The sequence below is a fragment of the Nuphar pumila genome, chromosome 8 (genome assembly GCF_984573655.1).
Source record: "Nuphar pumila chromosome 8, dmNupPumi1.hap1.1, whole genome shotgun sequence".
Classification (NCBI taxonomy): domain Eukaryota; kingdom Viridiplantae; phylum Streptophyta; class Magnoliopsida; order Nymphaeales; family Nymphaeaceae; genus Nuphar; species Nuphar pumila.
This window is the reverse complement of record NC_143256.1, coordinates 18,019,503-18,091,591: the sequence shown is the minus strand read 5'-3', so window position 1 is coordinate 18,091,591 and position 72,089 is coordinate 18,019,503. Positions and strand designations below refer to the sequence as shown.

Sequence of the window (72,089 nt, the reverse complement as noted above, 5' to 3'; positions counted from 1 at the left end):
GAAGCAATAGGGGAAGACTTTGTTCATGTGTCAAAGGTGCAACAAGAGTCATCATTAGGGCTCTTATCCACTCTTTAAGGGAGTCTGCTACTAGTGCCAACAGCCCGAACATATCGTTATCTATTGTCCGAACAAGCCAACGACTCATGGAGGACAACAATAGTAGCAACATAGGCCTCAACAATAGGCGCAACAGAGGACCAACAGGAGAGTGTACGCTGCAACAACTGCCACACAGGGTAATCAAAATGACCTGCTCGAAGATATTTTCGTAGTCTTTGAACACTATGCTCGTGTGATGTTTGATTTGGGTGCTACCCATTCTTTATATCCTCCTCCTTTGCAAGTTTGCTTGATCTTGTTACATCTAGCCTCGAGAAGGCTTTTTACGTGATGTCTTCGATGGGTACATCTTCTTCTTGCGAGAAATATTTTCCTACAGTCTGAGTGATCATCGAGGGGCATGAGTTGTTTGCTGACCTGATCATACTGAACATGACTTTCTATGATGTCATTTTGGGTATAGACTGGTTGTCTAAATACAATGCTACTCTTTAGTGTTGGAGAAATGAGGTTCCGTTAGAGCGCCCTGATTTGTCTGTATTGGTGTTTTAGGCGATTTGATCAACGAGCGAGGTGAAGATTGTCTCGACATTGAAGATCTCCAAGTACCATAAGCAAGGTTGTATGGTGTTTTTGGTCAGTGTGTCTACGACAGACAGTTAGGTGACACATTTGGAGCAGTTGGACGCGGTTCATGAGTTTTTGAACGTCTTTCCCGAGGACTTGCCAGGTTTGCTACCTCACAGGAAGATCAAGTTCTCAATCGAGCTAATGCCTGGCATGACACCAGTTTCCTGAATACCGTATCACATGGCACTTGCAGAGCTGGTTGAGTTGAAGAAGGAGTTGGTTCTGTAAGATAGATCTTTGTTTCGGGTACCATCAGTTGTGAATCAGGGCAGAGGATGTTCTAAAGACCACATTCAGGTCCAGATACGGGGACTATAAGTTTTTGGTGATGTCTTTTAGACTTACCAATGCCCCTACAACATTCATGGACCTGATGAATCGGGTCTTCAGTTTATGGTTGGATTCTTTTGTCATTATATTCACCGATGGCATTCTTATCTACTCTGAGAGCGTGGAGGAGCACTGAGAGCATCTGTGGATTGTGTTGCAGACACTGAGAGAACATCAACTTTATGTTAAGTTCTTGAAGTGTGAGTTTTGGCTCCACAGGGTGATGTTTCTCAGCCACGTGATCTCTAAGAAGGGCATTGAGGTCGATCCAGCCAAGGTGGAGGCAATGTTGTCTTGGAAGCAACCGAAGACAATTTTAGAGATCAAGAGTTTCTTGGGATTGGTGAGCTACTACTGTCAATTCATTAAGAACTTCTCTCGTATAGCGGCTCCAATGACTCGACTTTTATAGAAGAAGATAAAGTTGGTTTGGTCACCTCGATGTGAGGAGAGCTTTCAGAAGCTGAAGAGGAGGTTAACCACGGCCCCAATATTAACTTTACCTTTTGGGACAGGTAGATTCATTGTGTACAATGATGCTTCAGGGACCGGACTGGACTGTGTCTTGATGCAGCACAAAAAGGTGATCGCGTACGCTTCTCGACAACTAAAGGTGCATGAGAAGAATTACCCCACGTATGACTTGGAGTTAGCGGCAATTGTCTTTGCACTGAAGATCTTGTGTCACTACATGTATGCGAAATAGTTTGAGGTCCTCTCTGATCATAAGAGCCTCAAGTACATATTCACACAATGTGATTTTAATTTGAGGCAACACAAGTGTTTGGAGTTCCTGAAGGACTACAAGTTCTCCATCACCTACCACCATGGTAAGGCAAATGTAGTGGCAGACACGCTTAGCAGAAGGCTTTAGTCATGATACTTAGCTTAATAGGGCATATTTGGGATATGATCAAAGAGTTTGTGAGATGACAACCATTTGCAGATGATTCTGGATGCATCCTTTATGCGGGGATGCAGGCGTAACCTAAGATTATAGACCACATTGAGGAGCTTCAGTCAATCGATCTAGAGTTTGAGAGGTTGTGCATGAGTGCCCAGAAGCATGATGCATAGTTTGTCGTGAGGAGGATGAAACCATCATGTTCAAAGACAGATGGTGGGTTCCAAAGGCACTGCAGGAGGAGCTGATGAGTGAGGCATACCGGTCGAGGTATTTTGTTCACCCAAGTTCTACTAAGATGTTCAAGGACCTCCAACGGATGTATTGGTGGAACAAGATAAAGCAGGACGTAGCAGAGTTTGTGTCTCGGTGTCTACCTACCAGTAGGTGAAGATCAAGCATTAGAGACCTGGTGGACTTCCTCAGTCATTAAACATTCCAGAGTGAAAGTGGGATGACAACTTAATGGACTTCATCATAGGGTTGCCGTGGACCCATTGTCAACACGATGCCATCTAGGTGATAGTGAACATGTTAACGAAAAGTGCCCACTTTCTACCGATCAGGATCAGTCAAAGCTTGGAGAGTCTAGCAGACCTCTATGTGGATGAGACAGTCTGGCTTCATGGGGTGCCACATTCGATCATGTCAGATCGATACCCTCATTTTATGTCTCGTTTTTGGCACCAGTTGTAGAAGGCCCTTGGTGCCACATTGAAGTTCAACACGACTTTTCACCCACAAACTGATGGTCAGACAAAGCGCATGATACAAACACTAGAGGATATGCTTAGAGCATGCGCGTTAGATTGGGCAGGAGAGTGAGATAGGCTGTAAAGCTTGTAGAGTTTTCATACAACAATAGTTACCCTGCCAGCATTGGTATGGCCTCATACGAAGCTCTGTATGGCAGACCATGTAGATCCCCAGTGTGCTGAAATAAGGTTGGAGTGAGAGCAGTGGAGTCACCAGAGGCCATCAAGCACTACTCAGACCAGGTACGGTTGATCCGACAGAGGTTGGTCGCAGCACAAAGCAGGCAGAAGAGCTATGCCAATCACCGGCGTAGGAAACTCAACTTTGCCATGGGTGACCACGTGTTTGTACAGATCTCGCCCACGAAGAGTGTCTTCCGGTTCGGGAAGAAGGGGAAGTTGAGTCCTCAATATGTTGGACCCTTAGAGATCCTTGAGAGTGTTGGGTAGACCGCATACCGTGTGACACTTCTCCCTTAGTTTTCTTAGATTCATAATGTCTTTCACGTCTCGATCTTGAAGAAGTATGTGACTGACCCCTCACATGTGATCCACTATGAGGCGGTTGATGTACAACCTGACTTGATGACATAGGAGAAGCTGATGAAAATTGTGGATCGCTAGGAGAGGACACTGCACAGTAGGACGATTCTATTCGTGAAGGTGTGTTGGCAACATCACAGATTGGACGAGTGCACTTGGGAGCCCAAGGTCGATATGCGTGAGCACTACCCACACCTATTCAGTACGTTCTAATTTTGTGAATGAAATTCTTTTAAGAAGGTAGGGATGTAATATCGTGTGTTTTTACACAGTCAAATTCAAAGATTTTGGTTGTGTTGCAGAAAAATTGATAAATCCTCAATTTTAGGTGGTGTCAATTGAGTTTGGGTTTGGCTCAAGTCTCATTGACAAGACCTGAACGAGCTAAACAAGATATGATAAAAACTTTTATTTTTTACCTTTAAAATCAAGTAAAATTTAAGCAAAATTTGAGTTAAATTCATGTGAAAATCGGAGGCAAAATTCAAGTTATACATCATTGGATGCACCTTGAAATATTGAATTCAATGATATTTTATTTTCCTGAATTCGAACTATAGTTCGCCCAAAAATTACATTTTTTAAAAAAGTGCCCATCTCGATAGGATCGGGTTCGGGTTGGATCAGACTAGATCCGATCCGCATGATCCAAGTTAATATATATCTAGACTCAGTCGAAGACCTATATTAATTAGGATCTGATTCAATTCAAGATCCATATGAATATTGAATATGGATTTGGATCTTGGATCCAAATTCAGATTCAAAATCTAGGTCCAACGAAATCAAAGCTTTCAATTTAGTATAAAGGTTTAATTTAAGAAAATTTAAGGTTAAAAAGACTCCTAGAGGGATAAGACACCCTCTAGATTTTTTGAATAATTATTAATTATTAATTAATTAATTAATTATTAAAAATTAATTAATTTGAAATTTCAGTTAGATATGGTAGTTACCAAATAGTGGGGTCTCTATAAGAGCCCCTTTGGTTGCTTTAAAAAAAAAGTAAGTAATTAGAAAGAGGAAGGAGTTGGAAAAGTCAACAAAAAAAATCTAGAAAGATTAGGAAAGGAGGTTGGAGATAGAATCCCATATGGAAAATTCTATCTCCTGTCCATGTGAGGAAGCCCTAGAGGGGTGTCACCCTCTAGAGGCCCCCTCTGATATAAAACTTGAAAAAGAAAGAAAGAAGAAACAAAGAGAGAGAGAGAGAGAAACCGTGGGAGAGAAAGAAAGAGAAGAAAAAATAAGAAGAAAAGAAGAAGGAGAAGAAGGCTCTTTTTCTCTCCGATCATTCGATCTTTCTCCTGGTCTCTTTTGAGCTTCAAAAAAAGGTACAGGCTTCCTTCTTGATTCAAATGCAGAGAAATAGCACAGATGAGGTTTATGTAATGTTTTTGGTGGAATGAAAAAAGAAGAAAAAAATGAGAATATGATTTTACTAGGTATATATATAGAGAGAGATTGATAGATAACATTACATTAGTTTTATATATATATATATATATATATATATGGTTATAATATATATATATATATATATATATATTATAACCATCCATAAATTTTATTCTTTTAGCCTATGCATGCTGTTTCGATTTTCGGTGCATATAGTTAGATTTGTTCCACTGTTCACAAGGATAAATCTGTCCTACCATGTGTATGGACAAATGTGGATAGATCTTCCTATTGTAATGGTGGACAGATCTGACAAGCCTCATAAACGTGCAAATTTGGTCCGGATCTACGGATGTCAATGATTTTTTTTTTTTTTGGCCTGTTATGCGATAGATTTTCAGCATGTTACATAACTAGATTTTTGGTCTGTTACATGATTAAGATATTGGTCTATTATATGGCTGGTTCTTGGTCTGTACATGATCAGTTCTCGACCTGTGGCATGATAAGTGTTCAGACTGGTCATATAACATACTAATATAATTGTTTAATGCATTATATAAGACTGTTCATGTTTTACATTATGTCACCAAAACCCAAATTTCGTAAATTATGGTTTTAGGATTGATTTTCAAATTTATTTCATTTTTTTATGAACTGTGAACAACCTAGCTGACAAAAGTCGGCTGAGCAGTTTCTCTAGTACACAGGCCCATCCAAGTGTTGTTAGCTGAGCAGGGTTCAAAAAATAATACGAGACACTAATATGCCCAACCAACTGCAGTCGACTAAGTATAATTCAAACACTTATGTGCCCAACCAACTACAGTTGGCTGATCATATTTTATAATCTGTCATGCCCAGCCAACTGTAGTCGGCTGAGCAGTTTCTAAGCCTGTCAAGCCCAACTGACTGTAGTCAGCTGAGCAGATCTCATGTACACAACCTAGCTGACAAAAGTCAACTGACACTAATATGCCCAACCAACCTAGCTGACAAAAGTCGGCTGAGCAGTTTCTCTAGTACACAGGCCCATCCAAGTGTTGTTAGCTGAGCAGGGTTCAAAAAATAATACGAGACACTAATATGCCCAACCAACTGCAGTCGACTAAGTATAATTCAAACACTTATGTGCCCAACCAACTACAGTTGGCTGATCATATTTTATAATCTGTCATGCCCAGCCAACTGTAGTCGGCTGAGCAGTTTCTAAGCCTGTCAAGCCCAACTGACTGTAGTCAGCTGAGCAGATCTCATGTGTTACACTCCAGCTGACTGCAGTCAGCTGGGATAGACTCAAACAAAAAAAATGATGAAATGGAGCTGATGTCAGTGGGTTTTAGCCCAATCGATTATCATCGTCTAGGACCCATATCCAACTTTGTTTGATGCTGCCATTTAGGCCAGCATCAAAACAACCTTTAAAGTTTCATCTTGAACTCTAAGTTAAGATCAGGTATGCTGCCACTGTTTGAATATGGCTTGTTTTGTTGTTGCCACATGAACTGTAGTAAGTCTGATTTTTTTTGGCCTATTATATAGTTGATTTTTTGCATGTACATTACCGAATTCTTGGCCTGATATATGACATATTTTCAGCCTGTCATATAGCCAATTTATGGCATGTTACATAATAAAAATTTCAACCTATTATATAGTCAGTTTATGGCCTGTTTCATAACAAAAATTTCAGCCTGTCATATAGTTGATTTTCAGCTGGTTACATGACAAATTATCGGACTGGTTAAATACATAATCATGTGACTATTCATGTATGTCATGATAAGACTGTTCATGCTTTATAAAACGTTACATAATGTGTGCTTCTATATGACTGTTATGCACACTTTTACAGGATTGTCATGCCTTATGAATATTACTAAAAATATGTTATGTGACTGATTATGCATGCTTTTATGTGACTGTTCTTGTATCAAAAAATGTCACAAAATTTTTATATGGTTGTGTCGTAAAGAGACACCACATACGTGGAGAAATTAATATGAGACTGCATATGGTTATCGGTTGAGGCTGTGATGGTTTTGCCTAAGCCTAACCGATTGCCAATGAGGTCTTAGTGTTATGCCGTGTATGATTAACATACCTTCGGGCTCAATATGTTTTGATTGGTAACCCGAGCATACTCGAATTTGGTAAAGATGTGGTTGTTTACATATGCTCATGAACTTGAGTTTTGTGTTGGCTTAAATATGCATATAGTGAACACGTGAATTCTGAAATTACATTGTTGTTGCATCAGCATGATCATGTGTACGTCTGTATATTATGCATGAGATGAATCATGAAAATAAAAATGTATATTGAAAGCATGTGTTCATATGCATATGTAAATTGTTTATTCATGCACATTCGTATTGTGTGTGAATGAATGTGCATTTGTGAACATGTTTGGATAATTATGTGATCACATGTTCACTTTGCATAAGATGCACCAGTGGTCAGATGTGATCCACTGTAGGCCATGTGGACCATGAGTAGGTGTTGCTCTAAGTTTATTCTATGCATTGCAAAAATCCATTTGAAACTATTGATTTCTGAATTAATTGCACTGTTAAATTTTGTAACGGGCCAATGTCACATGTTGTATTTTGCATGTTGATTTGTAAAATAAATCTTTTGAAAGGAATGTCTTTTGATAAAAGATAAAAAAGATAAAATAGTGTAATTAATGTTTCTTCTTGAATGTTCCTTTTACATTATGGGAATCCTAGATGGTGGTTTTGGAGAACCGTAAGGATACTAAAACTCTGTGTGCGATTGTTCTCCTAAATATGATATGGTGGTTCACCTCTCAGCCACGATTTAGGGAGTTTCTGTCACTTTGCCTGAGGGTGGTGTGAAGACATAGTTATTATTGGTATACCAAGAAAGTGATATCAGTAGATGTTGATTTTCCTGGTGTTCCGACATTAAATGTTGATTTCTAATGTTATGATGTATGACATTGATTTTTGATATAGGTCGAGGGCCAAATCTGAAACCCATTAATAAAACACAAATTATGTGTTAAGCTATAACTAGGATATCTTGAACTTCGGGAATTATTGTGCCCATTTTTTCATATCCGCAGGTTTTAATGAAAAGTGAAACTAAAATTGTGTACATTTAATAGCGACATGCATACAAAAGAAAACTCTGACAAGAATTTAATAAGCTATTCATGCATGTGCATTGATATCATGCATATTTACTATTCTGAAATTAGTTTATGCACCTTTACCTATTTTCATTTCATGTGAGATATTGGTGTTGCATGCTAATTGTTATTAAATGCATGATTGGTTGTTTGGATTATGAGATAGTTGTAGTCATGTTCCTCTAAAAATGTTATATGAATTGATTTATACTTCTCTTGCCTATTTGTATCTTTAGAAAAATTCGTACACAGGATATTTAATTTTGACCCTGTGCTCTTTATGTTTTTCATAGGTCCTGAAGCCCAATGATGAGGACATCTACTATATGGGGCTTATGAGGCTTCATGACTACTTTCTGATATTTTGTTTGGGACAGTGTGGCTCTATAATTAAGGACATTTATTTGATTATGTTCTTAAACTTTAATTATTGATGAATAAAGTTAATTAGTCGATTGTTGGGTTAATGTAAGATCCCTTGTGGTTTGGATTGTGTTATATCTGTAAGGCTCCGGATCTCTGGGTAGAGTTTCCACAATTATAAAAAAAAAATCCACTTTTCAATATGGATGAGTTTGGTTTGTTACAGATCTCTAGATTGAAGTCAAATTCGACAGATGCCAAATCCTTTTTTTTAGAAAGGCAAGATGGGGTTAGGCATAACCCCACCAGTTATTGTTCAATGTACCACTAAGGTTTTTTAACCTGCAACATCCCACCACAAGGAGACGTACACTGATAGCTCTTACCAACCACGTCGAGCCCCATTGGTAACTCATGCCAAATCCTCCAATTACTAAAATGAGAGATCTCAAATCCGTGGATCTAAAATCTTCAAAACTGCCAAAAATGCAAGGCTTTTTGGCAAGGGGGTCAAGCTAAAAATCCTTTGAGGATCCCAATTTCATAAGATGTTAGAGCAGTATTTCAAAGAATGGCTAAGTGCCATGGCTATTTGACACAGGCAAACACATGACAACATTTCACGTGGGGTCTAAACTTTGTAGTTGTGGGCCCCATGCAATGCTGTCGTGTGATTGGCTAGTGTCATATAGTCATGGTTGTTAGCTGCTCCTTTAATCTCAAACTCAAATAGACTTGTGCACACTTACATATTTTTATTAGTTTTTTTACACCTAATGGTGGGTTTGACCGATTAGATTGTGCCTTGCTGGTGACTGATTAGATCTTGGTACTAGCCCTTGTGTGTGGATGTAGAATTATTATGGACCAGCAACTCGAAAAATGACTTTGTGGATGTGCAATCATGTTAAGGGGGTGTTTGATTCACCGAAGAATCTCTTGGAGGGACACCACACTCCCTGCTGAGGTGTTGTCCCGCATTTGATTCACCTATCATGTGTGTTCTGTGCTCAATTTAATTGAGGGGATGCAAAAGTCCAAAACATTTGTCTCTCACTCAAGATTCTTATATCCAGAACATTTGTCGCTTTGCTTGTTCGACCGACAAATGTTCTACATGGCAAACACTTTTTAAGAGTGCATTGATGCCAATATGTTTTAAGAGGGGCAGAAAGGGAGATAATAAAAGTATGAAAAATTATCATAAGTATTGTACGACAAAAATGATGCATTTCACGAAAAACCTTATAATTTTCAAAAATTTGTTTGATGTCCAAAATTGCAAATATCTGTCATTAAAAAGACCATTTTAACCTTTGCATGAGTGGTTTTCTTTCAGATATGCAAATTGTCCCCCAAACATGTTCCCAAGTATTGCATCAAAGATTTATGACAGACCTTATCACTGATTTTTTACCTAAAAAATAAATGATTTCAAAAACACACACAAAAGAACAAAGAAATTAGACATAAATACCATTTCAACGATACCTAATTCGCTGAAAAATTGTGAACAAATGTTGAGATACAACCCTTACAACATTTCTAAACAGGAGATGAAAAGGCACGACTGTGGTTATCCCTATTATTCTATGCTAATGACCACCTGCAGTAGAAATCTGAAAAAACAACAAAAGGGACAAAGACAAATCGAGGCATTAACTTTCCAATACCATAAAGATCACCTTAATCTAATGAGTGGTTGGGGAGAAATATCCTTTGAAAGATAGACTGTTTGGTTATTCTAGTCTGCAGAGCATGTTTTTGTTTCAGTTTTAGAACTCAAAAACGAGAATCCTAAAGGGGTTTTTAGTTGTTACACAAAACAAGAAAGTTACATGCATGTATCTCATTTTCAACAACTATAAAAATGTAAATTTTCAACATCATATCAGAGAGATACATATCAGAGAACAAAGACTGTCATGCAAAAAATATGCAAATTTTCTTTAAAATATGTGAATTTTCTCCCAAATATATGAATTTCCTCCTAAATATGTGATTTTCTCCTACATATGTGATTTTTTTTCTAAATATGTGTCAAAGTATTGCATTTAAGATATGTGTTAGAATTTGCCATTATTTTTTTACTTAGAAAATGAAGGATTTTTGAAAAATACATAAAAAAACAAAGAAACTTGACAAAACACATTTTCAACGATTCCTAATTCGCTAAAAAACAATGAACAAGCATTGAGAAACAACCCTGACATGATTCCTAAAATATGAGATGAATAGGTGTGATTGTGTTTATCCAGATTATTCTATATTATTTTCTGCCCACCTGCATCAAAAATCCAAAAAAATAATAAAAAGAAAAGAGACAGATTGAGGCCTTAGCTTTCCAACACCACCAAGATCACCTTAATCTGATGAAAGGTTGGAGAAAAATATCCACTAGAAGATAGATTGTTTGGTTGTTTCAGTCTGCAGAATATATTTCTGTTCTGATTTTGAAACTGAGAAAGGGGAACCCTAAAGGGCTTTTCGGTTCTGACTTAAAACAGAAAAGTTACAGTCTTGTGTTTCCGCTTTCCAACTATTATAAAAATATAGGTTTTCAACTTCGGATATGAGAAATAAAGATTTGAGAACAAAAATTATTCTGCAAAAAATATGTGAATATGCAAATTTCATCCTAAATATGTAAATTTCCTTCTAAACATATGAATTTCCTCTTATATATATGATATTTTTCTCTTAAATATACAAATTTCCTTCTAAATATATAAATTTTCTTCCAAATATATGCATTTTTTCTCAAATATACAAATTTTTTTCCAAATATGTGAATTTTCTCTTAAATATGTGATTTCTCCTAAATATTTGAGAAGAAAATCATATATTTAAGCAAAAAATCGCATATTTGAAAGAAACCCACATATTTATGAAGAAATTCACATATTTAGGAGGAAAATCATATATTTGAGAGGACATTCACATATTTGGTAGGAAATTTGCATATTTAGGAAGAAATTCATATATTTGAGAGAAAAAATAAATATTTAGGAGAAAATTTATATATTTGGAAAAAAAATTGCATATATAAGAGAAAATTCACATATTTAAGAGAAATTTCTCATATTTAAGAAGAAATTCACATATTTAGGAGAATATTTTCATATTTGAGAGAAAAAAATACATATATAGGAGAAAATTCACATGTTTAAGAGAAATTTGCATATTCACGTATTTTCTGCAAAACCATTTTTTTTTCATATCTGTATCTCTCTGATCTAATAATGAAAACCTATATTTTTATAGTCGTTAGAAGAAGATATAGGCCTGTAACTTTCCTGTTCTTATTAAGAACTGAAAACCCTTCTAAGGTTTATGTTTTTGAGTTTAAAAAATAGAACAGAAATATGCCCTACAAACTAGAATAATTGAACAATCTATCTTTCAAAGAATGTTTCTTCCCCACCACTAATCTGATCAAGCTGATCTTAGTGGCATTAAAAAGCGAACAGCATGATCTCTCTGCACTTTTTATTATTTTTTTAGATTTTTGGCACGTGGCTAGAAAATAGCATAGAATAATCAGGATAGGCACAATCACATTTGTTCATCTTTTATTTTAAAAATGTTATTAGGGTTGTATCCCTGCATCCGTTTATCATTTTCTAGCAAATCAAGTATCGTTGGTAATGTATTTATGCCTAGTTTGTTTGTTCTTCTTTATATTTTTTCATAATCTTTCATTTTTTGGGTAAAAAAAAAGTGGTAAAGTCTGTAGCAAATCTTGGATGCAATACTTAGACACATATTTAAGAGAAAATTTAAATATTTGAGAGAAAAATCACATATTCAGGAGGAATTTTGCATATTTAAAAGGAAGATCGTGTATTTAGGAGAAAATTCGCATATTCGCATATTTACAAATTTTTGTTGAACATTCATTGTTCTCAGATATGTATCTCTCTGATTCAACGTTGAAAACATATATTTTTAAGTTGTTGGAAAGTTAAGATACATGTCAATAAGTTTTCTATTTTGAGTCAGAACTCAAAACCCCTCTAAGGTTCTCGTCGGACTTACAAAATTGGAAACGAAACATGCTTTGTAGACTGGAACAACCAAATAGTCTAACTTTTAAATGATGTTTCTCTCCAACCACTCATTAGATCATGGTAACCTTGGTGGCATTGGAAATATAACACCTCGATATGCCTCTATTCTTTTTATTATGTTTTTGGGTTTCTAGTATAAATGGCTAAAAAATAGTATAGAATAATTGGGATAGGAATAACCATGCTTGTTCAGCTCTTGTTTTAAGAATGTTGTCAGGGTTGTATCTCGTTCGTAGTTTTTCTGCAAATCAGGTATCATTGAAAAGGTATTTTTGTGTAGTTTCTTTATCCTTTTATTTAGTTTTATGGAATATGGTGCACACCGACAATAAGTCAGTTCGTGATCAAGACATCGAAATAAAATTCTATTGCAAAAGCAGTCAAAGTGAAATTTTATGGAATATGACAATGACTGATACTACTAGAATTTGACTTAGTAGGTCACTAAATTTGAAAAAACTGATTAACAGAGAAAACACAGAAAACAAAAATATCTTTCCAACGAATCAATAATTATAATTTTTTGATATCGGGGTGCCATGATATGGTATGAATAACCGGTCTGAATGATGCACCAGAAATACAGTCACTCGAATGACTGTACTCTTTGTTCAGATCTATTTTTGGTGACTGCAAATACAAAATCTGTCAGCGGACTGAACACTGGAAATATAGGAGAGTTCATTAGATTTTCAACAAATCTAAGTAAGCACAAAATAGACCTATATCTACGAAGATACACTCTGATTATCAGGACTGGGTCAGACAAACCAAAATGCATAAACACACATCAAGCACAAATGCACAAGTTTTGATTTTCGATTTTAATTTTTTGGTGGTTAAAATTTGACCTGCACAAAAAATATACTTCCAATGGTGATTTATCAAATTTTCAACTGCCCTTTCTCTGAAACCCAACTCCGGTTAGACAATGCTCAACTCAAACACGAAAGATAATCAACCACACAAGCTTTCAAGAAAATAACTTAACAAATCTGTATTCATTCAAAAGACATGCATGTTTCAAATATGGTGCAACACAATCCAACTCTAACAATGAAATGACAGATTTAAGAAGCAATAACAACATCCACAACACAAATTTAATAGAGCAATTGGGTTTTAGCCAAACTGATGGAGACAAAAATTGGCCAGTTCAAGCCACAAACATGTTTCTTCAATCCTAGTGGTCACAAGATAAGAAGTGTAATCTAAAATTGCCACCAAGGAACACATGCAACATTATGGGTCACGAACAGTAGCAGAGATGCACTTAAAACAACAATGGTGGATGCCCTTCATGTCCATCACGATACCATGAGGATGGAAGGCATCCTACTCGGTTCCTCCAAGCTCGAATACTCCAAGTTTGGCTCAAAACACAAAAATTGCCATTCTTTCTCCAAGTTTCTTCTCAAAACTTTTGCAAAATTCTTCAAATTGTTGTACATATATTGTATTTGAATTGTTATACCAGATAATGTCCTTAAGTGATTTACACAATGACATCTATGTCGGAGACAACGATTTACCTTTGCTACAAATAACAGTCCAACTTATTGACATGTTTAGTAAAATTAATTTTTATTTCAACCCAGAGAGATTTACATAATTTGTCTGTTATATGTTCAAACCACAAACTCATCATTTATAAAGGAAATGTCACTTCGTCTATTCTTTACTGACGAAGCAAAGCGAAGCGACACCCTCCTAAACTTGTGCGACCTGTCATTCATTTATAAAGGAAACATCGTTTCACATACCGCTCATTTTAAAAAAGCGCACACAAATAAATTGCATTGCACATTAATTAAAAAACATCATTTCATTTGCCTTTTGCAAAAATGAATTATAATTGATTGCAAGTCAATCAATATCAAGCAACAATATGCCTTTGTTTGTCTTTCTCAATGAAATCGATTTGTATTTATGAAGTTACCTCGATTTGTATCGCTGAAGTTACCTCAATTTATACTTTACTAAGTCTAAACATTGTGTCGATTTGTTTGTTGTTTTTCTTTTCTGCCTTTTATGAATCAGTCATTTTGTAAATCGCGATAGGACATATCATTCATATAGACAAAGCTCGTAAAGGCAAATCGTAATAGGATATTCAAATGGATTTGGTGGGATGAGATGTATTTGATTGTCAGATGGGTTTAGGTAGGGGAGTGATTGGATTGGGTTGGATGTGAGACCTATTTAGCTCTCATCAAATTTAAACCCAATCTAAACTATTATATATAGAGAGAGATACAAATTTACATATATATATTTTAATTAAATTTATTTGGGTCTCAAATGAACCCAAAAGTTATTATATTTAAGTATGATCCATTTGGAATTTAGATAGATCAAAAACTTATTATATTTTAGTAAAATTCACAGTACACTAAAATGATTCATTTAGATCATAAGTGAATCCAATTCTTTTTTTCTTAAGTAGGAGTTATTTGGACCTCGAATTGAATTCAGATTTAAACAAATTCATTTTACCTTCATGAGAACCATTTAGGTCTCAGGTAGATCCAAAAGCCTTATTTACTTACTGGAATCCAATTGGATCTCCAAATGGGTCTAAATGTTAATATACATAATGAGATCAAATTGAGTCTTTAAGTAGATTCAATATCTTATTTTCTTAGTAGGATCCAATTTGGTCTCTAAATGGATCTAAAATACTTTTACATTAGATTAGATTTATTTGGGTCTTAAACGGATCCAAATCTCTTATAGGTCCAGTCCAAACCCTGATCTGAGTCTAAACTATTTCCATATCTATGATGGTCATGTATTGTATCTAAGCCAAACCATTGATTATGATGTATTATAACTAAATACTCATATTTTTTGTAAATGAATGTGGTTGTAAATCACATCGATTTGTAGTTATGAAGTTACCGCGACAATGATATGTCTTTGTGAAGGAAATCAATTTGTATTTATAAAGTTACATTGATTTGTATCATTGAAGTTAACTCGATTTGTTCTTTACTAAGTCTAAACATCGTCTCGATTTGTTTATTGTTTTTCTTTTTTTACCTTTTATGAATCAGTCATTGTGTAGATCGCGATATGACGTGTCGTTCACTTAGACAAAGCTCGTAAAGGCAAACCCAATCTAAACTATTATATATATATATATATATACACATTTACATATATATTTTTTAATTAAATTTATTTGGGTATCAAATAAACCCAAATTTTTTTTATTTAAGATGATCCATTTGAAATATAGATAGATCCAAAACTTAAACCCTAAACTCCAAACCCCAAACCCCAAACCCCAAACCCCAAACCCCAAACCCTAAAGCCTAAACTACAAACCCTAAAACCTAAAACCCTAAACCCTAAAACACTAAACACCAAACCCTAAACCCTAGACCCTAAACCCTAAACCTTAAATTCTAAAACCCTAAACCCTTAAAACACAAAAACCTAAACCCTAATCGTGATAGGGCATATCATTCTTATAGACAAAGCTCGTAAACACAAATCACGATAGGACAAATCATTTTTGCTTTATGTTCATGGGTGTACAGATCGTGATAGAACACTTCTTCTATAAAAAACAAATCGCGATCTCTTATAGAACTGATTGCAAGTCAATCGGTATCAAGCAAATCGTGATAACATGTAGCCTTTATACGTACAAATCCTTTCAGCCTTTTATCATTTTTTGTGTAAATCACGATAGGAAGAAAGGTCGTAAAAGTAAATCATAATTTCTGTAGTACACAACGCTAAATGCTTCTTCAATTTTTTTTTATGAAGGCCGAACATTACAACAATTTATTCAGTAGCACTTGTGTGTTGAACTTATTAAAAAAAGAATTATATATTTATAGAATGTCACATTACAAAAAAGAATTATAGAATTACAACAAAGAATTATAGAATTACAATAAATAATTATCGGGATACAAAAATCACATAATGTTTATTCAGTAGCACTTGACGACTCAGATGGACTATGATATACAAATCGTCTCTTTCTTTTCCTTGGTGGACTCTCTTTTCTCGGTGGCCTCTTGGTTTCCTCGAACTTATTCAAACCACTGGTAATCATCTCTACCAGTGTACCATATTGTGATCGCATTTATCTCTCCAAATTTTGCACCTACTTCCGTAACTCCTTATTCTCTCTCTCCAACATCTCTAACCTTGTGACAGAGACTACCTTCTTTTTTGTGAGTTGTGTTTGCAACTCACCGTGTACTACAACTGAGGGAATCGTTGTTGTAGGCAGAGGGACACGATGAACATTTTTTCTATGCTGGGAGTTGACATGTTGGGGGACGAGAGGGATGCATGGGTTCCCAATATTTTCACGTTGCTTCTTCTCAATCTCCAGATTTTGATGCATGGGTTCCTAATATTTTTTAAAATAGTTGAGGTCATATTGTCGTTCTTTATAATCATATGCTATGTTACAAACACCTCATTTGTTCCAGCTATCCAATTGTTTCCTAAAGCATTTGTGCTGATTCTTGTTCCTGACCCCACCACTATTCATCTTCCTTCTCACTTCCACAAGCTGCTTTGGGGTAGACTGTCCCAAGCCAGCTTACAGGAGAACTTGACTACCATGCTGCAACTTGGCTTCAGATTTGCTAAATAGCCAAATATTGCAGCCAAACAGTCTCGCAGCCTCAGCAATAACCTCTTGGTCCTCGTCCTCCCCATCTTCATACAGTCTCCACACAACCTGTACATTGGAGATTATGGTTTAGGTATAGGCATAATTATTCATGCTAATGAATGCTAAATATTAAAATGATTTATAATAACGAGTGCTAAATATATTACAACGATTGTTGCTAATGAATGTTTTGTATTAAAATGATTTACACTAATGAATGCTACATATTACAACAATTTACAATAATGAATGCTAAAACGATACCGCTTTGTACTAACGAAGACAAAATCATTCAACGATCATTACTTAAGAATGCTAAAGATTATAACGATTTACACTAATAAAAGTTAAATGCTAAAGCGATACCAATTTATACTAAGGAATACAAAATCCTGCAACGATCATTACTTAATAATGTTAAACATTAGAACGATTTATACTAATGAATGCTAAATGCTAATACGATAATGATTTGTACTAACGAAGACAAAATCCTACAGCAATGATTACTTAAAAATGCTAAACATTTCAAAGAATTACACTAATAAAAGTTAAATGCTAAAGCAATAACGATTTGTACTAAGGAATACAAAATCTTATAAGCAATCATTACTTTAGAATGTTAAACATTAGAACGATTTATACTAATGAATGCTAAATGCTAATGCGATAATGATTTGTACTAACGAAGACAAATTCTTGCAGCGATGATTACTTAAGAATGCTAAACATTTCAACAATTTATACTAATGAATGATAAATGCTGAAACGATTATAAACGATTTTAAACCATTTACCTCATTTAATTGCAGACCATCTAAAATGAACTTAGCATTATCCTCCTTGACATTTATTGTAGCCTATCGGTCGATCTTGGAAAAACCATAAATCGCAGGGCCACACTGAGGACAAAAGGCAACAATATGCTCTCATGCTCAGGCCTACAAAAATAATATATTAGTAAGACTATAACCTTCAACGACATTAGTCTATAACTACCAAATATTTAATAAATAATTACCTTAACAAATGGCTAAAACCCTTCGACGGTTTTTGTACCCTTACTCACACGGTAAAGTTGACTGCATAAGAATGCAAGAATAGTAGCACCCCATGCATAGTTGTCTACTTCATCGAAGTCTTTCAAGAACTGCAGCCACAGGTAACTTAACCTCGAACCAAACAAATCCGAAAATAGAGTAAGTCCAAAAACATAAAGAAGGAAGCTGCGCAACTCTTGGTCAGCTCTTTCAGATGCACATGTAGCAGACCGGCCTTCCCATTTATTACGAAAAGAAGAAACTTTCATTAATGTGAAATTGCTTTCACCAAAAATACATTGACCCCAATCCTCCATCGACATTCCTAGAAGGGTCGTGCACTTGTCCCTTGCATTATAGTTTGAATCTCATGCTAGGACAACAATTCTATGTCACTTAAGACCCGTAATTTGTGGCACATCTTCTAGGGTCATGGTGATCTCAAAAGAATCAAACTGGAATGTGTTCATCTTATGATTTCACTTATTGACCGGGTGGGTCATAGTGTTCCAACACGAGAAAGCCACTGAAGTGCATATTTCATAATTGATCATTCTGATATTCACTCAGATGTCCATATTACGACAGAACTGCAGGCCACTGACACCGCCCTTTGAGCTTTTCACCTGGCGCTCTACTTATCTTCTGACCTCTGTGTAGCACAAAATAACATATTATTTGTATCAAATCAAAATTACTCTCATTTGTACTTTTACATGTCGCTATACACAGTAATTCCTATATATAATAATCGTTGCACACTCGCTATCACTGTAATCATATACACAATAATCAATATCAAAGTAATCGCTATACGTACTAATCGCTATACATAGGTCACAATAATCACTATACATAGTAATCACTATCACAGTAATCACTGTACATAATAATACCTATCACAATAAATCATTACGTAATCGCTATATGTTACATATAAACAGATTCAGATATCCTTCAAATTTGGATATTTATCAGATTTGATAGCAAAATCAGAATCGAATTATACTCGAATAGTTTTAGCTTATCAAATGCAACTGAACAATCAAATTTGGTCGGATATAGGATCAAAAATATGATTCACTGAGTGGCAGTTGTGCCAGAGAATGATGTTAAGGCACTTTATGCATTTGAGAAAGGAGGTGAGACGGCCTTTGTATTTGCATTGAAAACTGGATTTAGCAACTACCACCTCATAAAATGGTAGATGCCAAATCCAGAAATGGACTGCTGCCACTTTGTCAAATGCATAAACTCCCTCCAACTACCAGTTCCCATATGGAGACTTATTTCACATTCTTAAGATCGAAATATCATCAAGAGGGCATTTATTGCATCCCCACCCAAGGGAAGCCACTTCTTGAAGGGACGCATGAGAAAAAGTTCTTTCCCATGGGGGGAAGGTGTGAACCAGTGTTGTCGATATTGGCCTGAATGTCGATGCACCAGAAAATACTGACCTGAATTGGCTATTTTTTAATAAAATGTAAAAAATAGATTAAAATTAATTTTTTATATTATTTTAATGGCTTTAACATGTGTCACGTTCTGATTGACACAATATTTTTTAATTATTTTTTGGCCAATTCAGAATAATTCACTTGAGAATGGATATTGGAGGATTCACCTGAATCATTGGGCCAAACGATACAAGTCCGATTCCGATACAGACAACAGTGGTGTGAACCCATTTTGACAGGAAAGATGCTTGTTTGCCTTTATTATGTAAACACCACCACATGTTTTCCATGGAGATGTTTGTTTCACCTCCCTTAGTAAAAGTTCTCTTTCCTACAAAAGAGTGTCTCTTTCATCCCCCCCCCCGAAAAGAAAGCAATATCCATGCTTGAACAAAGAAGAGAGTGCGAATAGGCCAAGGGATTAAGCATTCTATTATTTCATCACAATTCCAGCAATGAACATTGCATACACAAATATGATCATGGAAAATATTTAGGTGTATGCATGGCTGATCAGACCGACAAAAGGAGAAGGAAAAAAAAAACACCCAATATAACCCAAAAAAGGCAAAAAACTCACATCAGCAAAATCATATCAAAACACGAACCATTCTGCTATGTTCTTCTAGTCTTCAATCAAAGACAAACTGGAAAGGGTTTTCCTACAAACAAAACAGAGAATTCTTTTGACGAAGACTGCACAGAGCAAGAAATGTAAGGCCACACAACTTGCTTCCAAAACCAAATCAACCATCAATTGCAGTTACGATCCCGTTACTGCTGCACTAATCTCCACACACGAATGCATGCATCTTCACCAGAGCTTACAACAGTGCAATCATCATTGAAAACTAATCCATAAACACCTCCCAAGTGAGCACCCTTTATGGTTATACGACTTGAAGCTGGCTTATCAACTTCATATATAATTATGCTTGTGTCTAGAGATCCCGTAGCAACCATTGTGCTATCAGGAGACCAAGCCACACAATTTATACGAGCAGTATGGTACAACATGTTCTTAAGCTTAACCTGCAGAAGATAGTCAACTGGTTAGTGAGACAAATGTTCAGGAAGTTAAAAATCAAACCTTGGTAATTAACATTACATTTCTAAAAAGGATTAATGCGGAAGGGAAAGGAAGAAAGAGAGATGGACTATGCAAATGGGAACCAAAAAGTTAGAAGTATGAACAACTTAAATATAGTGACAAAATCTATCAAAAATAAAGAAAAAAAAAACATGGATGAAGCATGACAGCCTTCCACTACTTTAATGTGTGTAAAAAGAATTTAGGAAACAAAAAGAAAATTAAAAAACCATATAGGATTTACATTGTGCCTGATAAATTGAACCATGGCATTTTGCTATGTCACATGGGTGCGGGTGCGGGTGCGACACGGGTGCGGCGCAATTTCAAAAATTTTGGACACGGGGACTCGGCTATATATATATATAATTCTAGTAAACAATTAAAATTAAGTAGCCAAAACTATGACCTTAATTTTTTCGAAAGTTTCAATTTGGCATTCCCATTTCTTTATGGTAGTTCTTAAGCTAGCTTTTCTAATACTTATGAAACTAGTATTTTTTTAAACTGGAAAAGCATTTATTTAGCTATCTCAAATGGTTGGGTTACCTTTTATCGTGTTTTATATATATTTTTACATAAGTTGTGACTTGTGAAACAGTCACACAGACTGTGCACACAGTCTGTGCAATGCAGTCTGTGACTGTGCAGACTGTGCACAGTCACACAGACTGTGTGCAATGACTGTGCAGTTGCAGTTGCACAGTTTGTGACTGTGCAACTGCATGCATTGCACAGTCTGGTTATATATTAAAAAAAAAGATATATAAAAATTGTTTTTTTTTGTTTTTTGTCTTAAAAATGGACATTTTTGGACTCGGTCAAAGTTGACCGAGTCCAAAATGTGGACGGACGCGGCCTGGACTCGTTGACCGAGTCTGACTCGGCGTTGACCGAGTCCGGGCCGAGTCCGAAGCCGCACCCGTGTCGGGGCGTGTCGACTCGGGTGCGGCACCTCCCTAGCCGAGTCCGTGTGACATAGGCATTTTGTAGTCTAGGAAAACAAGGGTAATTATAATACCGCACACAAGGCCATAAATGCTTAAGAATTTTCAAGCTTTTTGGATCTAGAATGCCATTGACATACAATAGAATGAATGTCTACTACATTTTTCATAACAGGGATATTGCGCCAAATCAATTCATTCTAGGTCTTGATTGCTTTGTCACCTTCTCATGAAAATCCAGAACATGCAATTAATAGCAAAGTACACCATTATTATCAAAACTGGTATTTGTCTTATGCACCACAATTTGCTTTGTAATCCCATTGTTGCTTAAAGCTAAACTTATGGTCCCCAATAGTAATATTTCTGCTTATTGCTGATCTCCAATCTTTACTGGGCTCCTCCTTTTCCCAGTTCCTTCAACTTGCTTCATGTCAAATTTTTTGTGTTCTGTAATTTCGGACAGCTTGTAACATGCCCATTCTATCCCTGACAATGCTCATCTTTCTGTTTAATTAACTCTTAAGGACAAGATGTAAGGATACGTGGCATTTCTTCAATATGTGTTTTTATTTTTGCTTTACGTAACATGCATTAGTATTGTATCATTGTCATCAATGGCTCGGGTAATTGATTTGTAGTACCAGTTGGAGTCACACTATCTCAACCGGGCCATATTCAGGCAAACCTAGCTTGACTAATAAAAAAGAATTAACTCAATCCTAGTGAGGATTAATCTATTATGAGAGATCATCCCATGTGATTAATGACTTGGGACATCAACCTGTTGTAGTTGGAATATTCATTTTCTCTTTCCTATTTCATTGAGTCAAATTGAAATGACAAAAATTGACACAGAATTAGAGCAACCATGACGAAGTGATCTATTAATCTCATCTTCATGCTTTTTCCTCTAATCTTCTAACCTCTTTCTTCTCTATGGATTTAATATTTTTCAGAAGATTTCTTTGTTTTGAATGTTAAATTTTAAAACACTTACTGGAATCATAGGCAGATCTGATTGTTAGCTTTGAACAAATCTGGAATCTAACTTGTTTTTTGGTCCCATAGGCTTGGGTGAAGGGGATAAATGGATTGGTACGTGGAAATGGTAGCTCTATCTCAGCTGGTGGTGTGGTTGGCTGGAACCAAATAATCAAATCTTCAAGGGAGTACGACCTTGCAAAGGGGGGTGATTGAATTGGTAATTAAGTTTATGGTTCAAATCAAGCTTGCAAAGGGGTCAAGCTGAGGTTCCAGACTGACTTATGGTCCAGGGATGTAACTCTTGCTGAAAGATATCCACCATTTTTTCACATAAACAGAGATAACAGCATACATGTAAGTGAATGTTGGAAAGGAAGAGCTAGTTAGTTCACTGAATTCAGAAGGAATTTCACGGAGCAAGAGGTAGAAGATTGGTTTTGGTTATGGCTATTGGATTTTTAGGCCCATGGAAAATTTCTGACAGCGAGAATTCCTTATATGGAAATGTGACGGATGTGTTATGTTCTCTATAGCTTCATTTAGCCATGCTTTTGGCTGTAAAGATGTAGACCACTTTCCAAATGACACCGTCCAGGGTTTCCATCCCTCTCCTACAGCCAAGATATTTGTGTGGCTCTTAGCACTTGATAAGGTTAATAACCAGTGCAAATTGAAAGACAAAAGTTTCCAGCTTGCAAGTACTTGCTACTTCTGTTTCGATGAGAACGAAACAATTGAGCATTTGTTTTGGTTTTATCCAGCATTTCAGTGGTTGTTCAAACAAGCTTTGGATTGTGCCAATAAAATGGCCAGATGGGGATTTAGCTTGGATTGGTCGGAATAGGACTGGTGATTAAGAATCTTAATTTGATCTATTCTGTAAGCTTGTTGAAAGATTTCTTATCCCCTGGCTTAAATTATTTCTCTTAGACAAAAAAAAAAGGATTTACATGGTTTGCAAAGTGTTATAATGTGCATCTCCCTCGCATACTGTCTGTAGACTCTGTACATACACCAATTCTTGTTTTCTTTTTGTTATGTGTGTGTGCTTGTGTTCAAGGATTGATACACACACACACACACACACACACACACACACACACACACATATATATATATATATATATATATATATATATATATATATATATATATATATATATATATATATATATAGAGAGAGAGAGAGAGAGAGAGAGAGAGAGAGAGAGAGAGAGAGAGAGAGATGGTACCTCTCGAGTGACATGGTCCCATACAACAGCTTCTCGATTGAGATCACCAGAAATAAACATAGAGGCATCTGGGGAGAAACGAATGACGTTAATAGCACCACGATGCTTCTCAAGGACTGACTCTTCAGTGAGAGTGTCCCCATTGACAGAATAGACGTGGAGTTTCCCATCTTGGCCACCAACAATGGCCTCACTTCCATCAGGTGAAATTGCAGATGCCGTCACAGCAAACCCAAGATTCAGAGTTGACAACACTTTGGATCCACGAAGCATGATTACTCCTGAATCAGTTGAAAGCAATGCCAGCTCGGGCTTATCAAGTGCAATATTTAAGTCCTTTGGTTGTGCACCAATATCAATTTGTTCTTCATCACCACACTGATCAGCATGCAGTGGAATTCTCCTTACCTGTAAAATTTTGGGAAAAGGATCATCTCTTGTAGCAAAAGCAAGTTGAACATATTGTACATAGCTACAGTTGTTGTACAGTCAGCAAAATATAAGCCCCACAGCAGGATATCATCAATTGGAATTTGGCAGGTAGATTAAGAAATTGTTCCTTATTAAAGGAATATGCTATTCATCAGACTTGGTGAGCAATACTACCGTGTATTGAACTTTTATAATTGGCTGGAAAGCTTTCCAGACAAGAATATATGGACTATCCCTGATATTTACTATCCGAACATCAAAGAAGAGGACCAAATATTTGGAGAACACCTGATAAAATCATCAAATTGGACTAGGACAATATAACTTAAAAACGAGGAGAAAATCTCCAACCGAATAGCCTTTGGAAATCTTTCACATGTTATTGCCATTAGACATACTAGCGAGCACAGACATGCTCCCAGTCTATGTCACAGGGACTCACCAAAGAGGCCTCTGCACCCACGTCGACGCGACGCGGGTGTGGCACCCAATTCGGTCAACCCGCACCCAAGGTTATCATTGTCCAAAATGGACTTGGTTAACTTTGTCCATTAAAAAAAGGGACAGGGCTCGATAATGGGTAAGGGTACCTCGAGCACCCCCCTCCCCCCCCCCCAATGAAAAAAATAAAGGGGTACCTCGAGAAGGGGTAAAGAGGGATGGGGCTTGAGAATGGGGTACCACGAGAAAGGGTAAAGGGGTGGTGTTAAAATATATATATATATATATATACCCTCCCGCACCCCCACACCCAAGTTCTTTTAAAGTGCCGCATCGCCGCCCCCGCATCTGCACCCGTACCTATGTGACATAGCTCCCAGTTTATCCAATACATATATGCACATGTATGAATACAAATTGTAGTTAGTTGCCTGTTTATATAGAGCGTGAGAGAGGTTGACTATACCATGCACGTGCGAAAATCAAATTCCACTTGTACAACTTACATAATGAATAACAAATAGTGTCAACTGTCACATACAAATCAATTCCTTATGCTGTGAACATTGGATCAAGAGAATTTCTGCTCATGACATTTTATATGTCAAAATTACAACTGGCACGGTAACAATGTCAGAACAAAACAATATCCATAGTGCTATGATTAGGCCAATGAAGCACTGCTCGTCATATTATATCATTACATGGCAAGGTGTACCTTTCAAAAGGTATATGTGTAATTAGGTTAACCTAAAGTTAGACATAACATACAAGAGAGTTGACTACGACATCACCCACCATATGAGGCACTTTACAGCCCTGTGGTACCTCCTGTTATCTCTTCTCTATTCTTCGTCTTCACCACATGAACATAAAGTTGAATTACTTGCTTAAAAGATGTAGTACTGCTCATTTCAAGCATGGGCGTGAACAAATCTCAATTCATTTTTTATTTCTTCTCAAGGAGTATTGAAAATGATATTACTTGCATATTTTTGTCAAACTATTTCAATGGAATATTATATAGAATTTCAAAGGCTATTTAAGTTTCTAATTCAAGAATTTGACATCAAGAAATTGGTCTCATTTACGTACCTCTTAGAGATTGAAGTTACAAGAACAACAAAGAGTATATTTATCTTTTAGAGAGAATATGTTGGAAGATACTGTTATTAGTCAGTTTGGAGCCTTGTGAATTAACTAACATATCTGTTATCCGATTAGCCTGATTAATCAATTCATGCACAATGAAATGATACTGAGATGGGCCATGAATATTCAAAAAATTGAAGGCTACTCATCAAAAAGGAATCTTCTATGCCAATTCCTTTGAAGTACAAAATAGATGACCTGCATGTATGTGCATAAAAGAACCGCCTCTGGTTTTATTTTCTTTGAGAGTGAATTCCGTACCATTGAATAGAAAAGAGACAAATGATCATAAGCTTAAATGTTGAAGCCAAATTATAAAGCCATGTCTTTTGGGCCATTTGAAAAGAATTCATATAAAAGCAATATTACAAAAGGCAGAGATTCAGGTGAAACTTCTAGGAAGCTTTATGGTGATAAATAATATCTATGAAAAGAAGCAACCATATATTGGTGACTTGCCACTTTAATAAGAAAGAGTTGCATTCAAGATGTTTAGCACTTCAAATTTTCTGAACAGAATTGCAAATTCTCCAAGAGAGTTCAAGGCTTGACTTCATAAATCAATTCGATAGATATCTTTGCAACACCTCAAGATGGAGCATTGTTGCCTATCTCAATTAGGGGTGGCAATCGGATCGGGTTGGCAGGTCGACCCAGCGGGTTGGCTGGTCAGCATACCTCAACCCGACCCGTTTATTAAACGGGTCGGCTGTGGCAAACACGAACCCGACCCGTTTATTAAACGGGTAACCCGACATGACCCGCCAACCCGTTTATAAACGGGTTGGGTCGGGTAAACGGATTGGCAGGTTAGCAGGTTGACCCGCCCGCCTAACCCGTTTATTAAACGGGTCAGCTGGGTTGGCATACCCCTAACACGAACCCAACCCGTTTAATAAACGGGTTAGGCGTGAAAAGATACTGTCATTTAGTATAAAGTCTGGATCTCAGGATCCAGACCCAATTCCTTTCATTTTAAACACATGCTCATTAATGTTTCATTAATGATATGCTATAATTTTATCATAACATGTAATGGGTATTTTCGTACCCTAGCTATTGTATCTGTGTGTATTTAATCAGAGAAGCAAAAATGAATACCCTGATTAGGGATTTTTGCTGCAGCCTCGTTCTCTCTCCCCATGCTGTGTTGTTGCTTGTAGATGAAGAAAGGAACCCATGATTTCTATCATGGTATCAGAGCAGCAGGTTCAATATTGAAGATCGGTTCCTTCTATGACTGATTTGTCTCCTTCTAAGGTACCTGTTTTCTCATTTTTTCTATCGATTTCTCTTGTATTTAAATCTGCAGTCCTGACTGAAATCTCTTCTTCGTACTCTCCTTTTTCTTTTTGCTCTTTTGAAATACATCATTAATCTGCTTATTGTCTTCTTCAAGTACCTCCTTTTGATTCCCCTTTTTTATTTAAGCCAACGTGTTTCTCTTATTTCCAAAATCCAAAACTGAAATTTGGTCACGTTGGCATATTTCCTCCTTCTTTCATTCCCTGTTGTTCTTCTGTCATATCTACTACTTCTTTCACATCGCTGCACGTGATCTTACCCATCCATAAGCAAAATAATCAAGCAAGATCAATTTTTTTGATCTATGTGTGATTACAAGAGTTGAAAAGGATCACTCCAAACTCATTTGCATATTGACGTCAGATCAGATTGTGATCTGCACGCCCATATCTATCTTGATTAAAATAATTTCATCTTCGAATTCATTTTCATCTCTGTTTTGCCTGTTTTCTCATTATTCTAAAAGGAAAACACATTATTTTCAAAATAACGTACCTATTACTGATTGAATTTTATTCAGAACAGATTCTTTACTGTGCAGTCCTGTTTTTTTGCCTCGTGTTCATCAGTTAAAAAAAAAAAACTAGTCTGGTCTTTAGACTTCTCTGATATTAAAATTTATGTTCTGAATTATACTAGAATTCAATTGTGGTTGGGTCTTTGTCGTAAGGCCATTTCTTATTTTTTATTCCTTCTCTTGGTTGGATCTTATTCCTTCTTGTTTTTGGCTTCAAAAGAATATGGACTCATTCCCTCATTCTCAGTCTGGTCTTTCCTCAAACTTTCTCAGCCAACTCGTGTCTGAGAAACTGAACAATTCCAATTTCCTAACTTGGAAGCAACAAATCATACCATTCATAAGAAGTCAGGACCTTTCTGGACATCTGGATGGTTCTGTTCCTGTTCCTCCAGAATTCATACCACAAGAAGAAAAGAATGGTGAGAAAGATCTTTCTATTACCTATGTTAGAAATCCTGAGTATGTATCCTGGATGAAGTGAGATTAGGCGTTGGTTGCCTATATCACTTCTACATTGTCACAAGAAGTGCTTGTGGCAATTCCAGATGACTGCTCTGTTAAAATGTAAAACTGTGCAAATGTTTCATATTTACTGACAAAAATGATAAACTTTCTCCTCGTGTGATTCCCTGTGCCTTTTTAGGATATGCTGAAAACCAGAAAGGTTATAGATGTTTTGACTTCAAAAATAATAAACTATATGTGTCTAGAAATGTTTCCTTTCTTGAAAAGGAGAGCTTCTTTGATTTTAGAAAATTAAAAGACGTCACTGAGTACTCCTTTTTGCTAGATCTAATATCAACATCTGATGAATATGACCTTGATTGTAACTTTGATGATGATCAAAGAATTATTGATCTTAATGTTGAAAATGAAGAAGTTCATAGAGATACTAGTATTCAATATTCCAGGCGACAAGAGTCTAATCCTCCATGTGCACTTGAAAAATATTCTAACATTCCAACTAGACAATCATCCCGAATCTCGAGGCCTCCAGGAAAGTTTATATCAGTGGCGGAGCCAGGGGTGGGCATGGGTGGGCGGCCGCCCACCCTAAAATTTGAAACCGAGTCGACTCATGACTCGGAAAACCGAGTCGAATCGGGACTCGTGAAACCGAGTCGACCGAGACCCGGGCTCTCGATGAGTCTAGAGCCTGCCAAAAGAGGCGAGGGGTAAAACCCTAGCCAGTTTTCTAAAGCTCTGCCCCTCCGTTCCAGCGTTCCCCTTCAGTCACAGGCAAGACGGCAACCCCATTCGCCGGCAACCCTTGTGCTCTGCAGTGCCGCCGGCCTCCCTTCGGTGAACCCGCGGTGGCGGTGCCCCCCTCCGAGCTTCTCCCTCTCGGCTGCAATCTCCAGCGATGCGAGGCACCGGTGTCGCAGTCAGTCGGACCTTTGCCAATCTCCGGCAACCATCGCTAGCAGTTTGAAGAAGACCCTCTTATCTCCTAAATTTGAGGGTGGGTTTTGTTCATGTTCAGTGGCTCTGGTGATACAGTATCCAGTTATCCATTCTACAGGAGCAATACAGGCCAATCCTTCAATTTGGTTCTTGATCCTTTCTTTTTGGGGCGCAACTGAACGTGGGTCTAGTTTCTTTCCTCCTTTTTGGGCGCAACCTCATTGGAAGAGTCAATCTTGCTATCCTTTCTTGGTCATCGTGCGTGCATAGGACTCTCTATTTGTGCCTGCTGCTAAAACAAGGTATGGATGTCTATCAATGTAACGAAGGCAACGGATAGCGTATCTTTATCTACCAGATAGTTGGTGAGTGAATTGCTTGTTCTCGATTGTCTAGGATTCTTGTAGTGAGTAACTGTGGCCATTGACAGATTTTAATAATTGGGCGTCTGTATTTTTTTTCTAACAGGCATTTTTATACTCTTTTTGCTTGAATTCTTCATATGGTGCATGTTGGTCATCATCGGTGTCATAAAAAATGTATTCATTTTTTAGCTTAAAGCTTTTTCGGGGTTCTACGGCCAATCTTGGTGGTCAGAGGCAGAGCTGGAGGGGGCGGGGGCAGGAATGGGCTGTAGCCCAGTCCTGCCTCTCGAAACAGTTAAATTTTTTTTTTTTAAAAGCCTAGTCCTAGCCCAGCTCAGCCCTGACTGCAGCAAATAGTTTGATTTGTCCATATAAAATAGATTTTTATTAATAATTGTAGCCATTTTTTATTTTATCTCAAATTTTTTTTTTTCGAGGGCGCTGCCCCCGAGCCCCCGACTATCACGCCATTTTTTTTTTTGCTACACCCCTGTTTGCCCATCCCCCACGTCAATCCTAGCTACGCCACTGGTTTGTATCATACGAGTCTTTCTCACCCACATATAGGGCAGTTATTGCATTAATTCACTCATATGAAGAACCATCCACATATTTTCAAGCAAAAAATGATATCAAATGGATAGAAGCCATGAAAGCTGAATTAGATGCACTTGAAAAGGCTTCTACATGGAATATTCAAGATCTTCCTTCAGGGAAGAAAACTATAGGATGTCGATGGGTTTATAAAATTAAAACCAAGAGTGATGGTACTCTTGAAAGATATAAAGCCCGTTTAGTAGCCAAAGGTTATGCCCAAGAATATGGGATTGATTATGAAGAAACCTTTGCTCCGATGGCTCGTATGACTATTGTCCGAACCTTAATTGCCTTAGCTTCTATAAAAAAATGGTCTATTTTTCAAATGGATGTCAAAAATGTTTTTTTAAATGGAAAGCTAGTTGAAGAAGTATACATGGAACCCCCTCCTGGTCTAAGTATTCCTAAGGGTAAAGTCCTTCGCTTAGAAAAAACTCTTTACGGACTTAAACAAGCACCAAAAGCTTGGTATGATAGGTTTAGTCGTGTTATGATTGATATTGGTTTTCAATTCTGTTTAACTGACACTGCTTTGTTTATTAAGAATTCTGATGCAGGGATCATTGTGCTTCTTCTCTATGTGGATGATATGATCATCACCGGAAGCGATAAACAGGGAGTTGAAACAATCAAAACACTTCTTAAATCTCATTTTGAAATGACTGATTTGGGCTTGTTGAGATACTTTTTAGGCATTGAAGTTGCTTATTCTCCTAGAGGATATTTATTATCTTAGACTAAATTTGCTTTTGATATTGTTTTCAGGTCTGGTATTACTGATGATAAGAAAGTTGACACTCCAGAAGTTGTTAATGTTAAAATGAAGATTGATGATGGAGAACTTCTTGCAGACCCTACTCCTTATAGACAGCTTGTCGGGGCACTTTCCTATCTATCCATTACCAGACCAGATATAGCACATGTTGTTCATACAGCAAGTCAATTTCAACATGCTCCTACTTCTGTTCATATGGGAGCAGTCATGCGTATTATCATATACATCAAGTCCTCTCTTTCACAAGGACTTTTCTTATCTTCCTCCTCTTCTCTTGATTTAATTGCATATACTGATGCTGAGTGGGGAGGTGATCCCAATAACAGACACTCAACCACTGGCTTTTGTGTCTTTTTAGGGGAATCATTGATCTCGTGGAGGTGTAAAAAGCAGCAGAAGGTATCTCTCTCATCCACCGAAGCTGAATACAGAGCCATGGCAACCACGACCATGGAAGTAGTTTGGCTCCGACGACTGCTTGCTGACATGGGAGCTGAAGCAACAAAGGCTTCACAAATGTGTTGTGACAACAAAAGTGCGATCTACATTGCCAGTAACAGAACATTCCACGAACGCACCAAACACATCGAAATGGATTGTCACTATGTCAGAGAGGAATATCTACACGGGATAATTGATCTGCCATATGTCACTTCAGAATATCAGTTAGCAGACTTCTTTACAAAGCCTCTCGCTGCTCCCCGATTTCACTTTCTCTTAGACAAACTTTCGCTCATTGTACCGTAAGTTTGAGGGGGAGTGTTAAAATGTAAAACTGTACACATATGTATATATAATAATATTATATTATTATTATATATATATATAAATACATTTTTCATTTCTTTCTTTTCTGTATTTTTTTTCCTTTATTTTTATTTTTTGTCTTTATGTCATCTAGTTCAGTTTGAACAAGAATGACTGTTGCTAGTCAAGTCCTGTCCAGACTTGACTAGCAATAGAGTTGTTGGACTGACACATTCCAACAGCTCTTAATAGAGCTGTTGGACTGACACATTCCAACAGCTCTAAATAGAGCTGTTGGACTGTGTCCAACAGCTCTATTGAGTCCTCTTTCAGCTGTGTATATAAAGGGGTGCAGCCCCTCTTGTATTTCATTCCAATGCTTCTTAAGCAATTGGTTTTTCATATCAATAAATAATACATTTTTGTTTTTATTTTGTTTCCGGTTATACCCTTTTTAAGGGTTATGCTTTAGTGTCATTCTTGACACTTGCCCTTGTTAATCTAAGCTCGTGTTTCGAAGATCCCCATTTCATTTCATGCTCAACAATGCAATTATGGCATCGACTGGTTCAGACATATTCTCAAGTTTCTCAGGCCAGAGTATTATTTTTAAAGAAAGAGTTTCAAATGCTAAGAAAGGACTCCATGACTATTATGGAGTATTTGAACAAAATGAAGACTATTACAGATCAATTGGCCATTGTGGGATGCCCTGTTAGTGACAAAGATATGGTGCGACAAACTTTGAGTAGGCTGGGGTCGGACTATCATATGATGGTTACTTCCTTATTGTGTTTGCCAGATTTACCTACATTTGAAGATCTTCGTGTCAAGCTTTTACAGTATGAGATGACGTTGAAAGGATTTTCTGAAGATACTCATGCTCATGTTGGAGCACACAATGTTCTTGCCACAGGAGTTGCCTATGGGCGAGGACGTGGTAGGTATGATTTTCGAGACAAATGGGGTCAAGAAAGAAATGGACAAGGAAGTCGTGGAATACTACCTACACCCAATGTTCCTCCCAATGGGCAAAGGCAAAGGACAATACCTACCTGCTTTCTCTGCAACAAAAAGGGACACATAAAGGCAAATTGCTGGTTTAACCCGCAAAATAGAGGAAAGCAATTGGAGACAAGAAAGGGAACAGATACATTGAAAAATAGTGGAGAAGTCAAAGAGTTACTATTATTTGCCTTGGCTGAATTGAATATCAAACAGAATAATCAAGGTACTTGGTATGTTGATTCGGGTGCAGCCACTCATGTCACTGGTGATGCTGGTAAGCTCCTAAATCTTGTTTCTTATGTTGGTAGAAATAGTATAGTCACTGGAGATGGGTCTCACCACCATATTTCGCACATTGAAAATTTTGTAATCCCCATGTCCAACTATTCTCTTGCACTTTCAAATGTCTTTCATGCTCCTAATATCAAGAAAAATATTGTTTCTGTCTCTAAACTTGTAGATGGCATTAATACTTCAGTTGAGTTTACTCCTTTTTCTGTTTGTGTTAAGGACCTTCAAACGAGAGAAACATTCACTGAAGGAAAACGTCAAGGAAATATGTACGTGTTCCAAGAGAATCCTTCCTCTCGTGTTCAACCTGTTGATTCCATCTTGAAGCTCACATCATCATCTTCAGTTTCTACTGAGAGTGTTTTTAATCTTTCTGAATGTATTGAGTCGAATCTTTGGCATGGTCGTCTGGGTCATTGTAGTAGTCGCTTTATTGATAAGCTTGTTTCAAGTAGTCTTATTCCCAAGTCAAGTCTAGACTTAAGTGTCGATAATAAAAAGTGTTCTAGTTGTCTTCAGTGTAAGAGTCATGTTCTTCCTTTTCATTCCATTAATAAAAGAGCTTCAAGACCATTTGAAATTATATGTTCTGATGTTTGGGGCCCGGCTCCAGTTCCTTCCATGTATGGCACTAGATATTATCTCATATTTGTTGACAGTTATTCTCGATATACATGGATCTTCTTTATGAAAAGTAAATCTAAAACCTTCAAGTTATTTCAGAATTTTCATTCTTTTGTTCAAAACCAATTCTCTCAGAATATTATTTGTTTCCAATGTGATGGAGGGGGTGAATTCTCTTCAAATGACTTCATAAATTTCCTCCAAACAAATGGAATAAGTAGATATGTGTCTTGCCCTCACACACCTCAACAGAATGGGATTACTCAACGGAAGCATTGTCATATTGTCAAGAGTGCAATGAGCATGATGCATGATAGTAACCTTCCAGTTACCTTCTGGGCAGAGGCTTTTCACACAACTGTCTATGTCATAAATTGATTGCCTATGAACATCTTAGAGAACAAATCACCCTATTTCTCTTTGCATGGTGTGCATCCAAATTATCACGATTTGCGTGTATTCGGGTGTATGTTATGTTCATGTTGACAGTTCAATGCGGCACAAGTTTCAGGATAAGGCCTTAAAGTGCAGATTTGTGGGGTATGCTGATGATTACAAAGGCTACAAATGCTATGATCCCGTGAGCAAGCGCATAAAAATATCCAGAAATGTTGTGTTTGATGAATCAAATTTTGGTCATAATGCTAGCACTCCTCCTGAAATTGAAGTTTATCACCCTTGGTTGAACTCAGATCTCTTTTCTAGTATTGATAATGTATGTTCTTCTTAATGTAATCAAAGAGACTAGGGAAACGTATCTACTGTTGCGCAAAGAACTCAAGAAAGTGTAACGTCTGAATCACTATTGGCCCCCGAAAGGTATAAAGGCATTGGTTACTCTCGACATGAGAAGGAGATACCTCCCAGCTTTAATCAGGAGCATAATTCTCCTTATGTTTCCACTCAATCACTTGCTCACAGAAGGTCTACCCGACCTCGGCATCCTATTGATAGGTGGGTCAGTTATGAGAACTTCACGATGGATTTTCAACTTTTCTTAACCTCTTTGGGCAAGGACAATCAATCAACAACATTTTATCAAGCAATAAATTCTAAGAGATGAATTGAAGCTATGAACAACAAAATGGCGGCTCTTCATGAGTCTGGCACTTGGGATATTGTTCCCAGACCACATAATCGGAATGTGGTTGGGTCAAAATGGGTCTATAAGATAAAGTATAAGCTAGATGGTGCTATCGAGCGATATAAGGCAAGGCTGGTTGCCAAAGGATTCACACAGAAGCAAGGACAAGACTATGATGAGACCTTTATTCTAGTTGTGAAAATGGGAACTATCCGCATCATAGTATCATTGGCTGTTGAGCACCAGTGGACTCTCAACCAATTGGATGTGAAGAATGTGTTTCTACATGGAACTCCGAAGGAAGAAGTATACATGGAGCAGCCCACTGGGTATGCAAAAGGGAACTCTAAAGAATACGTGTGCAGGTTAAAGATAGCTATATATGGTCTAAAGCAGGCATCTCGATCTTGGTTTGACAGTTTTGCTCTTGAAGTAGAAAAATATGGGTTTAGTCGGTCTCTTCTTGACCATTCTCTTTTCATATTTAAATGCAAAGATATAATTACCCTATTATTGATATATGTTGATGACATTATCATTACAGGTAACTCTAATGAACATATTGAACAGGTTAAAGAACTTTTGAATCATAAATTCAAGATGAAGGATCTTGGTAAACTGCGATACTTTCTTGGAGTAGAAGTTGACAGGACTCCTTAAGGCATGACGCTTACTCAGCATAAGTATACCATTGATGTTCTTAGCAAGGCAGGTATGACAGATTGTAAGCCCCTCAGCACACCCAATGTACTTCATCAGAAACTCAGTGGCTAAGATGGAGATTTGTACGAGGATCCTACAGGATATCACAGGATAGTAGGAATGCTTCAATATCTTACCTTCACTCGGCCTGACATTGTCTATTCTGTCAATCAGGTATCTCAGTTCATGCATGAACCACATATTGGGCATATGAAAACCGTTAAACGCATTCTTCGATATTTGAAGGGTACTATTGGAGATGGTCTTCTGTACAGAAAGAGTATGCCTGGTCATCACATGCATGAACTCCTTACTTACACAGATGTAGATTGGGCAAGAGATCCAGATGAACGTAGGTCTGTCTCAGGATACTGCGTTTTCATTGGGCTAAATCTTGTCTCCTGGAGCAGTAGAAAACAAAAAGCCATAGCCAGGTCGAGCACAGAAGATGAATATAGATCAATGTCAGCTACTACAGCCGAAGTAACATGGATCAGACACCTGTTGACAGAAGAGAATCGATTTCTAAAAGTATTCTCTTGTGTGACAATCAAAGTGCTATCAACATGTCATTCAATCCTATCTACCACAGTCGTGCCAAACATATTGAAATTGATCAACATTTTGTAAGACAAAAGGTTGAAGAGAAGGAAATTGAACCAGAATACGTGCGGACTGCTGATCTAGTTGTTGACTTGTTTACAAAAGGACTTATCAAGGACAGATTTTGGATGTTCATGGTCCAAAACCATGTACAACTGGAGGGGGGGTGAAAAGATACTGTCATTTAGTATAAGGTCTGGAACTCAGAATCCAGACCCAATTCCTTTCATTTTAAACACATGCTCATTAATGTTTCATTAATGGCATGCTGTAATTTTATCATAACATGTAATGGGTATTTTCATACCCTAGCTATTGTATTTGTGTGTATTTAATCAGAGAATCAAAAATGAATACCCTGATTAGGGATTTTTGCTGCAGCCACGTTCTCTCTCCCCATGTTGTGTTGTTGCTTGTAGACGAAGAAAGGAACCCATGATTTCTATCAAGGCGGGTCGACCCGTTTATTAAACGGGTTAGTTTAAGCCCAACCTGAACCCGCCTAAAAGGCGGGTTGGCGGGTCGGGTTGGGAGGTCGTGTCAGGTTTTGCCACCCCTAATCTCAATATTTGTCATATTTTATGACAAAATCTTTGCAGTTTGTAGTTCTACTTTTAAAGGCAGTGACATTTTTTATTGATAAAAATATAATTTACAATCAAGCTCCTTTACCACCGGAGAAAATTATTAACACTATCACAGTTCACTATACATGGAGTTCACAAAACTATACTAGTCATCAATAACTTCACTTTTCATATTCTTTATATATTTTATATTTTTCACTCCATTGTTCTCTAAAATGCCAAAATTACTTCTGTAATATCACATAAGGGCATTTTGTGAAGCACATTCTTGTACCATTTCTATATTGAGGGATCTAACATTTCTCCATCAACGCAAGATTTCATTTTCTTGTTATTCAATTGCAATGAACATCTAGTCAGTCTTTTCCCTCAAGACATGTTTTATTTAGAACACAAGATCTTGTTGGCTTACTATGCCTGACTCAACATTGAGTAGTAATTTTAGCTAGTGTGTAAATTGCCTACCCCATCAAGGTGCAAGATTGAATTGAAATATATTCATTTCAGTGATCATATTGGATAATAGAAAGACACATCATCATGTTCTCCAGCCAAGTTGCAATCATAAGTCATCAAGAAAATCAGCTTCAAAAAGATGGTGCAAGCACACAAACCACAAGATATAAAAATAAAGGCAACTACTACATGTACATGAAGAAATGGTGCTACCTTGTTATCAAAGGCAAATGTGGTGAGCTCTCCTTCCACCACTGCAAAACATTTAATTTGAGAGTTCTCCCTTCTCTGTAACCTTCCTGCACATCCAACTCCTTGCATCCATCGGACAATCACCCCATCATAACTGCTAGATAGAATAATATTCTGGCTGCCTTCAGAGGTGACTGCCAAACCAGTGACGCTCTTCATGTGCCCAGAAAATGATACTGGCATCTTTTCTAGGTCATTGGCTGAATATATACTAATAGTGCCACCAAGGGAAACAGTGACAAGATGATTATTCTGCCACAGGCAACCAACTAGCATTCCATCCAGTCCAGAATCAGATGAAGTAAGTGTCTTCTTCACCTTACCGTTTCCATTTTCATCAATCTCCCACACTTTTGCAGTTTTATCTGCAGACACTGTTAGCACCTGAAACAGCAAGATAAGCTTTCGCAGTAAGATATGAGAGTTGGCTACTAGAGAAATAAATATATAAAACAAAGAATGAATAGGTATCTTTCTGTTGAGTCACACCAAAAGAAAAAATCATAATCAGCAAGTGCATTCTCTTTGAAGACCTAAAAATAAGAAAAAACAATGTATCAAATATTGCATTAACACTTTCCTTTAATCCACCTGTAAAATTGCAACAGGCAATTCAGTCAAAACCAGAAATCCAGCAGTAGCCGATGTGATTCGAAGCTAACAAGGAAAATGAAGGGCTTTTCACCATCTCTATTTCTCATAGTGACATAATCACTTCAACAGATTAAGTTTGCAAACTAAAGGCTATTAAGATACAGCATACAATGCAAACTACTTGTCTTAGATGTTCAAATGATATAACCCAAATATTGTTAAGATATATATATATACATATATATATACTTGTATATATATTATATACTTTAAAGTTAAGTCAACTGTGGTTGACTTAGACTAGTTGTTGGACTGCTGGTCCAACGGCTAGAAATCTAGCCATTGGACTAGGTCCAACAGCTAGTCAAACTAATGTGGACTCCCTTTTTCTCTCCTTTAATCTCTTTTCTTCCTCCATTTCTCTATAAATATGGGTGCCTTTGTAAGGTAAGAGAGTGATGGGTAGTTTTAAGCTTCTTGTGTGTTTTTGAGTGTATTGTAATGATGATTAAAATGTATTTTTCTTTGTATTTTTAATGTTCTTTATTAATGAAGTTATTCATTCACATTCTATTGTGTTTTATTTTAGTTATTATGTTTTTATCCAAATGCATTGTGTTTTTATTCTTGGAGTTCATTATAGAGTGCATTGAGGTCCATGCCATTTTGTGACATGGTATCAGAGCAAGGCATCATGGTCTTGAAAAAGATTCGTATTAATGAATAGCATGGATTCAAGGATTTTGCATTCCGGTATTTATCTTTAGCTTTTCTACCTTCATATGTATGGTAGGAGTTTTGAAAGGGTTATATTAAAAATGAATGTCTTCTTTTGAAATTAGAATATGTAGAAATTGTTAGAAGTCAAGCACCTTCGACCAGATCTTCATCCACAGCAGAAGAGAAAGGGATTTGCAAGAAGGAGAGGCGGCAATGATTGACAGGATTCTCAATGAGAGGTTGTGCCCTATATTCAATGTTATATATATGATACAAGTTGGATTGGGTCTGTCAACCCAGACCCGATAATACCAACCATGTAAATACAATACAAAAGAATCATTTTGGGTCTAGAACTAGACCTGTACACTACATTCTCAATACCCTCCTTCAAGTTGTGCATGGTTTTGCAACATGGACAACTTGTTCTTCAAGAACCAAAAATGCATATTGGTACGGCCCTTAGTGAACAAATCTGCCACTTGGTCAGCCGTAGGAACATAAGTAGGTGCAACTTCTCTATCTTCAATCTTTTGCCGAATGAAGTATTGATCAATCTCTATATGCTTTGTGCGACTATGGTGAATAGGATTAAAAGCAATTTGTAGGACACCTTGATTATCGCGCAAGAGAGTGGTGGGTAGCATAGATTCTCCAACTTCAGTCAAAAGATGTCTCAGCCATGTGGCCTTTAGTGTAGGAGCCACCATAGATCGATACTCAGCTTCAATACTAGATCGTGCAAATGCACGTTGTTTCTTGTTACTCTACGCCATCAAGTTCCCATCAAGAAAAGCACAATATCCAGAAACCGACTGCCTGTCATCTGGAACTCCAGCCCAATCTGCATTTGTGTATACATCCAGTCGATGTTGCTTCCCTTTAGTCTTGGATTGATGATAAACTAGACCATCTCCAAGAGTTCCTTTTAAATATTGAAGGATTCTCTTGACAACATTCATATGCTTTGTTCGTGGGTCATGCATGAATTGTGAAACTTGATTCACTGCATACACAATGTCTGGTCTAGTGAAGGTGAGATATTGGAACATACCCACAAGACTCCGATATTTCTTGGAATCTTCATATGCTTCCCCATCCCGGGATCCGAGTTTATGATTAAGGACACTAGGGGTGGATAGAGGTTTATAATCCTTCATGCCTGCCTTATCCAACAAATCCAAAGTATATTTGTGTTGGGTTAGTGAAGTGTTTCATCCTGTCGATCCACCTCAACCCCTAAGAAATAACGCAAAACCCCCAAATCTTTCATCTTAAACTGTCGACTCAATAAGATCTTGGTAGCTTCTATGTGTTCATCAGAGTTCCCAGTAATAATAATATCATCCACATATATAAGAATTAAGGTGCGTACCTGACAATCTCGAAAAATAAAAAGCGAATGATCAAGATGAGATCGAACCCATGTCTCTGAACTTCAATAGAGAAACTATCAAACCATGAGCGGGAGGCCTGCTTTAGCCCATAGATGGCTCTTCGTAGCTTGCAAACATGCGTGTTGGGGCTATGTTTGGTATAACTAGAGGGTTGCTCCATATACACCTCTTCCTTGAGAGTGCCATGCAAAAAATACATTTTTGACATCAAGTTGACTTAGAGTCCATCCATACTGAACTGACAAGGACAGAACTAATCGAATAGTTTCCATCTTGATCACAGAACTAAATGTTTCGGCATAATCTTGCCCGTATTCTTGAGTGAACCCTTTCGCTACTAGCCTCACCTTATAGCGTTCAATGGATTCATCGAGTTTATACTTGATTTTATAGACCTATTTAGATCCTACAACATTCTTGTTCGATGGTCTAGGAACAATCTCCCAAGTCCCACACTCATGTAAAGCTTTCATTTCCTCATTCATGACCTCAACCCATTTGATTGACATAGATGCTTGTGAGAAACTGATAGGTTCATCATGCTTTTCAATCTGGGAGATGAACAGTTGTAAGTCTGTAGAGAAGTTGTCATAACTTACCCATCTTTCAATAGGATGGTGAATCCTCTCAAGCCTCCTGGGTTGCACAATAGGTCGTTGAACTTTGTCTTTGTTTCACTGCACATAGGTAATCCCTTAAAACTTTGTAACATCTGAAATGACAGGCATAGTAATATCTTGTGTGTTTGTCGACATTTCCTTTTCTGGGTGTACAACTGTACTATTTTGTTCTGCAGATAGTGTATGACATGAGGGTACGTCATGCATCACCATTTGATCAAGCACCTCAGCAACAAGCCATGGCTGATAACTTTTAGCATCCTTACAGTGTCCCTCTGTACTTCCTGAATCATCAGTATGAGTCTCGTCAAACACGACATTCCATGAAACTCTGATGCGACTGGTAGTGGAGTCATAGCAGTGATATCCTCTATATTGATCAACATATCCAACAAACCTACACCTGCATGCCTTTTTCTGAAACTTATCACGTTAAGAACTGTCAATATGAACATAGCATATGCAGCCAAACACTCGCAACTCATTATAGTCAGGATGAACCCCAAATAGTGTAAATAGCGTAAAATAAGGGGATTGATCTGCTAACAATTTCATTGGCAGTCGATTTATGACATAGACAACTGAATGAAAAACTTTCATCCACAAGTTTAAAGGAATGTGAGTGTTATGCAACATACTCAGCGCACTCTCTACAATGTGCCAGTATTTTCTTTCAGCCGCACCATTTTGTTGTGGTGTGTGTGGACAAGATATTCGACGACCTATTCCACTATCTTAGAGAAATTCAGTAAATTCCTTTGATAAGTACTCTCATCCACCGTCACAATGAAAATATTGAATTTTAGTTGAAAATTGATTACAAACTAAAGCACAGAATGAGCAAAAAAGCTTGAAAACTTCAGATTTATATTTGATAAAATAAATACAGGTGTATCTAGAGTAACTATCAATGAAAGTAATGTAATAATGATTGCCCAATAAAGAAGACTGCGGGGCATGTCTCCAGACATCAGAATAGACAATTTCAAAAAGCACAAAATCTCTTTGATTTATTGAATGAAATGGAAGAACATGACTTTTACATAATTGACAACGGAAACAAAGAAGAAAATCAGCCTCGACATTCAAACTAGACTGCGGAACAAGTCCACTAGACACAAGCTTCTCAATAAATGAATGATTACAATGACTAAGACGACGATGCCAAATCTCTGGCTTATTACATTGAGATAGACTAAAACAAACTTTGAATGACACTGGACGAACTGGTTGTGAATTTATTGATGCATCATGAACTAGAAGAGACTCCTTGAAGACATACATGTTTCCCTGTCGTTCTCCTTCAACGAGTGTCTTCTTCGTGAGAAGATCCTTGACACATACAGAAAGAGTAAATTCGACAAAAGAATTAGTATCATCGACAAGTTTAGAAACAGAAACAATGTTTTTAACAATACTAGGAGAATGGTAAACATCAGATAAAGGTAATGAGGAATTGGGGAGTAGAAGGAAAATATTTCCATCATGAGAGATAGGATGAAGAACACCATCTCCGGTTTTAATAAATCTTACCAATATCACATGTCACATGTGCAGCAGCCCGGAGTTAATGTACCAAGTCTCCTACTCAGTTTGCTTGAAGCTCAATTCTGAAAGAGCGAAAATCAAAAGATTCTTCACATTTTTCTTTTCATCTCCTTTACGGTCGTCTCCTGATTGTCCCCTAGTAGAAGGCCCAGCACCATTAAACTTGCCTTTGTTTTGCGGATTATGCCAGCAATTTGCTTTAATGTGCTCCATTTTATTACACTGAAAACATGTCGGGATGTTTATAGGGTTCCCTGGATACAAGTTAGGTGACATGTAGGGTATGGGAAAAAGCCCACGGCCTCCTTGATTACCTCTTCTATGTCCACGCCCGCCTCAAAAGCCCCCACGTCCTCGCCCTAATACTACTCATGTGACAAGTACCTCATGGTTGTTGGAATTCAGGGTCATCTTCTCGCCCCTAATGGTAACTTCATATTGTAGTAGCTTAGTCCGTAGATCTTCAAAACTGGGCAATGAAGGGAGGCATAGAAGAGAGGTGACTAACATGTGGTAGTCAGAACCCAGACCATTCAGTGCCTGTTGAACCTTTTCTTTGTTAAGAATTACGCAACCCACCATGGCTAGTTGATATGTAATACTCTTGATTTTGTTCATGTATTATGTCACTGATAAACTCTATTTCTTCAAAAGCTGAAATTCTCTCTTTAAATGCAAAATCCTAGCTTATGAAATCTGTGAATAAGTCTGCGCCAATATTTGCCACAACTCTCTGGCTGAACATTCATCTAGGATGGCCACTAATATCTCATGGGAAAGCATAGAGGTAATGTAAGCCACAACTGCCTGATCTTTTCTTCTTCATGTTACAAATTTTGAATTATGAATCAATTTGTTGGAAACCTCCCCTTTATCATCTCGCTCTTCTTGCAGGATGAATTCTAGTGGTGCATGGATCGTTCCATCAAGATATCCAGAGAGATCCAGACTCTTAATAAAAGGAAAACTTTGTCGCTTCCAGGTCAAGTAGTTATATGAGTTGTCCAAGGAAACTGGAAGGGAGAATCCATGTGAAAGGACAACAAAAGAACACTCTGACCAGCAGTTTGATTTACCAGCAATGTAAATTTGTTTTTTTTTCTTTTTGCTACGAAAATAATATTGCAGGGAAACAAATAATCAGTAGAACACGACAAATTAATGATCTGAATTTTTTTTTTGTATGGACCGAAACTTTGATTTGGTTTTGGAGAATAAGATTTTACTTGAAAGACAAAAGAGAGATCTAAGTTTAAATGGAAACACAAATCTGATCTGATACGATCAGATTTGATTTAACGCTGCTAAAGGGAAGAATCAATATGCCATGGCCAGATCTAATTTAGTCTGGCTTGGAACGAAAACACTAGATCTGGAACGATCCGATCCAGCATCAAAGAGGAAAAAAAATAATCAAGATTTAAGAAAACAGATCTGGTTTGACTTGACCAGACTGTTTGACGTGAACAGATTCAGTTTTAAGAGATCGAAAACTTAGAGAGGAAGAAAGATGTTTAAAAATTTTAAGAGAGAGATTTTTAACCCAATATGATAAGATCAATTTTCAGGACAGAAGGAGAATAGAATCTGATCTGATAAGATCAGATCTTGGATCAAAGAAAGGAAGAAGAGAACTCGACCTAGTATTTACTTCTCAGCCTGCTCTGATACCATGTTAGAAGTCACGCACCTTCGACCAGATCTTCATCCACAGCAGAAGAGAAAGGGATTTGCAAGAAGGAGAGGCAGCAATGACTGGCACGATTCTCAATGAGAGGTTGTGCCCTATATTCAATGTAATATATATGATACAAGTTGGATCGGGTCTGTCAACCCAGACCCGATAACACCAACCATGTAAATACAATACAAAAGAATCATTTTGGGTCTAGAACCAGACCCGTACCGTACATTCTCAATAGAAATTATTGTCTTTTAATATATTTTTTAGATTATGGTTATGTATATTGAAAAAATTATATTTTGCAAAAATATGTGGTTTCTTAAAATCTTATGTGTTTCATGTTTTGCAAAATATTAATTTTTTACATTTTTTTTTTGTGTCTCTTAATGTATGTATTTACATAGATTATCTTTGGGATTTTTAATATATAGTGATGTTTCTTTGGTGATTCTAACTATGTGACCATGCATGATTTTAATTATGTAGCCTTTGTGATTATTATTGGATGGCATAAGCATGATTTGTCATCATGAACTCGAATGCATATTTTAATTTCTCTATTATGCATTATATTTTTTAGTGGGTTCTTGTGTATGCTTCTTGAGCATTTTATGAATAAAACTTATATTTTTTAAAAGACTCTTGTATGATTGTTGCTTAGCCCTTAGTAGTTTTATGTGCTTTTTGGTAGCTTAGTGACTTGATTGTTTGTGCACTTTTGTAACCCTTAGCGGTTTCTTTCTTGTGCATTGATACTTCATTGCATGTTTCTTAAAGATTTTATATTTGTTACATTGTGATAAAATTCTTTGTATGATATATATGAGTTCATGGTTGTTGATAGTTATATAGCTCTTTGTGAATCTCTATATGTTTGTCATCAATTGTCTAATAGTAGACTAATGATTTAGATCTAGCTTCTTAGAAGCTTTTCTTTAATAAAATCATATACTTTTGTCTTTTTATTGAGATTTATTGGATCTTTTGTATATGATGTGCCTTAGTGCACTTGTTTCTTGATTGGTGGATTCATGATTCCATTATCTTTTGAAAGATACTCTAACATCATAATTTCATCACATCTATGCAGATTATTTATATTGGGCATGATTCTTGTCCATTATTTGCTTGTCAAAGTTTGTAAAATTTGTCATGAGACATCTTGTGTTGGAAGTGATTGCATCAATTGACATATTGTTGTGCATATGATTGAACTATATTCATTCTAAGTCTTCATCTACCTTTATTGGATTTGATTTAAAACTTTGTTTTTTCAAATCGGTACTTTTATATATGAACTCACTTATTTGAAAAACAATTTCCGTGAGTATTTTTTGCCTTCTTTTGGCATTGTTTTTTGTCCATCATAGATTTTTCTAGGATGCGCCATTTATTTTTGGCCTTGTTGTTGGGTCAGAGTTAGCCGTTGAGGTGAGTTATGTGTGCACCTCATGTCATCTTACTAGTCTAGATTCCCAAAGGTTATGAGTGATGTGTTGTCACTTGTCTTGGGTTTGATTGGTATCTACATCCATGTTGCTTTTGTTGAACAAGAGATGCTTGTTGGGGTGAGTTGTGTGCACCTTGGTTTTCTTATCAGTATAGATTGTCGCCTTATAGTTTGGCTCTAATTGACGGTTGTTTGATCTCTAGTTCTATGAGTGTGTTATATCACTCATTTGTTTATTTGGACAATGTTATTATGAATACTTATAATTATGTTTATCTGTGATGGTTATCTATTTTGAAAATATGGTGTTTGAAAGATTGTTAAAATTGATACATTTATCCTTCTTGATGACATTAGTTTGTTTTTATTACAAGCTCTCTTACTTCGTGTCTTCTCCTATTATGTCTCTTATTTAAAAGATATTTTTGTGGTGAGTTATATGCACCCATTGGTTATTCACATTTTGTGTGTTTGTATTATACTCTTATTTTAGTAGCTGATGCACTTCAATATTGAGGTTTGTCTCTTATTTAAGTGTCATTTTACGTAGACAAGAAAGATTTGTTTGCAATGAGTTAGGTGCACCCATTGGTTATTCATACTTTTTGTGTGTTTGTATTATGCTCTTTTTCTAGTAGCTGAAACATTGAGGTTTGTCTCTTATTTAAGTGTTATTTTATATAGATGAGATGTTCACACTTTTTGTGTGTTTGTTAAGCTCATAAGTAGCATTGTCATTGATCTCTTGTTCTAGCAGCTATTACACTTGAATTTTGAGGTTTGAAGGTCAAGCGAGGTAAATTGCTTATGGTGGTCGAACTATTGTGAAGGTTTGCAAAATATCATTTCTTGATATTTGTGGGATTTTCAAATCTCTCCACAAAATTTCTAAAAAAAATTCACTCATTTACCCTTGTCTGGGAAATGGTTATTGAAAATTCTTCATGCATTTTGCATTGAATATGTTTTAATTGCATGCTTAAAGATATTTTAAATGTGTTCCATGATTAGTTATCTTGGGTGATTTACATCATGATATGCCTTGGTTGCATAGGATGCAATATTTTGAGTGTATTTATAGATATTGTTTCTATTGTTGAGATTTAAATTGTTATTAATATTTGTCATTATTACAAAATATCTCTTGTTATGATTTGTACGTGGGATTTTGAACTTCCCCATTATTTCTGTTGTACATTTAATATGGCTACTTGTTTTGAAAAACCCTGCTTTATGAATATTTTTTGTGTGGGTTAAACTCTTTTGTGAGTTATTTATTCATGGTATTGATGTTGTTTGAGAATTCATATTTCATGCATTAATGTGCTTTTCGAGATAGATGTGTGTATTGACTTTCAATAATGCATGTTTTCATGAATGTTTAAAGTGATGAATGATTTATACGTTTATCTTTGAGATATTTTATGCATGCATCTCTTCTTTTGATAATATGCAATTGTGTTCTCTTATAAATCAAGAACTATGATTTCGTAAAATTATCTATTGAGGTGAGACTCTCAATGAATATTGTGTATAAAAATTTAATGACTTTCAAAATTGATGTTGAAAAATTTTCTTACTATTAAAAGATTTTGAAAATTATTAAAATGTCTTATTAAATATGTATTGTATTTTTGGCGTGTTTGGTCATTTATATATATATATATAGAGAGAGAGAGAGAGAGAGACAGAGAGATGGGTGTGTACGAAATGAAATATGCGAATGAAATGTGCTAAATGGGTTTTTCTGCTCTTTTGGTGTGGGTTTTTTTTTTTGCAGTTCTGACCCCATAAATGTGTTGGGCATGGTCAATTTACGAGGAATCCACACTTGGATCATGTGTTTTGGATGAAAAAAATGATATTTGGAGCCTAAAAATTAACAAAGATTTTGGAATGGTGATTTTTTAAACGTTATAAAAACCCGCTCATGTGTCAGAATCGAACACTTAAAGAGTTGAACCCTATAAAATCAAGTACATAGATCACATTTGTACGATTAGAATTTAAAAATAAAACAAAAAAACCCTGAAAAACTCATTTAGCATGTTTCATCTAGCATATTTTATTTAGCACGTACCCATTACTCTCTCTCTCTCTCTCTCTATATATATATATATATATATATATATATATATATATATATATATAGTTATTTTTAGTTGGATTGCTCCTTTTGCACTCTTTAAAATATTGGCATTATTGATGATTCTAGAGACCTTTCGAGCATATCAAGGAAGATCTAGAAGCTCCTTCAAGAATTTGTATTATAGAAGAACATGTCGATATCTTGTGTAATGGGATTCCTTTTGTAATTGCAAACTTATAGTGAGTCAATGTAAGTTTGAGCGGGGGCGTTAACATATATCATGGTTGCCAGTCGAGGAAGCAGGAGCAGGAAACGTGGCACTTTCAAAATTTTAGGAAGCGAGAAACGTGAGACTACTTAAAAGCGAATCAAGAATCATCTTGGAAGCGACCTAGGAAGCGAACCGGAAGCGACCTACGAAGCGAGGGGGAAGCGAAAAAATAAAAATAAAAAAAAATGAAAAAAGGGAGGAAGCGCAGGAGAAGCGCGGGGTAAGCAACGGGAAAGCACGCTTCTTAAAAAAAATGGTGCTTCCCAACGCGTTTCGGAAGCACAACATTTCGTGCTTCCACTAGGCTAGGTGCTTTCGGTAACTCTGATATATATACTTTAAAGTTAAGTCAACTTTGGTTGACTTGGACTAGTTGTTTGACTTATGGTCCAATGGTTAGTGTGGTCTCCCTTTTTCTCTCCTTTAATCTCTCTCTTCTTCCTTCTTTTCTCTATAAATATGGGTGGGTGGGTGCCTTTGTAAGGTGAGGGAGTGATGAGTAGTTTTAGGCAGAGTTACTGGAAGCACCTAGCCTAGTGGGGAAGCATGTTTCGGAAGCGTAAAACGTCGCGCTTCCAAAACGCACTGAGAAGCGCCAATTTTTTTGAAAAGCGCATTTCCCATTTATGGGAAGCACGTTTCTCTTTTATGGGAAACATGCTTCCCATTTATAGGAAACACACTTCCCATTTATGGGAAGCACGCTTCTCCTTCGCTTTCCCTGCATTTCCTCCCTTTTTTTGTATTTTTATTTTTATTTTATTTTTCGCTTCCCCCTCGCTTCCTAGGTCGCTTCCAGATTCACTTCTGGTTCGCTTTCGAGACGATTCTTGATTCGCTTTTAAGTCGTCCCATGTTTCCCGCTTCCTAAAATTTTGAAAGTGCCACGCTTCCACTTCACATATCGCTTCCCGCTTCCTCGACTAGCAACCATGGTTTTAGGCTTCTTGTGTGTTTTTTAGTGTATTGTAATGAGGATTAAAATGTATTTTTTTTGTATTTTTACTGTTCTTTATTAATGAAGTTATTTACTCACATTCTATTGTGTTTCATTTTAGTTCTTATGTTTTTGTTCAAATGAATTATGTTTTGACCCTCGGAGTCCATTATGGAGGGTATTGGGATCCGTGCCATTTTGTGACAAATATAACCTCAACCAGGTTTATCCAACTGCACAGAAAATATGAAAGAATTTTCTATCAATACCAAAGTAAAGCAGACTAAAGCACACAATGAAACTTTGGATTAACACTTCCACTCACACCTGTAATACAGACAAGTACAGCCCCATCAGAACCAGTATGGTGCTGGAGACCATTAGAATATAGGTAAACCAGATTGTATAAAACTTTCATTCAACAGATAAATGAATGTGCTTCTTCGATCAACCAAAAAACAAAAAAGTAGAAGAAAAACTCTCCATTAGTCAGGCATTTGATTATATGATTAACATTTAAATTTAATTGTGTTCCAATTAAAATGTTCATATTATCAATCTAAGAATCTGAAAAAGGAAAAAGTAGATATCATTCAATGTAGATATTTGCATCCTAAGTCCACCACTAGAAGTATAATTATTAATCAATAATGAAAATAGCATAGGAATATCATAAATACCTCTTTACTGTCAGGACTCCAACTAACAGCATAGATGCTACCATTGTGACCTTCAGCAGATAGCTCCCCAATCTTTTCTCCTGTCCTCCCATCATATAGTATACCTTTCTTATCTGAACTTACACTGATAAACTTGCTTCCATAAGGAGAAAACCTTACACAATTGACAAAGTTGGAATGTTCCCTGCACTTCAAACAATAATGTTTCCTTTACATACTACCTTTGTTCGGTAAGACACAATCAAGAACATCTTCCTCAGAACATTATATTTTATTATGGCCACAAGCCTACATTGCTACAATGCCATGAATGAGTTTTTTATCATTGACATAAAATTAAAATAATGACTACATTTCTCCTACAAGAAATTTTGAAAAAAAAAAAGAAAAAATACCAAGCACTCGATGTTAATTAATATGAACCCTAGAACATTTTTCCAGAAGTTTTGCATTGGACTCTGCAAATCAAGGACACGACTGTTGCTCCAAAATAAAGAGTATGCTTCAACAATTAATGGGGAAAGGCATCTTGTAAACAATGTAGCCAAATCACACCAATGCACAATATTTGATGGGCCAAACAAGCAATGCAAGGAAACTTGAATAAATGTTATGTTTCTGCGTTCTATCTTGAACCAAGAGGCTACCATGAATTAAAATCTTAGAAGGATGAAGACATCTAACACTCAATCCAATTGCATCGATCAAAAGATGGCAGGTTTAGTGGATACTTAAGGGAAGTTTTCCACTTTTTCACTTTTTCTGTTTTGGTTAGCTTAACTGGAGTGCAGACCAGTGAATTAATGAGGTAACAAAAATAAAGGGTTCATATACATCATGATGACCAGTTTAGAGGTTTATCCCAGGGTTACCGGAAGTACCATAGGACATGGGGAAGCATGCTTCTCCGAAGCGTATTTCGGAGGCGCGAAACGTGGCGCTTCCAAAATGCATCTTTTTTTCCTTTTTTTGTTTTTTCCTTTTTTTGTTTTTTCCTTTTTTCGCTTCCCCCTCACTTCCCGCTTCCGCTACCCGAATCGCTTCCCCAACTGGCAACTCTGGTTTATCCTTTGAAGTACAATATGTTATAAGGAAGCATTACATGAGAGTCAAAATTGATTGGCTAGTGAAGTCCTTTTTTGTATTCAAGACCCAATAGGTCAAAAGATATAGTTATGAAGGGCATTTTTGTAAACTGACTTAAATTACCTTTATAAGGGTCAATATGAGAGGGATAGGGCACGATTCCAGCCCCTATTCTCTTTCTCCCTTGTCTTTTCTCACTTCCTCTCTTTTCCTATATCTTCTTCTTCCTCCTCACTCACTCATTTCTCTTACCTTGTTTCACAGTTCGCACACACCACATATTCTTTCACACATCAAAGGAACATAATCATGTTACCATCAATCTGAAGATGGTATCAGACCAGATGAAGATATGAAGGGCAATTTTGAAGCATACATCAACCACAAAATGACAAGGGGATTCATGACCTGCCACATGGGAGCTCCAATCAGTTTTGGTTGCATTCATGCAGATAATATTTCAGAAGATTTTGGTTAGGGAGCTCCAAAATCCAAAATTCAGTTTTTAAACATTATAACAAAAAGTATTCTTAGGTATTTCCAAAAAATCTATGTAGTATAAACCTCCTTCTTTACAGCCTTCTCCAATCAGCTTCCCTGAGAGACGATCCCGCACTCATAAACCAATAGAAGAGAAAGAAACATTATACCAAAGGTCACATAATTAAGAGACAAATAAAAGATTTAGGCTTAACTTGGGAATATATCTAATTTTTTGAATAAAAAATCTCTTTAAAATATTTTCAAAATTTCTTATTCCCTTTATCTCAAGAGATATTCTATCAACAATAAAAAACATTTGACTCGCTTGAGTTATGACATCCAGATAAAATATCACAATTTAGTGTCATATGAAATGAGGCACATGAGCCAAGAAGCCAAAGAGACTTACTGGGATCAAAGATGCCAACAGAAGAGACCGTAGCTTCGGTTGGTGAAGCTCCTTTGAATAGAGGTTGAAGAGCTTCTACAATTTGAGTCAAGGACATGCTCTCAATAGTTGATTCTTGTGTAGCTTTGAATTCACTTGACTCTTGAGCAACGGAGGCTACCTTCTTCTCATAGGGTATCTTTAGTTTAGGACAATATATCTTGACATACCCCGGTTCACGACAATAATAGCAAATAATTTATTTATTTTTTCAAACTCATTGTCTTGCTTTCCATAGCTATCATTGTTTGGTCTCTTATAATGTGATAGTTATAATGTAGTAGTTGGTAAGCATGGACATGGTTTCTCAGCCTAGACACGGCTATGACCGAATTATCATCATCTTTAAATGTCTTTTTTTTAGTCTATTTTCTTTTATACTTAGCTCTTCAATAGAGAGAACTTCTCCTTTATGAAGAAAAGCCGATTTAGTAGACTCAAACTCCGGTCTTAGACCATTGATGAATTGATAGAAATGTTTCACATCAATTTGTCTTTGACGGAGTTCTATGTCTTTGGGATAATGTCCTTGTGACTCAAGAAGAGCAAACTCATTCCAAAGGTCGAACAACTTACTAAAATATTCTCTAATACATTTTTCTCCTTGAATCATAGTGTGTACCTTGTCTTACAAGTTGCAAATGTGGGTAATATCTTTAAGACTATGTCACAGGGACTCTTCAACTAGGTGCCGCACTCACATCGCACCCGCACCCGATGCGATCAACCTGACCCTGGGTGCAGTCAATGCACCCAGGGTCATTTATGTCCAACTTTTTGCCGCATCCCCGCACCCAAGTTTTTTTAAAGTGTCGCACCCCTGCCCCTGCACCTGCACCCATGTGACATAGATTTAAGAGAATACATTTTCTTAAGATAGTCTCATGCAAATATTTATTTGCATGTTCAAATTTAGCTAGACTCAAGCACTTCTTGATATCAAGACTACTAATGACCCAAGACATAATCTTGGCATGCCCCATTCTCCATTCTTTCCATTTTTTCTCATATGTGGCCATAGCCATAAAGATTCAAATAGAGATACATGTTTAAATTACTTTGAATAGAAAGCTAATCTAGTTTGATCTAATTTCAAATCTAACAAATATGTTAATCAAATCCTCAAACTGTATGAATCCATATGTATATATGAAACTTAAACCTTTATGAATGTGCAATTAGATTTTCTAGAGAAGCGTCATTTGTTAGTAGCCTTTTCCCTTATCGGTTAACTTACTCTTTTATCATTTATATATCCATAACCTATGTTAACTGTTAAGAAAAAGAAAGTTTGCCAAGCCCCTCATGTTCTTGTCATATTTTCTGCTTTTTGCCATTTTTATAACCTTCCAGCCTTAAACACAGAGGGAGAGAGACCTAAATTAGTAAGTGTTCCTGATGTGCTCAGACTAGATTCATAACTATATCGCTCTCATGAAGGGGGCTTGGCAGTTATAATGTATTTTGAAGCAATATTATCAAGATATGAACTGTGATATGGAAACCAGCAGGGCCCATCCTCTAGGACAGAAAAGCTCTCTAGTTATGGCTTGAAAAATCTGTTTAGATTTTTGGTAGAAAAAGTGGTAGTCCTGTCCCTACAAGAACAAAGATCAATTATATTAAAACATTTACCTAGACGGTGCAGTTAATTTAAACCTGTGTTGGCCATTTTAGGAATAATAGTTTAAATGTTATCTTCAATACCCTGATATATTCCCCTTGGATGTTATTAGTTAATTCTCTTACTAGTTTTAAACAGACTACACATCAGATAAAGGGCAGGTATACATCTCCCTCACTAGAGCACATAATTCCTTACAATTTGGAGAAAATATTATTTACATCATGTGCATTGCTTTTGGAAAATGTCATTCAAGCATGAAGATACTAGGAACACTTATTTATACCATGATTTTATATTCCATTGCAAGTTAAACGTTATAGTAATGTTTCAAGCCAGAGTGCACTCCTAAAGTTTGAGAATGGTCATTATTTACTTAAAAGCTAACACATCATATACTGAATAGCTATTAGAATTTCATTTGCTTCGACAGGCTAACATGTCACGCTTCAGTTCCTGCATTGGATCCTCATACCTTTACCAAAAAAGAAAGACAATGTACCAAAGGATTCTTCATACAAAACAATTATGTTAAAACAGCTGAACCTTTAGCAAATTTGCACTATCCTTGACCTAATATAGTATAAATCAATCTCTTAAAACCATAAACAAGACTAACCTTTGTAACAGTTTGAACCTAAATGGTGGTCCCTCATAGAAATTCACCAAGTAATCTTCTCCACATGTAACAATACGAAAAGGTCTTGTAGGCTTGAATGCACAACTTAAGACATGTCTTGAATGACCGTCAAACTCACCAACAGTTGATCCTGAATCCCACCTACAAACAAAAACAAAAAATACAACAAAGAGAAGGAGATCACCATGACAAAGATGGATTAAACTATAAATTGTGCAAAGCACAAAATACAACCGAAACAAATTTAAATGTAAAATATCAAGGCAATCTCAATCAAACTTCACATATGGTAAATAATGCTAGAAAAAAAAAAGATATTATCTCTATCATAAACAGAATGTCAATGATAGAAAGACAAAAAAATCACCCTTTCCTTACTCTTTGAGGTATCAAAAGAAAATGGAATTAGCAACATTATGCATGCTTGCTTTGTCATTTTTTAATTGTGTGCAAATGATTCAATTATAAATAATAAAAAAACTACATGTGACGTGCACTAAATGGAATTAGCAACATTAAACTGTTTAAGAGAAAAAAGTTTGTTCGGTTCTGAGTGCCAAACGTGTAAGCCTGTTAGGTTATTAGTGGACAGGGTCACACGCATTTACTTTTTTTTTCCCTTTTTTTCGACAGTACCATTGGGATTCGAACTTACAACCAACACAAGTGACGTGCACTAACTGCTCTTGCCAGATAAGCGGATCTCCCGTTGGTATCTAATTTTTTTCTATTATATTTTTTTATAACCCAAAGAAGAATAAAAAATCATCACCGACGGCAGATTGTCGGTCCCTCATATTTTGCTTGCACTCTGAGACTAGGCCATGGGTTAGATTTAGATGGTGCATTCATTTATGTGAATCCATTGGCATTCATAAACGATAGGACGAACTCGGTCTGGATTCAAGTGGGTCCGGCATCCTACTCTGTCCTTGAGGGACCTTTTACCAGACTGGCTTTTGAGAAAGCTACGATTCCGAGTCGACCAGACGTTTGCTGCATGGATTGTCAAAGTTGGGCCGCATTTAAAAAATGTGACGCCTCTTTTTCTAGTCTTTTGGCTACGATGAAACAAACATTTAGCGGCGTTTTCTTGTCAAGGAATAGGGTTCTGCGGCACTTCTTTAGTGGATTCCTCTGCGGCGGAAACTAAATGGGACCCACATGAGAACAGTTTTTCGAGAAAAATGAGAGTTAAGTGTGTAAAATGACACACCCGTCGAGGCATTTTTCCATACGCCATGTTTGTTTTGGCATTGTAAGTTCTGCAGAAACGCACGCCCATCGATGCATTTTTTGCGAAAAAACTTGAATTTTCCATGACACACAAACACCCCCTTAAACATCACAGTTAAAATTGTCATGTTGGCATCGGTGAGTCTCAGTTTTTTTTTTGTTACCTTTTCTTTCTTATTTTTAATAAGCAAGATGGGGTTAGGCCGACTCCACCCGTTACACTACATACCATTGGGTTTTGAACTTGCAACGTTCCATCACATGGTGACTTGCACTAACAGCTCCTACCAAACAAGCAGAGCCCCCGTTGGTTACCTTTTATTAATCCTTTCATACTTCTCTCAATTAAATTGAACTGGCAAGAGCTTTTAAAAATCGATGCCTATTTTTGTATGATAGATCATTCCCATCCATGAAAATGGAACAAACAGGTCTTTGAAATATAAAAAACATTATTTTTTGACAAAATATTATTATGTAATATATACAAATTGGGGTCTCAGGTTCATGGCGTTATCCCTCAACTTGCTCATCAAACAGCAAAAAAAAATAAAAAGAAAAAGACAATTCTCCCTCAATCAACACAGCTTATTTGTCTCTTCTGGTTCATTTTTTATGTTTGTAAATGTAGCTATGAGAAACTCAAAGTTAACCAAGCAATGGGTCAAGTCAAGCTAGATGATGGGTTCAGGGCTAGTCAAACTCTTCCTATTTATTTCTTGTCCTAAGTAAGATTATGTTAAGACATTGCCAAAATACATATTTGCTCCTAATTAAGTGAGTCATTAGTAGCCAAAGCTGTGTTGTTGGTAGGAGCTGTCAGTGCATGTCTCCTTGTAGTGGGAAGTTGCAGGTTCAAAACCCAATGGTAGGTTGAATAACTGATGGGGTCTGCCAAACCCCACCTTGCCTTTCAAAAAAAAGAAGTGAGAGCCATTAGTCTCTTAGCCTAGTTGATCATGTCTCATTAATTTATAACCTTAGGGAGACTGGTCATGCCCTTCAACGGACAAGATGGCGTGGATGCCAATTCCTTGGGTGGTAAGTCATGGATACAAATATAGTAAGTAGCAAGTCATGGAGATGTGGATTGGTATCCCCAAAGGGTTTTGTGTAATGGAAGGGCCCTTGGCTGCTAGGCGGGTGGTTAGAGTTTCTCACAAATGTCAGCCCCTTGCATTATGAAGGGTAAGGGTATCATGCCTTTAGCTCGTGCCGAAGCAAGACGACTCCCTAAAGACAAGGTGTGTCTCAGGGGGTTTACACCGTGGTATCAACGGCTGAATGTGCGATATGCATAGCCAGCGCAGGGTCTGATTTCGCAGGTGGTTTCAACATTCCTCATAAAAAAAAGACTTCTTGATGTTTAATAGAGTCTTCCTTTTATATATATATAGTTAGTTAGTTAGTTAGTTAGTTAGTGGAGATGTGCATACAATATATACATAGTTAGTTAGTTAGTTAGTGGGGATGTGCATACAATATTAATGAGTTGAAATGAGCAATATCTCATAGCTCGTGTTATTTTATGTGAATCTTTATAGATATGATCTACATGGTCTATTTGGTTGGGATCAAATTTTTTGTTTCATGGGAATCCAGTTTATGCAAGTGTTTTTTTTTGGTGATTCAAAAATCAATGGTCACAAATGCTCAATTTTTTCATAGCTTAAAAAAAGTTTCTTTTGTTGAAAAAATGTGATCGATATAAAACTCGGTTGTTAGAAAAAGAACACCGTGGATTATCATGGGTTGTAGATTTTGGACCTTCTTATAGTTGGACGGTCCCTCTTCCTATATATAGAGCACCTACTCCCATCTAGTAAAAGGTTTGGGTTTTCCAAATCTTGTAGTTTTTTTTTTTGTTGATAAGACCTTATAAATGTGATCTATATGCATTTTTAAACAGAAAACAAGTTTTAGATCATGCGATTGTAATCATTGTATAGGTTTTTTAAGACCTTAAAAAAATCAACGGCCTAAAATGTAGCAAAGTTTCATGATTTAAAAAATCTTATTTTATGTCCAAAAACATGATCCGGACATGATTCTTATCAAATAACTATGTTGAACACGGAGTCCGATTGAGAAGATACTACATCTATGATTTTACTATGTGTGTAGGTAATCCCGAAGCAGCTTAGCATTACTTTATATATATATATATATAGGAAGATGGATCCGTGCTAAACCGCATGCTAAATGGGTTTTTGGGCTTCTTCGGTGCTTTTTATGCAGTTTTAGCTCTATAAATGTGTTGGGCATGGTGGATTTACTAAGGATCCACACCTGGAATAATGTTTGGAGCCTAAAAATTTTACAAAGATTTTGGACCGTTGTTTTTTTGAACCTTATAAAAACCCACCCATATATTGGAATCAAATGCTTCAAGAGCTGATCCCTATAAATCAAGTACATAGATCACATTACGGTCAGAATTTAAAAGTAAAATGAAAAAAAGGACAGAAAAACCCATTTAGCATGTGGTTTAGCAACAAATGAGTTTAGCACAAACTCATTAATATATATATATATATAACCTTGGTTCCATTCGCAGGTAGATCATAGATCAACCACCAATGGGGTAAAATTCTGAGGTCAAGACTTTCGCCCTCGCGCCTATGCTGGGCTTTGGCTTAAGTAATTCTTGTTTGATTAAATTTCACAATTTATCCCCTACTGTTTGGTGCACTGAAATCTATTGTCAAACAACCGAGGCATAGAAAGTAAGGTCGTAGCTCTAGATCATAGGGTTTTATTGTTGTTGTAACTTGCAATTAATGGGAAAAAATCACAATCACATTAGAAACGGTTGAAGGCATACATGTATACATTATGTTTACACTTTAAAGTGATAATTTCCTACTAAAATTCTAATATATGATACAAAAGGGCAGCCTTTAATTTTGCTCCCAATACATCACTAAGCCATGCCTGCGTATGTCAAATCAACCTCTTTCACTTTCTTACTAATATTATATTTCCATGCCTCTCTCTCTATTTGGTAGATTTTTTTTTCTATAAACTTGAGTAAGGCCCTGTTTGGAAGCTGTCAGTATGTGGCAGGAATGGAAATTTTTGTGTGTATATTGTTGGGGTTAAAACGGATGTACTGGGTCTCCCCACGAGTGTGAATTGATGGAAACAATACGACGATGACACTGGTAGAAAAATAAACCAAAACAAACCAGTAGCGAAAATAAAAACAGCACACAACGATTTACGTGGTTCTCTCTCAACTGAGGTACGTCCACAGCGACCAATAGGTCAACAACTTTTACTATCTTCAAACAAAGATTACAGAGTGGCCAAAAGGCATAAGCCTTACAAATACACAAGGTGTAACGAAATGAACAAGAGGATATACCTCACTGAGGAACAAAGAACGAATGATCTGAAGAATCAGCTTGACAAAGTTGTCCTGAAAGAAGTATCGTAGCACTTCTTGCTTTTTGTTCCCTCCGCACCTTTTCGGTGCCCTAAAAGTGTTTCTCACACTCTCTCCCTAATGTTCTGCCTTTTTTGCTCTCTTCCGCTGCTTTTGTTCTCTCATCCATCCCCTAAATAGAGGACGAGACTCGCATTAAATGTGGAAGACTAAACGTCCTGCATAACTTACGATGTGCCTGAAGTGCCTTATCACAAATCGCTATCCAGTGATAACCACAATTCGTCATCCAGCTGAAGCACATAATGTTAACCACAAATCGCTATGCAGCTGAAGGCACTCACCACAAATTGCCATCGACAACTCGCTGAACCTCAAACTCTGAACAACTAAAGCATCATTCAGCTGAGAGGACTTCTACAAATCACTATCCAACGAATACTCCAAATCGTCCTCGAAAAGATCAAGCATCGTGCTTAGAATTATGCAGCGATACTGAATGTGCATCGAACCAATGGATCCCACAAAGGAGGAAACCGCAACAATTCTCCCCCTTCCCGACTTATGTGGAAGCTTCTTCCATTCCTGCTAGGAATCGACACTTCTCATGCTTGTCCTTGGTCAGCATATCTGATGTATTGTCATCAGTATGCACTTTCTCTAGTTGCAGCAATTTTTTATTCAAGACATATCGAATCCAGTGGTATCAAACATTAATATGTTTCGATCTTGAATGAAACGAGAAATTCTTACTCAAATGAATAGGACTTTGACTATCACAATGAAGAACATACTCTTCTTGCTTCAAGCCCAACTCTTGCAAGAATTTCTTCACCCACAACAATTCTTTACTGGCTTCTATAATGGCAATGAACTCAACTTCTATAGTGGAGAGAGCTAGACATTTCTGTAATTTCGACTGCCATACAACTGCTCCCCTGCAAAAGTAATCAAATACCCAGAAGTAGACTTTCTACTGTCTACATCACCAGCCATATCAGAATCTGTGAATCTATCAAGAATGGGTTCACCCTTTCCAAAACACAGACTCATCTTTAATGTGCCCTGAAGATACCTTAGAATCCATTTCACTGCTGCCCAATGTTCTTTCCCTGAATTTGACAGAAATCGACTAACAACTCCAACAGCATGAGCTATGTCTGGTCGAGTACAGACCATAGCATACATCAACGAACCTACTGCCGAAGCATAGGGAATTTTCTGCATCTTTGTTCCTTCTTCATCATTTGTAGGACATTGTCTTGAGCTAAGTTTGAAATGGCCTGCAAGTGGACAATTAACAGGCTTTGCTTTGTCCATGTTGAACCTCTCAAGAACCTTTCTGATATACTTTTCTTAAGATAACCATATCATCTCATGTGATCTGTCATGAACGATTCTCATCCCAAGAATCTGCTTTGCTGGACCTAAATCCTTCATGGCAAATGTCTCACTTAGCTCCAACTTTAACTTGCTAATCTTGCTGATGTCTTGGCTCACAATCAGTATATCATCCATATAAAGCAAGAGAATGATAAAATTACCATCTGGAAATTTCTTCACAAACACACAATGGTCTGTGGAGGTTCTTGAGTATCCATGCTCATTCATAAAGAAATCAAATTTCTTATACCACTGCCTTGGTCTTGCTTCAATCCATACAAGCTCTTCTTCAACTTGCAAACTAGGTGCTTTTTACCCTTGTCAATGAAACTCTTAGGTTGCTCCATATAAATTTCTTCTTCCAAGTCACCATATAGAAATGCAGTCTTCACATCAAGCTGTTCAACTTCCAAATTCATGCTTGCAGCTATATCGAGCACAGTTCAGATGGAGGGCATCTTCACAAGTGGTGAGAAGATCTCATCAAAGTCAACTCTTTTCTTCTGAGCAAAACCTTTCACAACAAGACGTGCCTTGTATCTAGGTTGAGAGTTGTTTTCATCAGTCTTCTACTTGAAGACCCATTTGTTCTTTAACACCTTCTTCCCTTTAGTTGTCTTTACCAGATCAAAGGTGTGATTCGCATGCAATGAATCCATTTCTTCTTTCATTGCCTTAAACCACTCAGACTTGTTTTCATCCTCCAAAACTTCTTCAAAAGTTTCTGGCTCACCTTGATCTGTAATCATCACATACTCATTTGATGAGTATTTTCTGGATGACTGTTTTTCTCTAGTGGATCTCCTTATCGGAGTCTGAGGAAGTGACTCTTGGGGTGTTGGCTCCCCCTCAATTTCTGACTCAACACTTCCTTCCTTTGCATCATTGCGAGGAGGTGGAATCTCCTCCACGAAATCATGAACAGTTGGCGCATCTAGGGGATCTAAATCAATAAGATCACCTGTACTGGACTTTGATGGCTCAGACTCACCAATGTCTTCAATGGTCTAATCTTCCAATAAGACAACATCTTGACTTCTGACCACCTTTTTATCAATAGGGTCATACAGTCTGTAGCCAAATTCTTCATGTCCATAGCCAATGAATATGCATTGCTTGACTTTTGGATCAAGCTTGGACCTCTCTTCCTTCGGAATGTGAATAAATGCTCTACAGCCGAACACTCTTAAGTGTCCATAGAAAGGTTCTTTTCCTATCCAAACTTTCTCTGGAACATCTCCCTTCAAGGGAATAAAAGGAGACAAGTTGATAAGATCAATTGTTGTCCTCATTGTCTCACCCCAGAAAGATCTTGGCAATTTAGAGTGTGACAGCAAACATCTGACTCTCTTAAGAATGATGTGCTTCATCCTCTCAGCAACCCCATTCTGTTGAGGTGTCATCCTTATAGTTCTTTCATGCTTGATGCCATGATTGGTGCAATACTGATTAAATGGCCCAATGTATTTGCCACCATTATCCGAGCGAACACACTTCAACTGCCTGCCAGTTTCTTATTTAGCCATGGCCTGAAAGTGCTTGAATACATCTAGAACTTGGTCTTTAGTCCTCAGTGTATAAGCCCAGACTTTCCTAGAGTGATCATCAATGAAAGTCATAAAGTACAATGCACCACCAAGTGTCTTGACCTTTAAAGGTCCACACACATCAGAATGTACAAGATTTAGAACATGAGATTTTCTAGATGCAATGCATCTATGGAAAGAAACTCTATTTTGTTTACCATGGAAGCAATGAACACAAGGTTCCAAAGATGTACCTGCTGCACCTGTCAGGAACTCTTTCTTAACTACGACTTGCAGCCCCTTCTTGCTCATATGCCCAAGCCTTCTATGCCATAATTTTGTGGACGAGCCAGTCTCCACAACATTCACAACACTCTTCCAGATCTTCGCTTACAAAGTGTAAAGGGAACGAGCCTTTGTTCCTCTGGCTATCACCAATGAGCCTTTGGTTAGCTTCCACCTTCCATCACTTTAGGTGTTGTTATAGCCCTCATCATCTAACTTTCCAGCAGAGATCAGATTCAGTCGGATGTCTGGTACATGCCTCACATTTTTCAGCAACAACTTACAGCCAACACTTGTTTCCAAGCAAATGTCGTCCATGCCAACAATCTTTGACACATCTTCATTTCCCATTCAGACATTACCGAAATCACCTTGTGAGTAGGAAGTGAAGAAATCAACCCGTGAGGTAACATGAAATGAAGCTCCAGAGTCAATCACCCAATCGGTCTCCTGATCGATCAAATTTATGCTAGTGCCATCACAGACAACCATGAGCTCTCCATCTGTGACTGTGGCACCTTATTTTTCTTCTGAGCTCTTCTCTCTGTTCTACTCCTTAAGCTTGAGCTTCCTGCACTGTCGCTTCATATGCCCCTTCTTGTGGCAATAATAATACTCGACGTCTTTCTTTGAGCTCGAGTGTGAGTGGCCTCTGGATTTGCCATGGTAGTGCAAAGCCCTGCTCTTACTTCTGCTTCTCCCCCTGTTTTCAATCACAAGCGCCTTTGAGGTAGAAGGACCTAATGACTTTCTCCAGGACTCTTCATTCAACAGACTGCTGGTAACTTTGCTCATCGTTACCATTCCATCAGGTGCAGAGTTACTGACTGTGACCACCAAGGTTTCCCAACTCTCAGGAAGGGAAATAAGAGCAACAAAGTTTGTAACTCATCATCAAAAGTGATTTTCATTGTGGCCAACTGATTTACAATGCTTTTGATCTCATTCAAATGCTCTGCAATAGAGCCGCCCTCTTTATACTTGAGGTTCACAAGCTTTCGAAATAGAAAGGCCTTATTCACTGCTGCCTTTCTATCATAAAGGCTCTCTAGTTTGGTTCAAAGACCATGCGTCAAAGTTTCTATGGATACATGATGAAAGACACTATCATCTATCCATTGTCGAATGAAACTGATCGCCTTTCGGTCTAGTTTTTTTCATTCGACATCTTTCATCTCTTCTTGTTTGCCTCTCACACCGTCTATGGGTCCATCCAAATCTTTATAACCCAAGAGGTCTTCTATTTTAGTTTTCTATGCCATCCAGTTTGTGCCATTCAAACTGATCATACGCCCAATGTTATTCTCCATGACTTCACACACAAATATACTAACCAAATCTCTGATACCATGTGTTGGGGTTAAAATGGATGTACCGGGTCTCCCCACAAGTGTGAATTGATGAAAACAATACGATGATGATAGTGGTAGAAAAATAAACCAAAACAAACTAGCTGCAAAAATAAAAATAGCACACAACGATTTATGTGGTTCCCTCTCAACTGAGGTATGTCCACGACGACCAATAGGTCAACAACTTCCACTATCTTCAAATAAAGATTACAAAGTGGCCAAAAGGCATAAGCCTTACAAACACACAAGGTGTAACGAAATGAACAAGAGGATATGCCTCACTGAGGAACAAAGAACGAATGATTTGAAGAACTAGCTTGACGAAGCTGTCTTGAAAGAAGTGTCGCAACACTTCTTGTTTTTTTTTTCCTCCGCACCCTTTCGGTGCCCTAAAAGTGTTTCTCACACTCTCTCCCTAATATTCTGCCTCTTTTGCTCTCTCCCATTGCTTTTGCTCTCTCATCCATCCCTTAAATAGAAGACAAGACTCACATTAAATGCGGAAGACTAAATATCTTGCATAACTTACGATGCGCCTTATCACAAATCGCTATCCAGCGATACCACAAATCGCTATCCAACGATAACCACAAATCGTCATCCGACTGAAACACATAACGCTAACCACAAATCGCTATGCAACTGAAGGCACTCACCACAAATCGTCATCGACAACTCGCTGAACCTCAAACTCTGAACAGTTGAATAGTCATTTAGCTGAGAGGACTTCTACAAATCGCTATCCAGCAAATACTCCAAATCATCTTCGAAAAGATCAAGCATCGTGCTTGAAATTCTGCAGTGATACTGAATGTGCATCGAACCAATGGATCCCACAAAGGAGGGAAACCCAACATATATCTCATCAAAGGGTGTTATTCTATAATATCTGCCCAACAGGTCTCCCGCTAACTCGAGTGAGCATTCAAATATTTGTCCCACATTCGTTCGTGAAGGTACTCTTAATGGATTGAATGCCATATCAACTGGTGTCCCATTTTGCAAATAAGACATATCCGGTCTAGGCAATTTTTTTGAAATGAAACTTTTTTTCCTATGACTTCCGACTACTTTATCGCCCACTTTGATTTTACGGGAGATTTACCACTTCCACATGTGCATCTGTTTGGAATGCAACTAAAAAGTTGGAAATAATACTGAAAGAACGTTAGGAAGGTTGTTGAAGCAGTCACCTGTGTGAGATCTGGTGTAGTATTTGGTAACTACCACCTCATGTAAGTGGGATGTAAAATGTGGAATTGGACGTGTCAAATACCATCTCACTTGCATCATTTCTTACAACTCTATCCATCACCAACAATTCTGGTGTTGGTATTCCCACTCTGGCTACTTCTGACAACTAGTTTCCAAACATCGCCTAAATCTATGAAACCCATCCATTTGGATGGGCAAAATTTCATGTTTATGCATCCGCACAAATATACGTGTGGTGTTGTAGTTTCAGTTTGGGTTACAAACTCTGTAGCGCATGTACAAGAGAGAGAGAGAGAGAGAGAGAGAGAGAGAGAGAGAGAGAACATTCACCATTCAACATTACCAAAATACATCCAACAAAATATTGGATGGGAGAGACAAAAGAGAAACATAAGAGCAAAACAGCCACAATCTAGATGGCGATTGTACATAGTTCAGAGTACAAGTCAATCAGCCCCTCCCCCCTACTATGTAATTTAAGAGCCAGATACACATCAGACATGACCCATTGTCGAAGCCTTCCGAAATCGAATTTGATGCCCCTGAAGAAGATGTCGTTTCTTTCAGTCCATATGACCCACCATGCTGAAAGCAACCAAACCCGCCACAGTAATCTCCATTTTTTTTGTGTCGTACAATCCTGGGACCAAGCAAGAGGTCCCGAATAACGGAGCACGGACGAGTTTGAACAAGTGGCACACCCCAAGTTTGAAAAAATAAGTCTAAAATGACCGAGCAGAGCCAAAATAGGTGAGTCGTGTCCTCTACAACCTTCTCGTAAAGAACACACATGCTTGGAAATTGAATCCCTCGTTTCCTGACATTAATTTGGGTTTGAACACGATCCGCCACAAGTCATGCCAAAGCTTTTGCCCTTGGAGCTGGCTCCTTACCCCACATACAATCACTGGGAAACCAGTTCATCCCGGATGGCAACAAGGAATGGTAAACTTGCTTAATGGAGAACCTATCTCCGCTCGCCATGGCCCAGTGAAGCCATGTCATGCCATGGACAGGCCTAAAATCTCTGCCACTGAAGGATCGAAGTGTCTTCCGCCACTCTAGCCAGAGGGACGAATGACACACTGAACTGGGCGTGGAAAGAAGGGATTCATGTAGACTACCATATTTTTGCCTAACAATCATAGCCCAAGAAGATTGAGATGTAGAAGCTTCCCAAGCCCACTTCAAGACTAAAACGATGCTCCTCTTTCTCATAGTTGGAATCTCTAAGCCACCTTGGTGCCTCGGAAGCACGATCTGTTGACAAGAAACAAGCAGGTACTTTTTCTGCGACACATTCCCAGACCAAAGGAAGTGCGAAAGCAAACGATTGATCGTCTGCTCTACTGTCGTCGGTATAATAGACATGCTCATTCGAAACTCTGGTAATCGGGCTAAAACATGGCGAATGAGCATCACTCGTCCCGCAAAAGATAAATATTGAGCCTTCCAAGCCTGCAATCTTCCTTGCACCCGCTCTATGGTAGACATCCAAGTAGAAGTTCCCGCTGATTGTAGAGAGTGCAACGATGGACCCAAGAAATTGACAGGAAGTCGGATATTGGGCAGTTGAAGATCCTTGCAGCAGCCGATTGGAGAAGAGGGTCAGCATTGAGTAAGACCAGAGCGCACTTACTCTCGTTCAGGCGAAGGTCTGAAATTGCAGCAAAGACTTTAATAATGAAGTACAACCTAGACATTTGATTAACATTCGCATGTCCAAATATTAAAGTATCGTCTGCATATTGAATTGTGTGACCAACAAAACCAGGAATGCCCAAGGATTCCAAGAAGCCTGTTTCTTCTGCCCTTTTCATGAGAATAGGTAAACCATCTACCGCGATATTAAAAATGATAGGTGCTAGAGGACAACCCTGTCGTACACCTCTAGCCAACTTGAATTCTTCCCCTCTCATTCCATTGATGCAAACTGATGATACGGATTTTGTGACCAACTCCTTAACCCATGCTATAAATCGGCTGCCAAGCTTCATATTTGTTAGAGATTCAATCAGAAAATCCCATGCCATTCTGTCATAAGTCTTGTGAAAATCCAATTTTAGCATGAAGTGCGGTGATCCAGTCGACTGTAAAGAGTGAAGAAGCTCAGTTGCACAAATAAAGGATCCTTGCAAACTTCGACCTGGAATAAAAGCACCCTGGTTCGGACAAAACAAGTTGATCAATGACAGCGCGCAACCGATTAGCCAACACCTTAGATATAATGCGATACAGAGCACCCATCACCGAAATCGGCCTAAAGTTGGATATGTCTGATGCCCCTTGCCTCTTAGAAATCAAAGAGATGACTGCCACATAATATGGTTTAGGCAGCCTCGCATTACGATAGAATTCATCGAACAAGTGGAGCAGGTAAGTTTTTACAGTTGACCAAAATGCTTTAAAGAAGTCAATGTGAAAACCATTAAGGCCTGGTGCCTTCCATCCCGATAGTTCGCTAATAGCATTCGAAATCTCCACTTCAGTGAATCTAACCTGCAAAGAAACAAATTGGTTTGCCGCCAACTGCTTATAGCCCATATCGCCGATGACCCCCCTGACGCCTAAGTCGGCCGAATACAACCTGGAGAAATAAGAAGTAATAGCTGGCAGGCAATTGTGCAGACCAAACTGGCATCCATCGATCTCGATCGAGAGTATACAGTTCTTACTGTATTTATTTGATGCGTTCATATGAAAAAATTGTGTATTATCATCGCTATTAGCCAACCATGCAACTCTAGCCCTCAACTTCCATCTAAGCTCATCTCGTGCTCTCCATTCTGCAACGAGAGTAGAGAGTACGACGATACGCTCCTGCAATTGAAGCACTTGACCCTTCGGTACACCAACAAGATCGACCTAACGTTGGGCCAAATCGGAGAGCTCAGCTTCCCACTGGCCGATGAACCTAAACTTGTTCAGGTTATTAAAACTTAGCCATTCCTTAATACGTTTTCGAAGACGAAGAAGCTTAACATGGATGCGGATGGCCACCCAAGATCCCGTAGCAGGTTGAGCCCACGATTGACCTACCAACTGCTGAAAGTCTGGCACCCGAAGCCACCATTCATCAAAGAAGAACCTACGACATGCCTTGAAGCCTGCGCCCCACGAAACAGTCATTTGTCCATGATCGGACATGGTCCGTGGCAGCAGACAAGCAGTGACATCTGGAACTGCGTGAAATAGTTCTGGGAGAGAAAAACGCGATCAAGTATCCGCAAGCAAGGGCGAGACCTCATATTTGACCACGAGAATTGCTCCCCTACAAGAGAGAGAGAGAGAGATCTAAAATGGTTTACAATTTAAGTACTTGATTGCCAAATTATTCGAGATCTAAAATGGTTTACAATTTAAGTATTTGATTGCCAAATTATTCTAATGGCTGGTTGACATGGTGAGTTGATTCACTTTCTGGGAAGCATATTGATTTTGTCAGTTATCAAGTTTGAACTGAAAAGTTTACTTCAACGATAGGGTCGCGAGATCGAAACTCAGAGGAATTGACAGGGGCCTGCACAAGATTTGAATTGCTTATCCGGTTCGGGCGTCAGGTGTACGGGGGACATAAAAACAATGAAAATATCAGATACAATATAATTGCACCAACATTAAGCACCTGATCACCCTCCATCTTGAGGATAGCCTGTCAGTTGTGGGGCCCAGGGCCTGATGGAGGGCAGTCAAGTGCATAATGCACAAATTTTGTGCCATGTGATTGCACCCGATCAGAATCTACAAAATAGGGTGGTTGTGTCTTAATCTTTGAGGGTCTTATATCGCAGTGGGCCGAGCCCATTAAGCGACCTGGTCTTCGATACGGGTTTTATTGTCATTAGAAAATAAAGTTTAGATTAAAATATTGTTAAATTGTAAAATAGATGCCGTCATTATCCTAAAGAATTAAACATTAAAATTTTTTAAATATTTTCTAAATAGTCACTTTTTAAGCGCACAATGGTGAAATTTGTCCTTAGCGACCTGTTCCAGCACACAGAGACAAGGTCCTACCCCAGAACTACCCAACAATTAAGCGCACACTCTATCCTACTGAGAAAGTGGAAACTCACTATGACACTTTAGTGATTGGATGTCATCCAAGAAAGTTTGCTCACAAAAAAACCAGGACCGTTTTATGGGACAATATTTGCTATCCCTCGTGGGTAAGGAACCCCTCAGTGAAAAACTGTAATATTTTTATTATTTTTTGCACATTTGACACGATCTACATGTTTAGTTTAGTAGAAAAGGACCTTTGAAACATGTTATTATAACATGCATGTGAGATTTTTTCAGTGTTAAAAAATCAACGGCCTACAATGTACCAAACTTTCAACCTTCAAAAAATAATATTTTTACATAAAAAAATATGATCTAAGTGTTCATTCTTACGAATTCGACCATGTTGAATACATTTGCTCAAACCAACCTTCTCCTGTGAGTTCCAATTAGAGGGTCAAATGCTTTCCCCATCTTATATTGCCCTTCGTAATGATGCATCTACTCATTCAGGAATCATGTCAGCCTTTTACATTAATGTTAGATCGTGGTTGTTTTTACTTTAAGCTTACGACATTGTATGTAAGGGTGTCAATAGGTCGGCTTTGGTTCGACCTAGGTGGAACCAAACTTGGATCAGATTTTTGGGTAGGATACCGGGTCTAGACCCAGGTCTAATCGAGCCTACTATAAGATAAATCATACCTAGATCCAATAAGAACTACATGAACCAGACCCAGATCATACCTGATAAAATAATAATTTTTTATCATTTTTACATTGAAAATTTATGGTCTTAATCAAAGCTTGAGTCAAGCTTGGGTCTGGTATAAAATTTCACAAACTATACTCGGGTCCATATATTAATCGGTTCTTCAAGTCGGGACATGATTCTTAATCGGGTATTCTTTTTTGTCACCAAACCCGAACCCTATAGGGTTTGGTCGAAGTAAACCCAACCCGTTGACACCCCTAATTATATAGAGTCAAACATATTACTTTTCCCTAACAATTATGAGGGTGTGCTTGAGTGCCGAGATCTTGTAATATCGTGTATTAAATTTAGAGATATTTGAGGTTTTGGCTAAGTGCCATAAAAAAATCGATAAATCCTCGATTTTAGGTAGCGTCAATTGAGTTTGGGTTTGACCCATGGGTCATTGATAAGACCTAAATGAGCCAAACAAGATATGATAAAAACTTTTATTTTTGACCTTTAAAATCAAGCAAAATTTGAGCAAAATTCAAGTTATACATCATTAGATGTACCTCAAAATGTTGAATTCAACTATATTTTATTTTTCTGAACTCAGGCTATGGTCTGCTCGAAAATCATATTTTTTAAAAAAGGGTCTGTCTCGATGGGACCGGCTCCAGATTGGATCAAACTAAATCCAATCTGTATGATCCAAGTTAATATGGATTTGAACTCAATCCAAAACCCATATTAATTAGGATCTGATCCAGTTCAAGATCCATATAAATATTGGATATGAATTTGCATCTTGGATCTGGACCCAGATCTAAAATCTAGGTCCAACGAAATTAAAGCTTTCAATTCGGTATAAAGGTTTAATTTAAGGAAATTTAAGGTTAAAAAGACTCCAAGATGGATAAGGCACTCTATGAAATTTTCTAGATATTTATTAATTATTAATTAATTAATTAATTCCAAATTTTAGTTATATATGGTAGTTACCAAATAGTGAGGTCTCTAAAAGAGTCCCTTTGATTGCTTTAAAAAAAAATTACTTTTCAATAGGGATGAGTTGGGGTCGCTACAGGTTTGGTATCAGAGTCGACCATAAAATATTATATTTTAATCATTTTTGTGTACCAGAATTTTCTTTTGATAATCAAGCCATACCAAATTTTATCAGAAAGTCATGACTTGTATTCTAGAGCAGTCTCCATCACTAGTAAGGGCTACCTGGTATTTTTTTTTACTAATATCAATTTATTTAAATTTCATATGATAGACTGTGAGAATGGCTTAATTTAATTCCTTTTTATGTGAATTAGGAATTTGATGTGAATATGCAATTATGATTGTTGAGGGGATCAATCCTAAGGGGGTAGGTTTGATAAGGGTGCAAATTTTTTAACTATTTTTCATGTTTTAGATGTATACCCGCTCCCGAGCTTTGACTTCTGGTGCTCCCGCTGATTGACAGGAGCAAAGGGACTTCATGTTGAATGCCCTGAACACCTTGACAACGATAGTGACCACATACGTCCAGGCACAGGTGGCGCAACAGATCATGTGTGTCTATCTTGCCGAGGTCACTCCAAACCCCACCGTGGTGATGTTCAAGAAGTTTCTTAGGTTGAATCTCCAACCTTCTCAGTGAAGGCCGACCCAGAGGCAGCTGAGAGTTGGGTTGAGGAGACTAAAAGGGCGTTTTGTATCCTGCCTGTGCCTGAGGATAGGCAGACTAATTTTGGCATGTTCCAATTGAAGGGTGATGCCAAGAAATTGTGGGACACCCTGTGATGAGTGAAATACGACAGAGTGGAGGTAATTCCTTGAGTGACTTTCAATGAGAATTTCTTAGATGCTTAGTTCCCTGCTTATGCACGAGAACGTATGTAGCAATATTTTTTGGGGTTTGTTCAGGGGAACATGAGTTTGGTGAACTATACCACCAAATTCAGGAGTTTGGAGCGCTACTACTTGAACCTTTTTACTAATGATAAGGCAAGGGCAACGAAGTATGTTCGTGGGCTGAAAGACGAACTCCAGGTTCGTGTGATGACGAGTTGTCCTACTATATTCAGTGATGTGATCAAGTCTGCATCCATCTTGAATGAGGAGTGGAAGAGGTTCAAGGATGAATCACAGAAGAGTGGGGGGTAACCAGGGCATCACCAGTGGCGAAGCGAGGAAGAACCCACCTGTGGGTGGCAGGGGGTAAGGTAAAGAGGCAGAGTACACAACAAGGGCATCAGAAGGGTCGACCCCAACAAAGGAAGCAATAGGGGAAGACTTTGTTCATGTGTCAAAGGTGCAACAAGAGTCATCATTAGGGCTCTTGTCCACTCTTTAAGGGAGTCTGCTACTAGTGCCAACAGCTCGAACATATCGTTATCTATTGTCCGAACAAGCCAACGACTCATGGAGGACAACAATAGTAGCAACATAGGCCTCAACAATAGGCGCAACAGAGGACCAACAGGAGAGTGTACGCTGCAACAACTACCACACAGGGTAATCAAAATGACCTGCTCGAAGGTATTTTCGTAGTCTTTGAACACTATGCTCGTGTGATGTTTGATTTGGGTGCTACCCATTCTTTTTATCCTCCTCCTTTGCGAGTTTGCTTGATCTTGTTACATCTAGCCTCGAGAAGGCTTTTTACGTGATGTCTCCGATGGGTACATCTTCTTCTTGCGAGAAATATTTTCCTACAGTCTGAGTTATCATCGAGGGGCATGAGTTGTTTGCTGACCTGATCATACTGAACATGACTTTCTATGATGTCATTTTGGGTATAGACTGGTTGTCTAAATACAATGCTACTCTTTAGTGTTGGAGAAATGAGGTTCCGTTAGAGCGCCCTGATTTGTCTGTATTGGTGTTTTAGGCGATTTGATCAACGAGCGAGGTGAAGATTGTCTCGACATTGAAGATCTCCAAGTACCATAAGCAAGGTTGTATGGTGTTCTTGGCCAGTGTGTCTGCGACAGACAGTTAGGTGACACATTTGGAGCAGTTGGACGCGGTTCATGAGTTTTTGAACGTCTTTCCCGAGGACTTGCCAGGTTTGCTACCTCACAGGAAGATCAAGTTCTTAATCGAGCTAATGCCTGGCATGACACCAGTTTCCTGAATACCGTATCACATGGCACTTGCAGAGCTGGTTGAGTTGAAGAAGGAGCTGGTTCTGTAAGATAGATCTTTGTTTCGGGTACCATCAGTTGTGAATCAGGGCAGAGGATGTTCTAAAGACCACATTCAGGTCCAGATACGGGGACTATAAGTTTTTGGTGATGTCTTTTAGACTTACCAATGCCCCTGCAACATTCATGGACCTGATGAATCGGGTCTTCAGTTTATGGTTGGATTCTTTTGTCATTATATTCACCGATGGCATTCTTATCTACTCTGAGAGCGTGGAGGAGCACTGAGAGCATCTGTGGATTGTGTTGCAGACACCGAGAGAACATCAACTTTATGTTCAGTTCTTGAAGTGTGAGTTTTGGCTCCACAGGGTGATGTTTTTCAGCCACGTGATCTCTAAGAAGGGCATTGAGGTCAATCCAGCCAAGGTGGAGGCAATGTTGTCTTGGAAGCAACCGAAGACAATTTTAGAGATCAAGAGTTTCTTGGGATTGGTGAGCTACTACTGTCAATTCATTGAGAACTTCTCTCGTATAGCGGCTCCAATGACTCGACTTTTATAGAAGAAGATAAAGTTGGTTTGGTCACCTTGATGTGAGGAGAGCTTTCAGAAGCTGAAGAGGAGGTT

General features: G+C 37.6%; 1 protein-coding gene across 1 annotated transcript; it reads right to left on the bottom strand.

Moving 5' to 3' along the window:
- Window positions 1–20,132: 20,132 nt before the first annotated feature.
- Window positions 20,133–68,094, bottom strand: LOC149829702 (actin-interacting protein 1-2-like). Its single transcript, XM_090015264.1, has 7 exons — window positions 68,051–68,094; window positions 58,649–58,792; window positions 53,210–53,371; window positions 48,950–49,133; window positions 36,921–37,343; window positions 23,615–24,022; window positions 20,133–20,390 (listed from the first exon to the last, which is right to left on the bottom strand). Exons 1-7 carry the CDS (start codon window positions 68,092–68,094, stop codon window positions 20,133–20,135), a joined length of 1,623 nt encoding a protein of 540 aa, XP_089871390.1.
- Between the last annotated feature and the right edge of the window lie 3,995 nt (window positions 68,095–72,089).

Excerpts from the sequence above, each read along its gene's own strand:
- LOC149829702 (XM_090015264.1), bottom strand. The coding sequence starts at position 68,094 with ATGGGGAAAGCATTTGACCCTCTAATTGGAACTCACAGGAGAAG. Across the intron at positions 49,134-53,209 it reads AGGTTCAAACTGTTACAAAG|GGAACATTCCAACTTTGTCA; the intron begins GTTAGTCTTGTT and ends TTTGAAGTGCAG. Across the intron at positions 24,023-36,920 it reads CATTTGCCTTTGATAACAAG|GTAAGGAGAATTCCACTGCA; the intron begins GTAGCACCATTT and ends AAAATTTTACAG.